At 34.1% G+C, this 55042-nt stretch overlaps 4 protein-coding genes across 7 annotated transcripts; 2 read left to right on the forward strand and 2 right to left on the reverse strand.

Moving 5' to 3' along the window:
• The first annotated feature begins 5434 nt into the window (after window positions 1-5434).
• On the forward strand, window positions 5435-12926 carry LOC123717877 (retinal homeobox protein Rx1-like). The gene is made up of 3 exons (XM_045674124.1): window positions 5435-5923; window positions 10818-10941; window positions 11506-12926. The coding sequence occupies exons 1-3, from the start codon at window positions 5610-5612 to the stop codon at window positions 12118-12120; spliced, it is 1053 nt and encodes a 350-aa protein (XP_045530080.1). The 5' UTR covers window positions 5435-5609; the 3' UTR covers window positions 12121-12926.
• A 2692-nt stretch (window positions 12927-15618) lies between these two features.
• LOC123717756 (transcription termination factor 5, mitochondrial-like) lies at window positions 15619-22756 on the reverse strand. 2 transcript variants are annotated; one of them, XM_045673911.1, is made up of 8 exons: window positions 22337-22756; window positions 21507-21744; window positions 20840-21000; window positions 20179-20519; window positions 18394-18525; window positions 17663-17781; window positions 16455-16679; window positions 15619-15854 (listed from the first exon to the last, which is right to left on the reverse strand). In XM_045673911.1, the coding sequence occupies exons 1-8, from the start codon at window positions 22464-22466 to the stop codon at window positions 15620-15622; spliced, it is 1581 nt and encodes a 526-aa protein (XP_045529867.1). In that variant the 5' UTR covers window positions 22467-22756; the 3' UTR covers window position 15619. The 2 variants fall into 2 exon arrangements, with proteins under 2 accessions (XP_045529867.1, XP_045529868.1); XM_045673912.1 differs by lacking the exon at window positions 22337-22756 and having other exon boundaries at window positions 21544-21662.
• Window positions 20083-33222, forward strand: LOC123717757 (transmembrane protein 43 homolog). 3 transcript variants are annotated; one of them, XM_045673915.1, is made up of 8 exons: window positions 20083-20106; window positions 23302-23406; window positions 23714-23940; window positions 25035-25228; window positions 25836-26011; window positions 30139-30367; window positions 31415-31520; window positions 32308-33222. In XM_045673915.1, the coding sequence occupies exons 2-8, from the start codon at window positions 23302-23304 to the stop codon at window positions 32423-32425; spliced, it is 1155 nt and encodes a 384-aa protein (XP_045529871.1). In that variant the 5' UTR covers window positions 20083-20106; the 3' UTR covers window positions 32426-33222. The 3 variants fall into 3 exon arrangements, with proteins under 3 accessions (XP_045529871.1, XP_045529870.1, XP_045529869.1); XM_045673914.1 differs by lacking the exon at window positions 20083-20106 and adding an exon at window positions 20916-20991; XM_045673913.1 differs by lacking the exon at window positions 20083-20106 and adding an exon at window positions 22972-23128.
• A 5342-nt stretch (window positions 33223-38564) lies between these two features.
• LOC123717885 (matrix metalloproteinase-19-like) lies at window positions 38565-51850 on the reverse strand. Its single transcript, XM_045674133.1, has 8 exons — window positions 51746-51850; window positions 49226-49358; window positions 45938-46036; window positions 44863-45028; window positions 43292-43340; window positions 42430-42519; window positions 39800-39931; window positions 38565-38839 (listed from the first exon to the last, which is right to left on the reverse strand). Exons 1-8 carry the CDS (start codon window positions 51833-51835, stop codon window positions 38660-38662), a joined length of 939 nt encoding a protein of 312 aa, XP_045530089.1. The 5' UTR covers window positions 51836-51850; the 3' UTR covers window positions 38565-38659.
• Between the last annotated feature and the right edge of the window lie 3192 nt (window positions 51851-55042).

Consider the following 55042-nt stretch of genomic DNA (forward strand, 5'->3'; position numbering starts at 1 on the left):
GTTGGTTAGGTTTTAAGCTAAATATAAATTGTATAGAATCGTGAGCGTTTCAATAATAAAAAAAAGTTTCTTGTTCTACTCGCCTAAATAAATGTACCTCCTCAAAACACCTCAGGAAATCTTGATTCACTCTTAATTTGGGAGGAAAATCCCCAAGTTGGAATCACTGAATACGCACCATCTTGGTGCATTACAACATGTTTCTGAAAAAAAAAAGGCAAATTGAAAATCCGATTTCTGTATCACATGTTTTATAAATATGTGGTGACTCAACCCGTCGATATTTGGGTCTGTTTGGTCCTTCAACACCGTTTTAATCGCGTATAAAGACAAAGTAGTTCAAAAATGCTGTAAAGCCATGATTCGAACTCACGATTTATGTGTCGGGTTAAGAACCAGAGGCTGGATACAGTGCAAATATGATTTACATATGCTGCCAGCATTAAAGGTACTGCCACAGGAACCAAACTTTTTAAATTTAGTTATATTATAGTAATATACTTTTTAGTTTCCTATCAATCAATTTTTAATTATTATTATTATCCCATTTGTATATAATGGAAATTAATATTTCACTTACGTCAAAAGTATTTTGTATATGTGTCATGTCTCAAGTTGTATTTATAAGGAAGGGGTTATCATATACCTTATGCCCGTCTTATTGAACACATAATAAATATTATAATAATTAATTAATCGGGCATTTTAATACATATAGTTATACGTATAATATTACGGTCAAACCGTCTTACAATAATCGTCCGGGATTCGATTCACAGCAAATTCAACCACGATATATATATATGTATAAGAGATATTGTTAAATGAGATTTTTGGCATGATTACCGAGAAAATACATAATTAGGTATTTACAGCGTATATTTGCGTATGCTTGGCGGACCCATTCGGCTTCTTCAATACAAAGAGTAACTTCTCGTGAGTTGCGACATTGCGGGCTACTCGATTGTGAGGAAGTTAAATAGATCTGGTCTGGTATTTAAGTAAGTATATATTCCCATGGCATTATCACACGTGTATTTTCTATAACATATATTCATAAGTATATGTTTGTACTCCTTGTAATATATGTCATGTTTGAAGTCATATAAAAATTTATTTTGTTACTTATTAGTAATCTACAGTTAACATATATCCATATTACTTAAATATTAACTGAAACTTTAAATAAACGACAGTTAATACTTAATATTCTAAACAAAAAACTAAATAGGTACAATAAACAAAGTCATAGTGGTGCATTTTTAATAAAATGGTACATTTTTATGACTTCAAACATCACACTTTTTACAAGGAGGACTCTTGGAGGATCTTTGGTAACGTGGAAAATATTAACATCTCCATAATTATTGTCATATGGTATGGGATGCTACTTGTGTGGACTTGTGCCGTCTCGCCTCCATCGGACAAGCACAAACGGCTCAAATGTAAGCGTCTTTTATCCAACTTCGATTCGGGAACAACCTTTGGAGTAGAGACTCTTGGGTCGTGGGGTTCAAGTGCACAGCTAATTCAAGATTTAAGTTGTCACCTGATAAATTCAATGTCAAATTCAAAAATCATTTATTCATATAGATACGAGATATACATTAAATGCTTCTAATCTTACATTTACTGCCAGTTCCCAAATCATGGGTGTAGAACGGAATAGAAGAACCGGCAACAAACTCTCCGTCACTCTTTTAACTGTCAATTTTTTTTGTTCTACTCAACGTTTGTAAGGAGCTGCAACCATTACACCATGTTCCACATGACATCAGCAGGAGGCATGGTACCGGTGAGCTCTAAGCTGCTTTCGTCAACGAAAAGGTTTTGTCAAAGACAAGTAATACAGCAAGAAAATGCCAGCACTAAGCGATGTAGGGACCACACTATTTTTAATTTATTTAAGATTTAGTTTTTAATTATTTAAGAAAATAATTTTAGGTTAAAAAATAGGAAATGCGAACATATATGTATAAAAAAAATGATTTATACACACAACTTACAGTATCTAGAATATTTTTAACCTATATTAACATATTAAAAAAGTGTGGTGTGCCTGTGATTCATTTGATTTTATTTACATGTTGACAGGCTAAATCGTTTATTATTCATTATATTATCTGTGTAATTCGCCACTGTATATACCTAACTACTTAAAGTCTTGATTCCAGGCCATAAACCTAACTACAATAAAATTTATGAAGATGTTTACGTTTTCCACCATACCAAAGAGGGTGTCAGAAAATATATTAGGAATCGGGAAAACTTTGACGTTATTTAGCAGTAGTAACACTTAGGTTTTTTAAATATTAAGTTGTTTTTTGTTTAATTTCAGTTTTCTTTATCTATTAATTTACTTATGTTTTCCGTTTGGTATATTTTGTTTAAGTGTAATTTAGGTTTTGATATTGTCTAAGCGTTTTCTTTTATAATGTGTATATATGTAAGATTACTTATGAATTTTTTTGAATTTAACTGAAAGAAAATAAAAATATTTGAAGGCTTCGCCGCGCCCTCACAAGACGCTTTACTGATGAACATTAAGAGATGGTCTAAGGTTAATAAATGAAGACGTAATAAAACAAAAATTATTTACAAATAATTGTCTAAAAACAATTAACTTTTTGTGCAACCAATTTTCTGGCCTGTTCGCTTCTTACTTAGTATTTTTTAACTACTAATACACAAATACTGTACTAAATACATAACAACAATGTTAAATCGTTATATAGGCAACAAAAAAGTTTTCATTTCATATAAATATATATTTGTATATGTAATGTACCAAGTAACCTGGTAATTACATATACAAATATATAATACAATTACTATAATTTTATACATTTAACTTAAAAAAAAAGAATTTGCTACAACGACTTTGTTCCCCGGGTAGGCGAAATGTTACTTATTTACATCACAGCCTCTTGAAGGAGTAGTCTGGCTTAGGGTAGAAGATTTTGAGCTAAAATAGGTGTCTAATAAACAACTTGACTAGAAAAATAAAATGAAAAATAATATAAATCAGGCACATAACCTTTTTAGGTCTTGGCCTCATATTTCTGTATGTTTCATGATCATTTGTCCATCTAATAGGTAATCATCCTCCTGTGCTGGACACACGCCGTCAACTTTTTGAGTCTAAGGCAAGCCGGTTTCCACACAATGTTTTCCTTCATCGTTCGAGCGAATGTTAAATGCGCACATAGAAAGAAAATCCTTTGGTGCAGCCGGGTATCGAACTTAGAACCTAAGGGATGAGGGTCATACGCTGGACTAAGCCAACACTGCTCATTCATTAGCAAGAATTTAAAGAATTTCGTCACAAATTTAAACATAACTAATAATTGTGCCACCCAAACGACCCACTGTCCACAATTCTTGTACGTCAAAGAACACTCATTTCATTAGTTTATATGTAAACATACTTTAAACAAAGTTTCATGATTAATTAAGCTATTTCTTAAATGTATAAGATGAAAACGTCACACAGGAGAAGAAGGCAAACGCGGCATAAGGAATGATATGATGATGTTTGTTTGCATTGAATTAAAAACAAACTACTGGACCAATGTAAATTATGTCACCGTTGTGTTGCTACACTATCCAGGCTGGCATAGACTATAGAATACTTTCAAAAAAGTTGGGTTATTTTTGAAATTACTATAACTCATAAAAATCCTAAATTGCTGCGGAAACCAGTGACAATAAAGCAAAGTTCAACAGATTTACAGAAGACATCAATATCTACAAAAACGATCGAAACGATCTACAATACGATACAACTAACAAAAAAAAATCTTTATGCCATTTAGTCTATTTACCGAGCTTTAAGCTGGTACTACGAAAGAGTTAATGCGGGTGCAAAGCACAGCTAGTATAAAAACCCGTAATTCTTGAACCTATATCATTATATGTTTGAATTGATGTATATAAAAGTGTAACATACTCTTTTATATAGCATCCTTAAGGACTATTTCATAAAATAATAACAGTCTATAATATAATTAAGTATATTTAATTAATAAAATAGAAGAAAACAAGTCAAGAACTCAAGACGTCATCATTTATTCTGGTTCGAAAATCACGTCATATCCCAGTTATGGGCGAAAATGCATAGTTTAATCTATATCGAATACTTATTTCTGTAATTAAGTTCATAATAGAACCAATCCAAACCGTATTTCACATTGTTAATATTCGTATATTTGGTTTTCATTATATTGCATTACAGATGTTCAGAAATAATTATATTTCTTAGATTACATTATTTATTATCGATTGTGTTAACTGACGTTTATTTAATTGGTTCGTTAGTCTGTGGAAAAGGTGCTAGTTTGGGCTTGCCATTTGATTAGAAGATTTTTTTTTGTTGGAACATTTTGCATTAAAAAAGAATTAGATTAAAGTTAGGATTCAAGTTAAATAACATTATAAATATTTCACCAACACATTGGAGTTTCATTCATCATATATAAAACATGGCTAAGCGTAAGTAAATTATAAAAGAAACCATAGACTATGCGACTGGCTGTTGATAAAAAAAAAGGAAAATGAATAAGGTTTTAAGCGACTTACGTCAACTCCCAGTACACATCAAATCATGAGACCATTATACTGGTTTGAATGTTCCGTGACGGTATAATCCGAAAAACACAACACAACACTAATCACATATTCCGCCAATACACTGCCAAATTAGACCGCATGCTTCGCGAACAAATTGCATATGCACAAATGCATTCACGAGTGCAACTCGTCTTGCCTGAAAGTCTCCAATAAGCCCAATGAAGCAGAGATCCCGTTCCAGCACCAACCTAAATAGACTCTGATCATCTAAATTGACTTCAATTAAATAACAACCGAATTTGTTGAAATGCGCCATTACTCCCCCAGTTAATCTAAGTGCCAATAGAATGTTTTATTAATAATCCAATGCTAATTGATAATTAAGCCCGCCATCGGCTGAATCGGAGACCAGCCGCGAACGCAGCAGCTACGAAGCGTCATCCTGGAGATCTAAGATTTCTGCATTTTCCCACGATCGTGGATTTATAATGTTTGATAATGATGTGGGTGTTTGCGCCCTATACAAAAATCTCATGAATTTGTGGGAATCCCGCATGCTTCATAAAAGACAGCGTAGTGATAGCCCGCAGCTCGTGCCACGACGGGTGCTGGATACAGTGGGGTGTGGCCGATCTATCTTCCCATTGGTACGGTCTCCCGCGTTCAAATAGGCTTACGTACCGGCTTCGAATAAAGGAAACTCCCCTTTGAGCTATGATGATACGGTTCAGAGTTGTGTCACCCGCATTGAACGGGCCGAACTCCCTCAGTACACTCATTGGCTCATGTTTCCTTCTATCGTCGTATTATGGTAATATAAATTGACCAACCGCATTTCAAAGTCGGTTAGTTCGTTAATGTTGATTAAAGCCATTTAACCGGGACGGACACGACGGTACGAACGCGAAAGGACTCAAATGAGCTTAAATTGTTTAATATTAAATTAAGTTGGTCGGGCATTTTGTGCCCGGCAGGTAGACACGGAGCCGAGGGAGGTTGGCACGGAGGTAGCGGGTTCTCACCCGCCACCAGCCGAGTTTATGTACGTGTGTGGAGATTCCGGGCCGCGTTATGAGTGCTCCTTCGAACCGGCGCCGAGTATGGAGCAGCCGACGTTTGAGGAGCATATGTTTGGCGAATTTGGGAAGGATAGGGTTCAAGTAGTGGTCGGGTCGAGTGGAGAGTTGTATCGGGAGGAGCTGCCGGTGTTCCCGGGGGAGCAGAAGCGGAAAGAGGAGCCGATACTTCTACAGCAAGTGGATGCGCCCCAACAGCATGCAACCCATCCACCGCCCACTAAGAAAAGCGAGAAGAAGAAGGGAGAAAATAACGGGATTAAGAAGAAAAAGACAAGGTAGGTGATAGAGTGATGCTTAAATATATTGTGAATTAGACATAGTGTTTAATATATTTTTTTCAATGATCCTCTAGTTGTGCCAAGGTAATCATACCAATGTTGATTTTAGATATCGCTTCTAAACAATGTTATGAAATAAATTTCTTTTACGCTATCAGGAAAAAAATTATAATTATTTATCCACATTGTGTTATTTATAAAAAATACTTTTCTTTTCAAGTCTTAGTCAATGTATAGGAAAAAAGATATAGCCAACGAAGGAATACATATATACAAAACTGTTCAAAGATTTACGAAAGAAAAAATCATTAGAAATTATCAAATACGTAATATCTAATTCGGCTTTGTGTGTTGGTGTGAATGTGTGTGTGCCCAGGATGCAGCTATGCGCTGTAGATATTCCAAAGATTCCTTTTAAGATTCCGCGATAGCTTTAACAAGTCAAGTTAGTGTCCGGCGGTGGTACCAACCTAAGTTTGCATAGTTGCATTAGAAGTAAAGAGTGTAGCATTTTATTTTGTAAATAGTGTTTATAATCAAAGGATTATTTACAAAATAAAATTATATCCTTATATCAATACAAAATAAAGTTTGCATTCATTTGAGTTCATTCCTAACATTTCCTTTTTATAATATAAATGACAGAACTAATACTTATAAAATATATTAAGTTTGTAAACAATTCGTTTCGAGAATCGAGTTTCAAATATCAATTAACTGTTCAGGTCAGGCGCATCTGTAGTGACGGTAAAAGGGGCTGATAATGCATAGGAATTCACCCTTATCGTTGGCAACCCTAAAGCATAACTAATATGGTGATTTTAAAAAATATTGCCATGTTTTTGATATGATGTAACTTTTAATTAAATATTACTGTAATATAAAAAAACAGTGGCACTACAATTCCTTACGCTTCGATTTCTCTGTATGTCCCCGTTGAGTGGGTCTAATGCCTAAATATTTGTTTTCCTTCACCGTACAAGCGAGTGTTGCGCAGAAGCACTGAGAACCTGGAGAAATTAATCGTGGTTGGTAACACACAAGGCGTTCACGTGGCCATGCACCAGATGGAACTCATCCTCCTCAAAACTCTACAGATACACAGGGAACCTTAAAAATTTGCTTTAATTTTCTTTCATTAATTTTTATTATTACTATGTAGGTTAAGAAACTGTAAATGTATTGATTGTTATAACTATGTACCTAGAATATATTTTAAAGCCTAGATCTTATCAATAATATACACAAAAATATTTATATATTTAACACTACTTACTGTTAAAATGGTTTCACGATCGGCCCCTTTTCTGATAGATTCAAGTCATTTAACCAATGAAGGGGAAACGATCAATGCTGGATATTTTACTTATTACCCCTATGAGAGACTGACTTATCTTGATTTCATAAAATAAGCTTTAATTGATAATTACCACTTAGCTTGTTTGAAATCCCTTCAAATATTTCTCTTCCTACAATAACGTCCACACAAAAAAGCGACTTTAGATGATTTACAAACTGGGCTGTACAATTATGACTAATAAGTAATAATGTCACAAAGTAATGTTCATTGACTTGCACTTATATTCTACACTAGGTATATTAACTCAAAAGCTTAAGTTCTCTTTAGGCGTCTTATTCCTGATAGAAGTTTGACTACCTCAATATTCACATGGCTATGTTTAAGTGAGCTAAGGCAAACCGTTTTGCCGTATTTAGGACTGTATTCACTTTAAGATCCTCAATCGACATTTTTAATATGCCATGGTGTATCCCGAAGAACTTTGTTCTGAATTTTTTATGTCTTCACTGTTCAGCTTATTGTTGGAGAAGGCCATACATAATGGTTTTTGGCCATAAATAATAATTATTATGTTGTCGTTGGAGGTCTTAAATACTACTTACGTAAATGTACAACTCAAGTGACTAGCCAAGGCAGTACATTTTGCTCATTTACGTTTTCTTAGTTCTATAAGCGTGGCGAATCCCAAAATCGTCGGAGCTACGCCCAGAGAGTGTAGCCAGACGTAGGCGTTCGAATGTTACATTGCATTCCTTCGTTTCACAGCAATTAACTAAAGCAGAGTGGTTACAGGAGTGGTTAAGGGACAAAATCTTTTGTTGTTAGAAATTTGTGGCTTATTAGAAATTTAAAAACATTTATTTTTACTGAAATACTTAATAAAGAATTAAGGTTATGGTACAAAAATGGCCAAGGCCAAATGGAGGGGAAAGGAACTGCGGCTACAGCCCCGGGGATCCTTAAAAAAAACATACAATAGAGACTTCGAGAAAAAAAGGTTTTAGTAAACACGAGACAACTTTTATTTTGATATTATTTTTTGCTGTTTTACCTTTACCTATGTCTACCTTACAATATAATCATGTTTGTACACTTGATTATATAATTCTTAAATATTAACAGAAATAATTGATCTGTATTTATAATTTTATATGTTTGTTAAATACTAAAAGAATCTACTTCGTTAACAATTGAAAAACTCAATCGGATTTTATTTTTTTTATTTGGAAAATACTTTGGGGCCAAGGTGCCTCCACTCCGTTGAGGGCAACAAGGCCTCCAGACCTAAATCCGGCCATAAAAGTGGCCCAAGAAAGCAGAAAAGGCTTTGCTGTCCTTCCAGTGCCTCACCTGCTTGTCTTTCCACCCTTAGGGGGTTTTGTCCATTTTCCTATCGAATTTTTTGTCCATTTCCTATAGAAAATTCAGAACGTATGACTTCACGATGGACGCTTAACCCACGAGACTAACACTGATTTAAAGGCAGGCAACGCACTCCCAAGCGTAGCATTGAGAGTGTCCATCGGTATCATTTAACATCAGATGATCTGCGTGTTTGCGTGGTTCTATTAATAACTCCAGCGTCACTGGTTTTTTAAAGTCTAATTACATTTTTCAATCGCCTTATCCCGGGGCGAATCAAACACATGACGTGCAATATGGCTGCGGGCGCACGCGCAGAAATTGATTGAGCGTGAAACTAGATTCACCCCCTGCGCGTGAGCATCTAATTGCTTGTCAATTGGGATACAGTAACGGTATGTTATTATTGGGGTCGATGTGACCGTCTAAGCAGGACTCATGAGTCTGTGCGATAAGGAAATTATGCGAACAAATACAGTTCTTATTTGCTACGCTTTTGAAGTGAAACTTCTTTATCGGCGTTGGAAAAAAAATACCGTCACATTTTTCCGTTACTCGTCACATTTTTCCGTTACTCGCCGTCTGTTTCTTGCCCCTAGCACAGTTGATTCGAAGAAATTCGAAGCCATTAATAATTTTTTAAATACATTTGTCTTTACATCTTTTAACATAACGATCTAGCCTAACTTAACAAATAAGAAATTTTAGTCTAACCTAATTTATTAAAAAGAATATTTAACATAAGTGTCCAATAACTACATACAGCGTCTATTAAAGGGTAGACACTCTGTTCTTGGGTTCTATTTTTTTTTCGCTGTTTCGACAAACGTCCACTAACACTATACACTAGTTCAAATGGTTTTGTCATTTTCAGGCCGTGTCCACAAGGCCCGTAGTATCAATTACGTTATTTGCTACGTGTTAATTTCTTTTACATAGTAATAATAATTAATAAAAATTCATAAATAGAAAATTAATTTAAAAAGTTTGGTCCCTGTGCTTAACCTTTTCTGATATTTATACTTATTCGTCGAGGAAAGCACTAGCTCTGGTGTCACTGGTACTACCAGTCGCCAACTTAAATCTCCAATTAGCTGTGCACTGGAACCGAACGGCCCAAGAGTCTCTCCTCCAAGGGGATCAAAATCGGAGTTGAAGGAAGGACTCTTATATTTGAGCCGTGGCCTTTGTGGCTTCAGCGTCCAACTATCATTCCTGAGGTCATAGGTTCGATCCCCGGCTGAGCGCCAATGGACGTTCTATTCGCGCTTAAATGCGCTCGATTGGTGAAGAAAAACATCGTGAGGAAACCGGGTTGACTTAGACCCAAACAGTCGTTTGTCATACACAGAATGCTGATCACCTACTTGCATATTAGATTAACAAATGATCATGAAACAGATACAGAAATCTGAGGCCCAGAAATAAAAAGGGTCCAAAGATGTCTTCCGTCTCCTAAAAACCTTCTATGCCTGACTCATGTCGTAGGTTATTGTGCTGAGTAACGATGATGTCTTGCCTTCTAGCAAGAGAATGTACAATCCATTGGCACAGAGCGGTGGTTCGCCCCCATTGTTGACAGTAGCACGTTAATTTAACTACTTAGCCAATACTATATATACTGTATATGTACTATTTAATATTATTATTAAATACATAATATACACAATATCGCTACTATGTACTCACTCTACGAACGTATATAGATGTCGACAGTGAGACAGCATTCTAGCAACTAACTAAAGATCACTAACGATCTTGGCCTTCGTTCCACATATCACAACGAAACCACTTCTTGCAGAGCACTTGGGTCACCAACCCCTCAAGACTTCCAAATATATAGCAGACCATTAAAAACACTTTAGGAATGGCTTGAAGCTATGTAAACTTATAATTATTTACATAATTCTAAATTTTAATTCGATTTTTTCCGACGTTTCGCGTGCTTTTCAGCGTAAGTAGGCACGGTGACATAAATAATTATAAGTTTTTATTAATAATACACAGCTTCAATCCGTTGGAAAAGTGTTTTTCTTAATGTGTAACAGCTATGTCAACAAAAGACTATACTATATAGCAGACCAGTACGACTTACCAACTTAAAAATTTATTTCTCCTCTCTGACGTCAAACTCTATTTATCAAACTACACTATACAACTACATTGGTACAGCCAACTTCGAAGTACACATATTTTCGTTGTAACCCTTATTTATAATTTATTTTCCAGAACCACATTCACGGCATATCAACTTGAGGAGCTGGAGAGGGCGTTTGAACGAGCTCCCTACCCAGATGTATTTGCACGGGAGGAACTGGCACTAAAATTGAATCTTTCGGAATCAAGAGTACAGGTAGGATTACTAGCCTTATTTGATGTTAGGAGCCCAAAGCCTTCGAAACTTAGGGCTGGTCATGCAACGTACTCATGAATTGGCGAATGGAACTTGAACCGACGCCAGGCAGTTTGAAGCTCTACAATTTTTTTGCCGTACACTATGTGGAAACAGCTGCCGAAATCAATTCGACTTTCCTTTAAGAAAAGAGTGTACCAGTTCTTAAAATGCAGGCACTTCCGAGCACTCTGGCAATGTGAGTGAACATGGACGGCGCTATCACTTAACATCAGACGAGCCTTACGGGGGAAATGCCAGGGGCATACTTACTTAAAAAAAAGAATTCGTGTATCCGCAAAAAAGAGTGGTGTTACAATATTTTAGATCTGGGATCCAGATTTCTGAATCATTTGTTTTTTTTTCTAATAGACAGGCAGATCAGCCTCCTGTTACTTCGTTTTCCTTCATCGTACGAGGGAATGTTAAATATAAATGAAATGAACGTGTAGTTCAGTTGTTCCACCTTTGAGACATGGTTAATGTTTTCTTCTTTTACAATTGTTTTACTTCTTTAATAAACAGGTATGGTTCCAAAACCGAAGAGCAAAGTGGCGGAAACGCGAACCACCAAGAAAAACCGGCTACATCGGATCCAGCTCACCCAGTTCTACCACATTGAGCGGCGGTTTCTCCGGCATCGGTGGCAATCTACCAGCCTTCCCACAAAACGGATTACCAGCCCCGGCTGATTCCTGGTCGTACCAACACTCGTACGAACTATCCTCCCACCACTTGCTGTCATCTGGGAGTAATTACCCCGCCTTCAACCCTCAACCAGGCTACTCCTATACCACAGTTCTCAATGGACACGACGGACAAAATATGTTCGCTAGACATTACGATTATGGTGAAGGGAGTCCCCCATTGCGGGAGTATCCCATGGTAGCTCACTCTCCCCAAATAGAGCCCCACGGGCACGAGGACAAAGTGGAGTACCGTCATGAGCATGAAGAGAAGTATGCGTGTGCGCTGCAGGAAGAGCCACGGTACAATCCTCCAGAGGACTACGACAAGTGCGCGATGGTTCACGAGAAGCACTATGAGATGGATCGCCAGGATTTGTCGCAACCGGTCGTGGTGAAAATGGAGCCGAGCACGGGTCAGGCGTACACGTCATTGCCCCCTTTTTTGAATTGAAATACTCTTTTTCGAAATTGTCCAAGTGAAAGCACACGTTTGGGTTATAGACAGAAATTATATGGCATACATATTTACAGTTCAAGTGAGTTCAAGGGAACCCGCCAAACATTTTGTCTAGATACTTAGTACCTAGTAAAAGTAGTAATTTAATAGTAAACACACCTCCAAATCAAAACAGAAACTTTAAATGTTTGGTCATTGAAAAATAGAACTCAATTCCAAGCAATAAAGTTCATGCTTTATCACGTGACTATATTGATACAAATTAGTTCCGAGTTAAGGATTCCTGGCTGCCGCTAACTGCTCGTCAAACCCGTCAGCCTTTCGGACAATATTAGCATAAATATTTCTTCACTTTAAGTGTTGAAATGTTAGTGTATTTACAGTCGTGGTAGCCAAACGATTTCCAATCGAACAAATAGTGTGTTAATAACTCGAAATTAACTAATTTCGAAAAAGAGTATATGGCTTCGTCTACTCAATATTTAAATGACATTAGTTAGAAAGCGATATTTAGAAGATATATCTCGCATTTTTATGTAAAACACGAATTTAAGATCATAATTATATAATTTTATAATGTTTCGCGTATAACAGATTCTGTAATAAAAAATCCAATTGTAATTGCGTCATTGATTTTTGTATAGCAAGCGCATTTGACAGCCGTCCACATATTATGGAATTTCTTCATAAGTCAAACTTTGTGACATTTAGAAATGACTCATCGAAATGTCATATCAACTATAGTGGATTTCCTGCGCCACGTATTATAACAATTATTATTCAGTAAATTAAATTTCAATAGATTGTATATGCATTGTATGCATTGTATTAAATTGAACTGTCACAACTTCACAGATTTTATTAACGAAAATTAATTGTTAATGTCATAACTGACATCTAGTGTTCGCTGTTGTAAACATTGAAACTTGACTTTCCCGCGATACGCAACCTTTAGTTGAAAAACATAACTATTTTGGTAAAAAGTATTATTTAAATTATACTACTTTATATATTTGGTAGACTTTAATCATAATTTAGTTATGTTAGTTGAGTAATGATAGTTGCATTCCTTGTGCCTTATAAGTAAGAATTATTAAACTAGATAGGTTATTGTTATTTATAAAATAATGTTTTATATACATTTTATTCATTCTTAAAAAAATACGAAATATGACTATGCAGAAAAAGTAATCGATTTTTTTATGGTAAAATTAAATTTTATTGGTAAAGCTTTTACTCATTTTACTTATGCGTAAAACGAGTTTACTCCTTCGCTGTTTTTCTTTTCATTATAAATATCATTTAGTCTAAGACTTATCAATTGTCATCTGTCTATAATCTGTTAACAAATCCCGTATCGTTACATCTTTATTATGGAAGAAATCGCAAAGATTTATTGTAATATTGAAAAAATGACACATGTTGCTTGACTGTGGTAATGGTGTTGACTAATAATCAAACATGTCTTTAAATGAGCAATTCTGAAGGCATAATACATGTTTCACTAAATACTAATTGCAGAACCAAAGAAATTATGCATTTCATTTAACAAAGTACTCCAAACAATGTTTAAGATAAAATAATATTTTAAAACGTGAATTATGTGCCAAAAAGTAATTAAGTGTTATAGTATATTTAAATAGCGTTATAACAAACGTATTTTATGGTAAAATACATAACTTGAATATTTTTTTACAGTTATAGTTCTTAGTGATCGTTTTATTAAGTTACAAATACATTTAACTTGCATAAAACCCAATGCTTTTAATGTTGTACATATTTTATACGGTTTGTCTCTTTCTATTCTATTATCATTCGATAGCTTAAGAATGAGATAACTATTTTAGTATAAAGATGTCCCTTAGATTTTCCTTTATTTTTACAGGGACAATATTATCGTATGATTTATACCTTTATAAAGCAATATAAATATAAGTTAAATAAAAATTTGTGCTTATTGAATGTTTTATTTACTTAAATAATTTATAAACCTAGTCCTGGCGACAGATTGCAAAGTTACTTTCGGTGTATGACACACGCTTTTGGTCTGAGACATGTCAGTTTCCTCACCAAGGGCGGATGTGACATTCAGTGGCTTCATCACTGCCAAATTACCTTAATCGAAATAATACTTTCATTATTACATCTTACATCAAGTAAAAAAATCACAGAATCAGGCTGGTATTTTTTTATCTTATTATAAATTAGAGAAATAAAATAATACTCCGTTCAAGTTGAATCCGATTCATTAAAATGTCGACAGGTGTCAGGCGCAAGTGGGTGATCGCCTACTTGCTTATTAGACTGCCGACTGATCATGAAACAGATTTAGAAATCTGAGACTGAAGATGATCCAGACTTAAGCTTTTTAGATTGAACAAAAAGCCTTTCTTGTGATATTCTCGGAATTGGATATTAAGTATAATCTACAGTAATTACTCTGTAATGCGATTTCCCATCATAACGCAGATTTCTCAAGTTATAGTTCTGTAGCGTGAAATTTATAATGATTAGTCAAGTCCATAATTAGTTTTGCGTGGCTGTTTGTTATAAAATTAAACTAAATGACAATATAAATTCGTGGGTCTCTTGTAAAACGTTACGATGCGGGGCGGGGACTGAATTACGCGTTATTGATAATACTATTTTCCACTTTCCAGTACTGTACGATATATTAAATGGTAAGTTTTAAGTAAAAAGAGTCACTTGTCACGAAACGTTTTACTATGGGATACAGAAAACGATACAGTGCGTTTGATGGGGGGGGGGGGGCAAGAATCTTTAAAGAAGATTAAAAAAAACGGCGATATACTGGTACTAGTATATCGGGGGTTACCGTACTTATCACGAACCAACTTTCGTTTCTTACAAATTCGTAAACATGGCGTCATTTTGTGATTTGGAGACGTTCAAGTTAAATCTAAATCCATTTGGAACATCTTTCTGGAGTACAAAACGTTGTAAATATTTAAACTAAAATCAAAATTGATCGTAATATAAAAGAGCCTGTCAGAAGACTTGATTGAGAGAAAAACATTGATTTTTTTGTTCAATTATTTGTAATTGTTAAACGTAAATTAATCAATAAAGCTTTTTTATAAATTTGACGAATACGTAATGATCCTAATCCTTGGGATTGATTTGCTCCAGGTCAAACAATTTGTATGCGTCAAAACTTGGCGATTAAAAAGAGTGGCAGAGAGTTCCTTGCCAGTTCTTCTCGCCGGCTCAAAACTGAACGACCTCTCGACGCTCTTGACTTGTGAACTGGTAGTAAATGTAAAATAAGAATCAATTTAACGTCTTTTCTGTTGACGTACATAAGTATACTTGGTTATTTACGAATAAAGTTATTCTAAGTTTGAGAGTTAAAATATTGTAGTTATTCTAAGTTTGAGAGTTAAATTATTGTTTAAATTGTAAATAACGGTCAGTGGTGAGGGTTTTATTTGTTTGTTTAATATTATAAATAAAACACGGTATTTTTTTATTTTTATTTATGTATATGGATTTTCTTATTAGTGAACTGCTCTTTCAGTCCGTCCTGATTCGTCCATATACCATCGCCGCTGAAATGGTAGTTTCTTTCAATTTCATATAAAACGAGACTCAACACTTGACTGTCGGAAAATTTTGTATAATTTAAATTAGAATAATTATCTGTGGTCCTTTCTGTTTGTCCATTTCGCATTTTTTTAAAGCTGTCAATGTGTTTCGCTATTTCGGATCTGTAATTTAAAAAGTCATAAGTTTTTAAATCAACCACATATTTCAATAGATTATGCCATGGATAGTCCCTCATTTTTTCCGCAAAACATTAGAAAATTCTACAACAAACTTCGTTAAACTGATAGTGTTTAACACAATGTTTTTTTTTTAAGTCGTAATATATTTTCTATTTGAAATCGTAATTTCACGTAATTTAACCAAAAAATCCTCACATTCTCGTGTCTCATATTTTTGTATCTGTATAGCAATTTATTTGTTCACTTAAGAAATGTAAGTGATATTAAGATATTATGAACAACTGTACTTAAAAACAGAATTGCCCCAAGTGGGGCGTGGCCGTTGGGAAACAAAAAGGCCAAGTTTGACTTTAAATACCCATTAACTTGATCGCTAACAAGATCAAAATAATGTTTAAAAAAATTCAACACAATGATTATGCCAACAAGAAATAAACTTAAATCAACAAACAGCTGATCAAGCATCCGCCATCTTGTCCGTCAGTGACCCGAGGTTATTTTGACATTTCAAAGTTGAATTCGATTAAACGGTGAAAAATTTAAGGCATTTATCGGTAATGCTGTAACTAAAACACAACTCACCCAGGATACAAAAGTAAGTGACAATTTTCCAAAATAACTTTATCATTGAAATCACGTTTCAACATACATATATTTTCATATATGACATTTAAAGCTGTATGGAGCCAATATTTGTGCCTTCTTAAGTTATTAATTAGCAATTTTTGATTATTTCCATTAAGAGTTGTCTGAATCAATATGGTGATGTCCCGACTACATACTTTGCTTCCAAAGCTGGTCATGTATCTAAAAGTATAAAAATCGGCGCTACAACCCATAGTTTTGTTCTGTACCTGTTTCATGATTACTGTTAAGGCATGTAGGTGATCAGGCTTCTGTGCCTGACACATTTACATTTAATCCTAGTTTACTCACGATGTTTTTCCATTACCGTACGAGTGTTAGTTGCGCACATATAAAACATAGAAAAAAAATCAGTGACACTACAACCTTTTTAGTTGTGGGCCTCAAATTTCTGTATCTGTTTCATGATTATTTATCATTCTAATTAAGTAGGTTAAAAGGTTATCAGACTCCTGTGATTGACATACGCCCTCGACTGTCTGGTTCTAAGGACGGTTTCCTCACGATGGTTTCCTTCATCATGTTAAATGCGCACATAGAAGGTCCATTGGTACACAGCCGGGGATCAAAACTACGACCTCAGGGATGAGAGTTGCATGTTGAAGCTACTAGGACAACACTGCTCAAATTTAAAGCATTTAAAATACAAGTTATTAAAAAACGTAATTGCTTTTAAAATAGTACTAATTCGTCTCTTTTTGTATGTATGTTTACGCTAGGATGACAAGAGATAAGTACTTAAAGTAAATGCAATTATAAATTTATTATTAACAAATTAGTGTGAAGTCTATTGCAACTAAAAAAATGCTTGTCTATAAAGTCAGCTTACGGACGATTACGTGACAACGTCATAACAAAACATTGATGTAATGATTTAATGCTTTTATGAATAAAATTGAATCATTTTTTATTGAAATATCTTTTTTTTGTATGGATACTAAGGAGTCAGTCCTCGGACGCATATACCAATCGAGTGGAAGAGAGATAGATGCGGCGCAAACGTACAATAAGCGCAACGGGACAATGAGCGTACCGGGACAGTTATTCGTACTTTTTTTGTGTAAGCAACCGACGTTGATCAATTAATTAGACTTTTTGTTTAGTGTGTGTGTCTGTATAATGTAGATTTAGTATTGAATACTTACGAATTAAATATATTCCGAGACGAAATAAGACTGTTGAGGCTAAAACATTGTTTCTTAGCTGATTGGATTTTTAATAGACGATTCAAAACCTTCCTTTGGTGTACTACTATAGACAATATCTATAAAAAATATTGTAATATTTGTAAAACGTGATTACATTGTTTACAGCGATGTTTTAAATGTTTAACAGTTAGTGAGTGAGAGACTGTTCACAACTTAATAGATTTTATGCCATTTATTGCTATATTGTTGGTAGCAGGAGGCTCACGTGATGTCAAGTGATACCACCGCGCATGGACACTCTCAATGCCAGAGAGCTCGCAAGTATATTAAGAATTGGTAAGCTCTTTTCTTGAAGGACCTAAAACTAAACACTATTGTTAATTATCGTAAAACTAATGACTACGATGCGTGGTCACGGTGACTGAAGACAAAAGGTGTTGAATGTCAAAAAGTATTACAGCTGTAGAGCAAGTTGTATTATCTGTATTTATTTTCCTGGAGTTGATATTGACTAAAAAATGACGTCTTTTTGCAGAAATTACTCACGGTGTCCTCTAGTTTCGCGGAACACCTTTTGTCTTCAGTCACCGTGACCATGCATGATGTAAAGCACGCGAAACGTCGAAAAAAAAATTAAATTTAAAATTATGTAAATAATTTATAAAAATACATAGCTTCAATCCGGTAAAAAAGTGTTTTCTTTAAAAGAAATATTTATAAAAAGTTACCCTAGGATTAGACGATAGTATTTTGTATTCCTTCATTCCTCCAAGATCTTCTAGTCTTTCTCTTACTGAGTTCGGGTTCATACAATACACACGCAAACAACGCCTTTGGGCGTCTTCAGATATTTGATATTCCTAAAAGTACAAAAGGATACACCCAATAAATATATTTATTAACACTTCATTGCAGAAACATAATACAATTTACATAATTAAATGAAAAGAAGCGCAACTCAGGCGGGCAGGTCCACATCACTTACGAGCGATCTCTTCCAGGCAATCATTGTGGAAAAAAAAATTAATTTCATAAGGTAGAAATGCAAAACACTTATAACAATAGACAAAACTAAAACAGGTAAAATAAACTAAACTTAAAAAGACACGTGACAAATAAAAAGTACACATGAATCACGATAACTTTAGATCAGTCTCACATCAGATAGTAGTTAGTACGAAAGTTAGGGATACGATGTGGAAAGGTAATGTTTGTACAGAAGAAATTTAAAGCAAGAAAGAGAAGGAGCTAAGCGAATAGGGACTGGAAGTGAATTCCATAACCTCATTGCAGATTATTAAGGATTTGCCAAGAAGAGTTGAGAGTGGGATTAAGAGGATATAGTTTTCGGAAACGTGTAAGCTATATAGGTATATATATTTGTATAGAAGGTGAATTTTTCACCCATTAATTGAATTCAAGTTTGAGAGGGGTTTAAATAAATGTCAAAATTTTAACAGACAAAAAGGCGGCATGGTTAATATTTTACCCATTTATTCAGGGTCGAGAAGCATTTAAACAAATTTAAAAACCTTAACATCGGAACCTATTGACAGACAAAATGGCGGCTTATATATCAGTTGTGTATTACTGTAATAAAACGAAATAGCCGTGATTAAAATTGATTTAAAATTGAATTTTTGTAACAATTTATATGGTTTGCTAGTACGATTTTATAAATCATTGTTGCGAGGTTTAGTTGAGTACGTCATCTTTTTCGTGTTTGGAATATGTATGTTTATCTACTAATTTCCCGTAAAAGCTATATCGAACTCATCGTCACGATTTAACAAACTTTAATTTTGAAATCTTCGTTGTGTTATTAATATTCGACAGTAAACTTAAAAGATTTTTTTGAAGTAACCTCTTTATCGGAGTTGGAAAAAAATTACCGTCACATTTTTCGGTTACAACAATATATATTAACGATAACAATGACAATAATCATTCATTTAATTAAATTAATTTATTTTATTTAACCAATTTCTGTAAAGTTGCATAATATAGTAGATCAGTTTTTGAAAAATAAAGAAGTTTCACTTCCTACGTGTGTACACTAGTACACGCACACATTTTTTTTAATGACGCGTAGCAAACCAGAATCATAATAGCATAACTGCCAAACCCACCGGTCTTCTGCACAGACTATGCAAAAGTCGTGTCGAATGGTTTTGAGCAGTGGTCACAGACTACCACATCAAGTTGACTGATATTATGATTATAGTCTATTAATATGTTGTCATAACGCTTAACGAAATCTCGAAAACCTTATATACTATATTCGCAGTTATACATAAATTACAGTAGTAAATATTGGACACATTAATCCTGTAATTGAAATAAAATTACCATTTTATATACCCACTATCTCTTTTTAAAACAAATATGACGTAAAGAGACGCAATATTAAATACACCTACAACAAAACCGTACGAGGACTGGTGAGTGGTTAGACAGGTTGAGGATCCTTGCTTTGGGTACGTTATCCTGTTCTAGGGTTACTTAACACTTACCTTTAACAAATCCTGGATTTCCAATAACGCTTTATAATTATTTTTCAAAAGCGCGGGTACCATTTTTATTGCTTCCTTTATATCGATACCGGCCAATGACTCAACATTATCCAGAATTAATTTGGTATTAACTGGATCTGATGATATTATACAACCATTCCTTATAATACAATTTCTATCTAGTTTTATTACATTCTCGGCCAGTTCCAATGATTGGCGAATGTCACTCATCGGTCTGTGTTTCAAGGGTAAATAGTGTTTGCAATATTTGGCGAAATCTTCGGACGTTATTGAGAGCCGCCATTGCAGATATCGTTCCAACACACTCATTCTTATTGTTACTGAAATTATTAAATACGAAGACTAGAAACTACTTCTAAAACATATTTAAATTGTTTGATTGACAGCTGACAAATATTTTCTCAGTGACGTTTTACAGCGCTTAAACGAGACTGTGATACAAAATATAATATGAAACAAAGTTCACAAGTTATGAAAAGTGGTAAAGATAGATTTTTGTATCTATACTAAAAAAAATATAATTTCAATTTGCAAACATGGTTGTCATGTATTTTTAAACAGGGCACAAACTTTCCGGCAAATCAATTAAATGGAAATCAAAACCTACTCTATGCAAGTTCAAGTAGGGAGTTCAACTTACATATATTAGTAGTAGAATCGGAGAACTTTTTCAATGACTTCTCATTTATAGGCCATTCCTGAAATATATCCAAGAGGGTCTCCTCAAGATTAGCTGCCTCTCTAATAAGACCCTCCTTTTTCAAATGTGATATTGTACGAGACTTCACTGTGGTATTGTATCTGAAAATATATAAAAATTTTATTTACTGACACATTTGGATTAAGAATGTCAAAACAATTCTATAACATCATTGCTCACTTATCCTATATTTAATTATTGCCTATTTAAGTTATAACTTTTTTCAAGGTATATGCCTTAAGTTTATGCCATATGCCTTAATATGTCAATAAAATCATGAACCACTTCTTATAAACTAATTCAGATTTCTGTATTACAAGAGATTTTGTATCTTTACATCTAAAAATAAAACAAATTTGGCACTTTTTTATGCTTAATTTGCTTTGAATTAAACTTATAGAACTTCATTTCAGTGAATCTAAGCAAACATGGGGTTTATTTTAGTTTTTTATGTAACGGGCTGAAGGTTCCACTGATGTTAAGTGATACTATGTCTAAGACACTCACATTGCCGAAGCCCTTTAAGTCTGCTTACATAATTTAAACATCCAGATATAGGTGTATCTTGATTCTATAACAATTTATACTAAAACTAACACAAAAATACCTTATTAAATGTATAGGTAAAATTTTAATAAACCCACATTCTTTGAGTATCTCTCCATAATTGTCCAGAGATATTATGTTTATGCATAGCAGGTGAGGGTTGTGACACGCCTCTTCTGGTGTAATATCAAATTTATTTAATATGCTTAGAGAGATTTTTAAACTATCTGAAGTGATTTTTGATAGATTTGGCTCTGTTTTCTTCAACTCTTCTAGTTTTTTTTCAGGAAATGATTCACCTGTGATAAAGTTCATATCAAAATACTTTTTATACAGTATGTGTATTAATTGTAACAGTTACAATGTCTTAAAAGAAAATTCAATTTCATTAGTTATATGTGTGGTTTTTCAAATCCTTTGTGTTTTGAATGATACTAATTTACCAATTCTGGCATTGAGTGTACATGGGTGGCGGTATCACTTAACATCAGGAGAGCCTCCTGCCCGTTTGCCCTGTTTTATAGAAAAAAAAAACTGTGAGAAGATTGAGGGTACTTATAACATAGGATTTTTCAGTTAAGTATGTGCTTAACTTAAATGTGTAGCATAAGTTAGATATTTATGTATTACTCATATATTTTTCTATGTTTCCAGCAAATATATTATTTTGAGTACTATTATTAAGTCAACTGGTTCTCAAATTACAGTCAATTTAACAACAACAACAGTTAACAAAATATCATAAATTACTGAACACAAGTGATGTACTTAACAAACTTATTCTAGTCTTATTCATTTTTTAATATTTATATTTAATATGCTTCATATTTCTAATAAAATTACAATCGACATAAATCAAAGTAAATGCACTTATAATATCAATACACTTACCCATAGTATTTTTGTAAAATGATAGAAATGGAACATCATTACTTAAAGAGTAATATCGTTTATCTATATTTGATATTAGTAGTCTCGACGAGGTTTTAGCAAAGTAAATGACACTTCTCTTCGATATCATTTTAATTGTATTTACTTTAGAAATGTTTTAGACTAAACGGGAACTATAACTTCTATAAATGTCTAATTATTGAATAACATCCAAGAGGTTATCTTAGCATAGTAGTTTAATATTTAAAAAAAATGCATATACATAGGAGTTATAGTGGTTATCACTTAATAAATCTTATTAATGGTCCCAGCATTTGTTACTTATTTAAATAATGTTCATTTTAATCTTTACGTTTTTTTTTCCCTTTCTTGGTTTACGTTTTTTATTTGTTTACTATTTTGTCACTCGCCCAGAGGGCACAGCCAGTAGCCACAGCATAAAAATTTAACAACTTTACGCACAGATTACTTATTGGAATATTTATTTTCTTTAACAGCTTACGGCACCATTTGCCTATTGACAACAACAGATTAGATTAATGTATTTTGACGGCAGACTGCCGTCATCATTATCTTTGACTTACTCGACCATAAGATTTCTGTATGTTAGAATTTATGTTCTGGGCTCCAGCCGTAAGCCGGTAACCCTCCATCCAATTCGCTTATTGGAATTATAATTCAGTCTATTATTGGTAAATTTGTTCTAAAATATCCGATCATGTTAAGAAATAAATAAGAATTAATATTTGAAATTGAATAGATTTTTTATAAATACAACGCCATCATTTAAAGGTAAAATTAAAAACAGAAAAAAATAGATTGTAAATTTGATACTAATTTATTTTAAATAAGTTATAATTGAATATAATTATGTTGACCAGTTTCTGCTAACTTATTTCCTTAGTTTTGTCTTATGTTTAGTTATGGCACTGCCCGTTTTTATAAAGAATAATTTATTATTACAGATGGATTGGTCAGCTGTTAGTAATCATTTTAAACAAACTTGGCTTACGACTTTAATGAGTTGTATATTATTTAGTGGAGTTACTTATTTTTTAGTTTGGGCTGAGGTATGTAAAGAAAAACATTTATTATAAATTTATTTTTTTAAGAACATAATAATATTATAATTTACTAATTGGCACATACTATCAATCAAGTTATTTGGTAAATCACAAACATTTGTAATTCATTGTCATCCATGATGTTTTTAATCCCAATTTTTATATTTTACCTGGATGCTTGTGGTAAACTAGACTGTATATAATAACACTTGAGTTACATCAACATCACAATGCAGGAGAAATTAATACTACAGAGGTAATGTGTTGTGTAGGTAACTAGTAGATATGTAACTAACATTGAACATTATTCTAGGGTCATGCAATTCAAAACAACCTAATGTTAGAAGAGCTTGTATCAGCAGCAGAGACTATTGATGTTCATGCAATTGATGATCCAAAGAGGTATGAGGGTCAAGTTGTACATGTTGTAGGTCCTATAAGAATATTAGAGCCAATATCTGAACCGGATTATAATATACAAGTCCAAGCTGTCAAGCTCAGAAAACGAGTTCAAATGTATCAGTGGATTGAAGAAACTACGTAAGTATTTAATACCTTAATTTTCTTTTATATTCGGGCTAAATTCCAAATTAACATCTAGACTACTTGATGGAAATCAAACATTTAATAAAATGTTATAGACCTATTAAAGCTTTCAAATGAAGTGTATAGATTTTTAAAGGATATGGAGCAGTATACATAAAAGTTTTTTAAATTGATATATTTGTTCTGTAATTATGTCATAATTTTTTTATAATTAATAAAAATATTAAGACTTGACTAGCCTTTGCCATTCTTGAAAAAGAAATTGAATTGCTATGTACTACATTTATATTAAATAAAGATTTTATTATAACTTATTAGGCAAAAATATTTCTGGGTTATTGTGAGCGTTGGTGATTTACTAAAGAAAAACTTTAATGGATTTATTTATTTAGTTATGTGTTGGAATAGTGTTATTTTCTGAACTGAGCAATAGTGTTAAATTATGTTATTATCTGCAACCTTGTTAAGCAATTGAAGATATGTAAGGGTTTTTCCAGTGACCTTTCTTCTCTTGCCTCTTTTCTTTCCTTACTTATCTTGCCACTTTTCTTTCCTTACTTCTCTTGTCACTTTTCTTTCCTTACTTATCTTGCCACTTTTCTTTCCTTACTTCTCTTGTCACTTTTCTTTCCTTACTTATCTTGCCACTTTTCTTTCCTTACTTATCTTGCCACTTTTCTTTCCTTACTTATCTTGCCACTTTTCTTTCCTTACTTCTCTTGCCACTTTTCTTTCCTTACTTCTCTTGCCACCTTTTTTACCTACCATCTTGCAACAGTTTTCTAAGGGTCTGATAACAAACTGCGAGACTGCTTCACCCACGATTCTAAGGGTCTATTTCACAATGTGCTATTTATTGCTTATTGGTAGGATAAACACTATTGTTGCGTTTCACGACTTTCAGATAGAGCTACTCCTCACATAACGTCCATCATAAGTTAGTGAGAGTCAAGAGTCCATTGAAACGCGGAGTTTCTTGTTCGAAACTTTTATCTTCCAAATAATTTATGTGTTGCATAGCTATTTGGTACTTTATCCATACAATGTGAAACAGACCCTTAGTCTGACTAGATTATTTATAATTCCAGGGAAACAGATAACTTTATAAGCGAACATGCAGACGAATCACAGAAGACATACTGGTACCGCAAGGACTGGAAGGATTTCGTTGTTGATTCTGCCCTGTTCTACATCAGACCTGGTCACCACAATCCAACATCTATGCCGATGTTCAGTGAAACGCATGTAGCGGATAATGTAAAGATTGGATGGATGTTTTTAGGTAAATAATTATTTTTTAATATATCTTCGATATTTGTAAAGTATGCAGCAGGATGTTGCAAATACTCTGTGGCATTGTTTGTCTTTTTTTAATTCTAGATAAGATTAAAATAAATTACCACGCAATGCTATGTTATTACATTATGCATGCCATGTATGAGAGCTGGACATAGTCAGTTGGAGGCTGATTAATTTAAAAAAAGCATTGTTAAGTATCATACCATATTCTGTAAATGTGACCTAAAACAATCCAGATTTGTAATATCGCTACTAAGAACCCACTCTGCGATGAGTGACAGCATTCAATTGGCAATGTCTCATCAACATCAGAAAGAACCTCGTAGCTTTATTGAATATAACATAGTACAGGCATTGTGAACGAAAATTCCACAGATTGGAGTCACCAACACTGTTAAAAAAAAGAGCATTGGTGCTGCAACCTTTGTGGGTCTGGGCCTCAGATTTCTGTTTCATGATCATTTGTTAACCTATAAGGCAAGTAGGTGATCAGCCTCCTGTGCCTCGACTTTTTGGGTCTAAAGCAAGCCGGTTTCGTCACGATGTTTTCCGTTTGAGTTAGACCAACACGGCTGTAATAATTTTTCCAGGAGTGGATGTAAAAAGAAAAGTGAATGATTATTACGAAATTTGGTCTGATTCGAGGCCAGAAAGAAGTGATATTAAACTCCATTCGGGATTCTATTATCATGGGAATAGCGCATTGGATCATGAAATTGGTGATTTACGAATCCACTTCTCCTACGCGGGACGGGAGGACGATATTGTAAGTATACGTTTATGACAAGTGACAGTAACGTTATTGCTCTGAAATGGCGCTCCACAGACAAGTATGTGACGTTTTCTTCATAGACATGCGTATGACGTTGCCTTCATAGACAGTTATGTGACATTTGCTTTATAGACAAGTTTATGACGTTTGCTTCATAGACATGCGTATGACGTTGCCTTCATAGACAGTTATGTGACATTTGCTTTATAGACAAGTTTATGACGTTTGCTTCATAGACATGCGTATGACGTTGCCTTCATAGACAGTTATGTGACATTTGCTTTATAGACAAGTTTATGACGTTTGCTTCATAGACATGCGTATGACGTTGCCTTCATAGACAGTTATGTGACATTTGCTTTATAGACAAGTTTATGACGTTTGCTTCATAGACATGCGTATGACGTTGCCTTCATAGACAGTTATGTGACATTTGCTTTATAGACAAGTTTATGACGTTTGCTTCATAGACATGCGTATGACGTTGCCTTCATAGACAGTTATGTGACATTTGCTTTATAGACAAGTTTATGACGTTTGCTTCATAGACATGCGTATGACGTTGCCTTCATAGACAGTTATGTGACATTTGCTTTATAGACAAGTTTATGACGTTTGCTTCATAGACATGCGTATGACGTTGCCTTCATAGACAGTTATGTGACATTTGCTTTATAGACAAGTTTATGACGTTTGCTTCATAGACATGCGTATGACGTTGCCTTCATAGACAGTTATGTGACATTTGCTTTATAGACAAGTTTATGACGTTTGCTTCATAGACATGCGTATGACGTTGCCTTCATAGACAGTTATGTGACATTTGCTTTATAGATAAGTTTATGACGTTTGCTTCATAGACAAGTTTATGACGTTTGCTTCATAGATATGCGTATGACGTTGCCTTCATAGACAGTTATGTGACATTTGCTTTATAGACAAGTTTATGACGTTTGCTTCATAGACATGCGTATGACGTTGCCTTCATAGACAGTTATGTGACATTTGCTTTATAGACAAGTTTATGACGTTTGCTTCATAGACAGTTATGTGACATTTGCTTTATAGACAAGTTTATGACGTTTGCTTCATAGACATGCGTATGACGTTGCCTTCATAGACAGTTATGTGACATTTGCTTTATAGACAAGTTTATGACGTTTGCTTCATAGACATGCGTATGACGTTGCCTTCATAGACAGTTATGTGACATTTGCTTTTTAGACAAGTTTATGACGTTTGCTTCATAGACATGCGTATGACGTTGCCTTCATAGACAGTTATGTGACATTTGCTTTATAGACAAGTTTATGACGTTTGCTTCATAGACATGCGTATGACGTTGCCTTCATAGACAGTTATGTGACATTTGCTTTATAGACAAGTTTATGACGTTTGCTTCATAGACATGCGTATGACGTTGCCTTCATAGACAGTTATGTGACATTTGCTTTATAGATAAGTTTATGACGTTTGCTTCATAGACATGCGTATGACGTTGCCTTCATAGACAGTTATGTGACATTTGCTTTATAGACAAGTTTATGACGTTTGCTTCATAGACATGCGTATGACGTTGCCTTCATAGACAGTTATGTGACATTTGCTTTATAGACAAGTTTATGACGTTTGCTTCATAGACATGCGTATGACGTTGCCTTCATAGACAGTTATGTGACATTTGCTTTATAGACAAGTTTATGACGTTTGCTTCATAGACAAGTTTATGACGTTTGCGTCATAGACAAGTTTATGACGTTTGCTTCATAGATATGCGTATGACGTTGCCTTCATAGACAGTTATGTGACATTTGCTTTATAGACAAGTTTATGACGTTTGCTTCATAGACATGCGTATGACGTTGCCTTCATAGACAGTTATGTGACATTTGCTTTATAGACAAGTGTATGACGTTTGCTTCATAGACAAGTTTATGACGTTTGCGTCATAGACATGCGTATGACGTTGCCTTCATAGACAGTTATGTGACATTTGCTTTATAGACAAGTTTATGACGTTTGCTTCATAGACATGCGTATGACGTTGCCTTCATAGACAGTTATGTGACATTTGCTTTATAGATAAGTTTATGACGTTTGCTTCATAGACATGCGTATGACGTTGCCTTCATAGACAGTTATGTGACATTTGCTTTATAGACAAGTTTATGACGTTTGCTTCATAGACATGCGTATGACGTTGCCTTCATAGACAGTTATGTGACATTTGCTTTATAGACAAGTTTATGACGTTTGCTTCATAGACATGCGTATGACGTTGCCTTCATAGACAGTTATGTGACATTTGCTTTATAGACAAGTTTATGACGTTTGCTTCATAGACAAGTTTATGACGTTTGCGTCATAGACAAGTTTATGACGTTTGCTTCATAGATATGCGTATGACGTTGCCTTCATAGACAGTTATGTGACATTTGCTTTATAGACAAGTTTATGACGTTTGCTTCATAGACATGCGTATGACGTTGCCTTCATAGACAGTTATGTGACATTTGCTTTATAGACAAGTTTATGACGTTTGCTTCATAGACATGCGTATGACGTTGCCTTCATAGACAGTTATGTGACATTTGCTTTATAGACAAGTTTATGACGTTTGCTTCATAGACATGCGTATGACGTTGCCTTCATAGACAGTTATGTGACATTTGCTTTTTAGACAAGTTTATGACGTTTGCTTCATAGACATGCGTATGACGTTGCCTTCATAGACAGTTATGTGACATTTGCTTTATAGACAAGTTTATGACGTTTGCTTCATAGACAAGTTTATGACGTTTGCTTCATAGATATGCGTATGACGTTGCCTTCATAGACAGTTATGTGACATTTGCTTTATAGACAAGTTTATGACGTTTGCTTCATAGACATGCGTATGACGTTGCCTTCATAGACAGTTATGTGACATTTGCTTTATAGACAAGTTTATGACGTTTGCTTCATAGACAGTTATGTGACATTTGCTTTATAGACAAGTTTATGACGTTTGCTTCATAGACATGCGTATGACGTTGCCTTCATAGACAGTTATGTGACATTTGCTTTTTAGACAAGTTTATGACGTTTGCTTCATAGACATGCGTATGACGTTGCCTTCATAGACAGTTATGTGACATTTGCTTTATAGACAAGTTTATGACGTTTGCTTCATAGACATGCGTATGACGTTGCCTTCATAGACAGTTATGTGACATTTGCTTTATAGACAAGTTTATGACGTTTGCTTCATAGACATGCGTATGACGTTGCCTTCATAGACAGTTATGTGACATTTGCTTTATAGACAAGTTTATGACGTTTGCTTCATAGACATGCGTATGACGTTGCCTTCATAGACAGTTATGTGACATTTGCTTTATAGATAAGTTTATGACGTTTGCTTCATAGACATGCGTATGACGTTGCCTTCATAGACAGTTATGTGACATTTGCTTTATAGACAAGTTTATGACGTTTGCTTCATAGACATGCGTATGACGTTGCCTTCATAGACAGTTATGTGACATTTGCTTTATAGACAAGTTTATGACGTTTGCTTCATAGACATGCGTATGACGTTGCCTTCATAGACAGTTATGTGACATTTGCTTTATAGACAAGTTTATGACGTTTGCTTCATAGACAAGTTTATGACGTTTGCGTCATAGACAAGTTTATGACGTTTGCTTCATAGATATGCGTATGACGTTGCCTTCATAGACAGTTATGTGACATTTGCTTTATAGACAAGTTTATGACGTTTGCTTCATAGACATGCGTATGACGTTGCCTTCATAGACAGTTATGTGACATTTGCTTTATAGACAAGTGTATGACGTTTGCTTCATAGACAAGTTTATGACGTTTGCGTCATAGACATGCGTATGACGTTGCCTTCATAGACAGTTATGTGACATTTGCTTTATAGACAAGTGTATGACGTTTGCTTCATAGACAAGTTTATGACGTTTGCGTCATAGACAAGTTTATGACGTTTGCGTCATAGACAAGTTTATGACGTTTGCTTCATAGTCAATTTAAGTACAGATGTAGATTATCGTACTTTTTAGATGGGTCAGCTATGTACACAAAAATATTAATAAAAAAAATATATTTTTTAGTATACAGTTGTGGGAGTGGTAGAGGGTGGTACTCTCCAACCATACAGTCCAACAAACTTTCCCTACGCGGATCCCATTTCGTTATTACGAAAGGGCTCGTACAGCTTAAAGCAGCTCTACGGTCTTGAGAAGAAGGATGCAAACACACACACATGGAAATATAGAATATTGGGATTCATACAGGTTTTCGCATCCGCTATGACCTTGCATCCGGAATGGCTGACACTATGTGAGTAGAACAAAATATTAATTACGTAATCCTACAGCTGTTATTTATATTAAATATATAGCCAAAGATGGAATACATATATACAAAACTGTTCAAAGATTTACGAAAGAAAAAATCATTAGAAATTGTCAAATACGTAATATCTAATACGGCATTGTGTGTTGGTGTGTATGTGTGTGTGCTCATGATGCAGCTATGCGCTGTGGATATTCCATAGACTCCTTTTAAGATTCCGCGATACCTTCAACAAGTCGAGGCTTAGTGGTGATGTCAATACAAAACATAATTTTCATAGTTAAATAATTTTACTACGAAAAAGTGACTATCAATATGAAATGTCGTTATTGACTAAAACTCAAAATAAGTACACTTATAAACGTCAGAAAAGATGCCATCCGTATCACCTCGACGTCCGTCGTTCCACAACTGAGCGTATTCTAAGGCATTTTTTGCCTCGCACCACCACTATGTGGAACCAGCTGCCCACTGAAGTATTTCCGAACCGATTCGACTTAGGGTCCTTCAAGAAAAGAGACCAATTCTTGAAAGGCCGGCAACGCACTTGCGAGCCTTCTGGCAATGTGAGTGCCCATGGGTGGTATCGCTTCACATCATTCCCTGCTGTTACATAAAAAAAAGATGTTAAATTGATTCTAAATTTGCATTTACTAACAGTCAAGAGCGTACAGAGGGAAAAGAACTGGCAAGAAACACTGCCACTCTTTTTAATCGCCAAGTTTTGAGTCAAATAAGTTGTTTGAACTGGAGCAAATCAATCCCAAAGATTAGGATCATTAAATATTATATAAACGAATACAATTTCCATATAAGGAGTGGTTTATCTTCTGGAGCCTAGTTGGTCGAACGCTTCAATTAGTTCTGTTCGAGTCTTATACTGGTAAGACTCGCTTTGAAACCAATTTTCCTTTAGTTTTTGTTATTTACGAATGGTTTTTTGTATATAAATATATAAGTTTGTTGTACCAATGTATCAGTACGTTGGCGAGCTTTTATAAATAAATATTATTTACGTTTTCCTTATTTCAGTTCTCCAATGTAAGTTGGTCTCGAGTAACTTGCGACGTTGTACCCGGCTGTGGGTCAATTTAGTTTTGTCTTTCTCGTACACACTGTTCGTCATATCCATACCCTGGTGAGTATTTGTTTATGGTTTTTTACTGTCATTTGTATTCAATTAGGTTCTAAAAGTTTTGAGGTTATAAAGTACTCTGTGTTGCCATTTATTGTTACTATACATATTTTCATGATATTTTAACATACGTGAGTTACCATACATTGTTGACGCTAGTCATACTTAGTTAAATGACTGAATATTAAGTGTAAGAAAGCGCTAAGTACGACTTCGGTATGTCAAATCCACAGTTTGATGTAAGTCATACTTAGTTAAGTCACTGAATATCAAACAGTGTGATTTTGACATTTTTGACATAACGAAGTGATACTTCGATACTTGCCAACAAAATTGTGTGCTTTTTAAATTACAAATAATGCTAAGTATAAATGATATAATATATGTCAAAAATATACTTCCACTGTAATATCACTCCTAAAAACCTATATCATTTCTTTGGATATATAATATTTTCCGAAAGTGTATGCTTTCAAATAAGGCTAAGTATGACTTAGATACGTCAAAAATGTATTGATTTGACATACGGAAGTCATGCCACTTCCCGGTTTTTAAAAAACGGTATGTTATAACATATTTTGGTATGTCTAAGTCATATTCAGCAACTTGCCAATAAACTAGTATGGTTTTAAGGTTGCATACATACTTTGCAAGCCGCCAACATAATTGTGTGCTTTCACCCATAACTGTATTTCATAAACTATTTCTGACATGTCTAAGTCATACTTAGCGCTGTCTAGCATGCATATGTTACTATAAAAAAGTATTAGCCAAGTTACATTTTTTGTAGGTTATTTCACAAGGCGACGTTCGGGGCTCTGTTGTTAGGCGGTGCAGCGTTACCACTAATACATTATTCGACTCTGTGGCGGGATTCACGAAGGAACGAACGAGAGCTGTATCGCTGACAAGGGCTGCACACGGCTTTGCCTGTTTTAGTGGAAATGTGTACTATGGCATTGATATATGCATTTATCGGGTATTTTTGATATACTCGAGTTAAGTTCAGATAAATGTTAAACGAAACATTTTGTAACTGTGACCTTAATCGTTAAAACGTGATTGGTAATTTATTTATTGAGTTAACCATATCATACATTTTATAGTCCTTCATCTATAATGTATGACAATTGAGTAAAAAAAAACAAAAATACAACCAAAACATATACATGATAAAAATAAGCACACAATAAAGTTGGAAGACATTTTTGATAAAGTAGAAAAAAAAGTAGAAAAAAAAAATTAAAAAAAAAACTGCAAAATAGCCAACTAGGTTCGAGATACCCAACAATGCGTTCTCTCCACCGACGCATTTTAATTCGTGTCATCTGTATGGTCTGTTACAACTGCCACACTTTTTAGGTCTGGACCTCAAATGGGCTTAACATGATTTTTTAATAGGAAGGTGAGTGAGCTTCGACACGAAGATTTGCGTCTGGTTTCCTTGTTAAAATAAAAATAAAATATGTTTATTATGGAACATTAGACACAAGTATGACTTTATTCCACGTCAATAAATTTTAATCAGACGGCAAAGAAGACAGAGGATGTAGAGAAAAAGCCGGCGTAAAAAACTCGCCACTCTTTTAAAATAGCAAATCATCAAACAACACTATTTTAAAACAAATATCGCAAAATTATTGAAGTAGCCTGTCCAGCACTAGTCCCAGGCCCTTTTATCAACTAAATAATCATTAACCTTGTAGTAAGCCTTTTTGCACAGCTTTTCTTTAATACATTTCTTAAATTTATTAAAAGGCAGAGATAAAAGAGCCTCTGGGATTTTATTTAAGAAGAGTATCTCTTTTCCAAAAAAAAAAAATACTAACTTAAAGTTTGAGCGAGAGTAATACACATAGAAGGATGCGAGGATGAGAGTTGTAGCTGCAACCTCTAGGATATATATATATCAGTTTTTATATAATTTTATATTGTATAGATTAATATATAATAGCAGAGACAGTTGTAACTAATTAAACACAATAAGGATCATTCCGGTCCGTAAATATACATTATTTATTGAAAAATCTTTTACACCAATATGATAGATATGAAATAAATCTTAGTACAGATACCGGCAAACATCTTGAACAAACGTTTTTGCCTGCGCAGGAGTGATTTTTAGTTAACCCTGGGGGGCGGGGGGGTCGATCGCGTGATTGGTAAATCAGTTGACGTTTGTGTCCCGCGCTGTGTACGATGCGCAAACTTTCCCCCGCTCCCTTGTTTAATGCTCAAGAAGTTTGCCGGTATCTGCACTAGAAAATCGAAAAATATTTCGGTTTTAAGTATGACTATTGTTTTTATAGAGCTTAATGTTTTTGATTGATGTACTCATGAATACATAATAGTTTGATGGGACATTTGTGTGGTATGACATTTGTCACGTGACCAGTTTCATACAAAATCCTTTCTAAGTAGAGTGTAACGCCTGTCGTAAAGTGATTTTGTCTAGCCCTCTTAAATGAAAACACCTTCAAATAGTCTCCTAGTTCTGACTAAGTAATCTGTCCGTGTCACCTAAACCATCAGTTCATCTAAAGGTGAACAATGTCACTTAATGATGTGAAATATAATGGCTATACTTATATTGTAATAAGTCCCGCGGCGGCCCAAACCGATCTCCGAGCCTCGCAGGAGACCTCCTTGTACTAGTCGTGGGAAGAAGCTCATTCTAGCCGAGGTACAATCCCCAAACAGTCTGCAATTGAGCTGTCAAGGCCCTTAAGACCAGCGAAATTTTACTCCTAAATAATTGAATGAGCTGATTTTTCATGGATGCAAACATTTTTTTAAATGGTTATCTCCGAAAATGTATAAAGGAAATATGTGTATGTATATTTATTTGTTATAACTATATGTATAATTCATTTATAAATAAAAGGTGTGTAATAAATGGCCAAAAAATAAAATGTAAGCATAAAAGTCTAGTCGAATAGTAAGTAAAATGTTGCTAAACTATATAAATATAATAGATTTATTTTCGTTAAACCTAAGCTGGCCCAGCGTTTTACGTTCAAGTCAATATTGACAGATGGCTGACGATACTTGACAGATGACACTTCGCTGATAGTCTGTGCAAGTAATGTCCACTTATTAATTTCTAAATAAAAAATGTTTGTGAAATCGATGCAATGGTTTAATGGGACCACGTCATAACGAAACATTGACAAAATTATTACATACTGTGTGTGTGTGTGACATTTGAGTGGAAGAGATAGATGCGGCGCAAGCGGACAATGAGCGTAACGGGACAATGCGTCATGCTTTTTCAGGCGTGCAGCCGGCGTTCATCGGTTTGTAGACGGTCACTTAATACTGGATGCACCCAATACCGCCTTTTTCAGTAACACACACACTTCTTCGTCGACCTCCATTTTGAAACTGACGCTATACCCGCACGAAAATCGTATTCCAACCGCGGTGTCTGATTAGCATCACAATTTTGCGGTTTCAAACAGCGCGATTCGTAACCGCGCGATTCCCGCATGTCTGAACGAAGGCTAAGACGTTGTCACGTCACAATAGCCTTTTATTAAACACATTAACATTTGTCTGATTTTTAGGTATCTGTCTATGTGCCCTGTTTTGGGCAAAAAGCCTCCTCCACATTCCCTTCCACACTGCCACTCTCTGCCATTTACCACCCTTTGTTTACTTAATCTGGTCTATCCAACTTCTGAATTGTCGTTCTCTTTCTCGTTAATTGTACCTTGGGTGTGCTTTCTTGTTCCACTTTCCTGTTCCTCTTGCCCTGTGCTCCGAGAATTTTTGTTTAGATTTTAGTTATAATTTTTTTTATATAACATTGGGTTAAGCATGTCTTGGACTTACTCTTACTCATCATATTTATTATTTAATTTTTCCCTTATTAGGGTTACCTGGAAGATCGCTTGTTAGCGATAAGGCCGCCCGTTGCCTACTATATAATTTTTTTATATATTATGATATTTGTGTTTTTTTAATGCAACGAAGAGAATAATAATAAATAAAAGCGCGCGAAACGCTTGACGCCACATAAGTATAACAGTGATTTGCCAATGACTACAAAAATTCCTTACCTAGTACAATACATATACAGTGAAAACTTTTTGGTGATACAAACTTTTTGGAATTGACAATGTGTTACCACAGTATTATCAATTTTTATCTTGTATAATAAATATCGTTAGTTAACAGTAAATTGTACTGGGAACAAGTAATTATGTAATGTATAATAAATTTATATTAAATACTGGCCTTTTTGTGTAACAAAAACGTTTTTATTTCGTGTATACCAAGTAAATAAAACTTGAAAACATTGCGTTTACATATGTTGGACAACTTATCCAGTAAAATTAAAATATAATATTCATACTTACTAGCTGACATGGAAGAGGGTGAAAATTAATGGTATATGTATTTTTAATGGCAACACTGAAAAATAAACATACTTACCGAAAATACAATATTTTTTCATATGATTTTTTGAAAAGACGTGTATAAATTTGACAACTGTCATACTATTAGTTTGTGTGATATTTTGTGTTAAAAATACTTTTTATGTCAAGGATCGGCTTGATGAACATTAACCAGGGAAATCAATCGTTGAGAAATGGTTTTATGCTTTATTTAGATTTCAAATTAAAAAAAAACGACCAAGGAATACTTATTCGAAAACTAACAAACGTATTTTGATTCAGTTTGTTTCAATACATAGTTTGATTTATAAGTAACTTTAAAATATATAATTCTTTATGGTTTTATAAAACTTGACAAAAATAACTTTTAATCCGTTGAAGAGGAAAAATCTTCAGCGTCTATATAAACGGCATTTACTCGAAAACTACAACATAAGTCTTCATGGTTTAACACCAATTGACTGAAATATAAGCCGTTAAAGATGTTGCAATCATTATACGTAAAAAGCAGTTACTCAAAAACTATGAAATGGATTTCGATACAATTTCAACAATTGATAGCTGAAAATTTTAAATATATAATAAATTATATTATGTAAACTTTATCTCAATCGGTATTTTAATGATAGGAGTCATTAGTTTTGTTTATTTATAGTTTATTTCCTAGTTATAAGTATAGTTATATATAGCCACAGGACGAGAAAGTCATCCTAAGTGGAGTTATAAGATAGAAGACCTGTGAAAACCTCTGTGAAGCGGTCATGTTAAATATTAGCTCAAAATTGAGAATGACTGTATCAGGGGTCATGATTCAGGTCTGCGGAGAATGAACGTTAAGTTAGTTACATTAGTTCAATCTGTTATCACAGTGTGGGGTGGTTGTGCGAAAACCAAAGTTCTAGCACTTGAAAGAGCTGAGAGAGCAGTTATAAAAATAGTGTTACTAAAAAAAAAGTCTTCCAACTGAAGAGTTGTACAAGTCTTGGAAACTTATGACTATACGCCAGCTCTATATTCTCCGTTGTGTCCGTTGTGTGTGTGTGTGTAGAACAGCCACCTCAAAAAAGGACCCAACATAATATGATTAGCTACACAATTTGCAAGACTATCTTTGGACGTAATTAATTCAACAATCGCTCAGCTTATGCTTAGCTTTACCACAAATGTAACTTTAAACCATTGTCTCGGTACACTCAACTATAACAAAACAGAAGCATTGTTAAATCCTCTAATATATTTTTTTCATTAATCCATCTTTTCATGCAACACGCGCGCACATTTGTTTCGTCTTCCACAAACTCACACAATTACATAGTCATCACAATATATTCATATATTTATTAATTTTGCAGTACCCTCGTTTTTAAACACAATTGTGTTGGTTACCCTTGATGAAACTTTGTAAATTTAAAGAAGAGCGAAGCTTCCCTGTCACAGGTCTCTGACTTAGGGAGGCCTCAATCTGAATTCTATTGTACATAGCTAAACAAATAAATATTTTTTTGTTTGTTACTATGTCCCGTCTAGAGCGAGTGTTGGTGGCGTAGTGGGGTTTTACTGGGTATGATAGCAAGTCTCACATAGCCCTCCACCGCAAGCATCGCGTATGCTGGATGCATCCGCCACTTAAAAACACTTGGATTTGTGTTGAATATTAATGTGATGCATTTATATTAATGGTTGCTCATATATCCATCCTAATTTTCCTAAACTCATTTCTCTTCACACCTATAATATGACCCATCCTATGGAGGCACTAGTTCCGGAACGAGCTGTAGGTGAAGCGCGCGATGATGCGTCTACATTGAAGAAAAAAGGATTAAGCAGCCGGTAGTTGTAATTTTGACGACCAGCGATTTGGTTTTTCGTTCGTACGCCGCACGTTCGCACCGCTTTCTTTAAAACTTTTATATTTGCTGTTTGTTATTAACAATTACATACAGTGCTGTACTACTTCTATGAAGTGTTAACCTTCTGTGCCGATTCCTTTCTTTCTTTCTCTGCCAATTATTCCAAATATTGATCAGTCATAAATTAAATAAATACAGTCCACGATTACATATTAATTATTAATAGGTAGAAATAGCTATAAACATATATTTAACAACCTGTGCCGCCAGACATACCTACGACATATTGCTTGCCCCGGGGGACAATGTTGTTAAAGCAAAATCTATATTTCTGTTAAAATAATTCTATTACTACTAGGATACTAATTACATTACATATTCAAATGAAACCTATTATAATTAAACTGATTAGACTGAAGAGCAAAAGCGTTTTACGATTCACTGTTTAAACATCATTACAGACGGCACAGTAAACGCAAATTACGACGGAAAATTTGATGAATGTCTAGAAAGTAATACCGCGCTTTTCACGAAAATATTATGACGTTGAACAATATAACTATCTTTATGGTTGTTGCGATATATTTAAGGAAAGTAAAATAATGTAAACGAATAAAGACATTGTCGTGTTTTATATATCAGTGTTATGCAAAAAATATGAAAACATACAGTTCTAAATTACCCAAGGAAATCGAGAGAATCAACCAAACTGTCATAATAGTGCTTTACGACTTTGTTCCCCGGGGCACGCTATATGTCATACTGACAGTATACAAGTATTTAATTATAGAGCCACGTGTATTCATCAATATATTTCTAGATAAATACAATGAAATGTTACAATAATTTATGTATAATAAATTTTTTGGTATTCTGTAAAAACTTTAGGTGCTTAGAAGCCTTCCTGGAAGAACTCTGTTGGTAAGTTGAGGTTTCCGATGTCGGGCATGGGTCCAAATGAGTGTGTTATACGTTCTTTGAAATTGTTGAATGATGTCTCGAGATTGCCCCTGTTCTTCTTGTAGATAAATCTTCCAGGGTAGGACACGGTTTTTACGTTGTTATAGATATCCTAAGAAAAAAAAACAATAATTTTGTGTGATTTTGTTATAATTATATCGAAAGAAAACAAATTTTTAATATAAAATTATATAAATAATTATAAGTTTATAATAATACAAATAGCTTTAATCCGGTTAAAAAATTGTTTTGTTTCAATGTGTAAAAGCTATGTTAACCAAAGACAATACAATAGAATTACATCTTTAAGTAAAGGATTGATTGAAGCTTGTAAGCACAAAATGTCGTCATTTGACTTGGACAAGGGCTCAATATGTCGGATTTCAGAGGCCCGTGCCTTGTAACCACGCTCTACAACCAATTTGTTAGAATTCATTTATTAAATTCGAAAGACAAAGATTTGTCAAGTACTTACGTAAAATGTAATAAATTAATTTTAACAGATTTTTAGTCTATGGGAGAACCGTCGTTCGAGATCGAAGCATTCCTAAATTATTGTTGACAACACTGTTGCGATATAGTTTGACAGTGATCTGGACATAAAATGGCGCGTAGAAAATGTGACTAATAATTTAACCGCCATGCTGGTCTTTCCTCAGCAAAAATACTTTAGAGACAAATAGAAACATTAAATTGTATGAGAAATGGTCACATTTTCATAAAAAATTGACATATTTTTCTAGGGGCAGTGATGCTATTTACTTCCGCACGCACGCACAATTCTACTCAATTTATAGAACTAGTAAGAGAGGAAAGCCATCGACAATATTTGTTACAGACTTCTCTTCTACATCTGTAAAAAACTAGAAAACATCAAATACTTTTTGATTTCTATTAGGTAGCAAAACAATTCGAATTTCAAATTTAGCGGCCTTTAAGAGAGTATGCTTTCTATAGGGGTTGTGTCTTCCAGAAAAGACCTTCACTGAAATTCCACATGCCGCCAGCATTAGCCTAGAAAAGTGGACTGTAGCACTTTTCTGTTTAAGCACTAAATAGAAACAAAACTAACCTCGATTCCCTGCTTGTCATCGTCATGTAGGCCGAATATTTTGATACCCAGGTCGTATACTGGGTACATCATGGCACCAACTACTCCTGTGTGCCCCAGTCCTAAAGCGTGCCCGACTTCGTGTGATGCTGTCTGAAAGTTCATGTATATTACGTTACGTTACGTTATGAACGCCTTAAAGCAATTAAATAGGATACATTTTTTTAAATCGTTTTTAAATCAAACTGCTAAGCTATTTTCAAATCGTTTATAAGGTTATAAAGTTAAATTATTATGCAAAACAACACAATTTTAAATTTTAAATTTTTGAGTTTAAATTGTTTTAATTAAAAGAGCAGTGTTGACCTGACTTCAGCGTCACTCTCAACCCTAACTTCGCAGGTTCGATGCCCGGCTGTGCACCAATGGACTTGCTATGTGCGCACTTAACATTCGCTCGTACGGTGTAGGACATCCTGAGGACGCAAAAATTTGATGGCGTGTGACAGCCACAGGAGGCTGATCACCTGCTTATTATATTGACAAATGGTCATGAAACAGATATATATATCTCTGTGGATCAGACCTATAACGATTGTAGAGTCACTGTTTTATTTATTAATAGAATTGTTAGAAAGTTTCATGTCTCTTAAAGCGAGACTACAGATTGACTACGTTACTATGGTGTCAATTTTTCAATGGAAACCATGGCATGGCTTTAACCAACTTGTATAACGCTTCTGAGCCTTTTAAAAGCCTGTACGACCTTGAACTTTTTTCTATTCGAAAGGTTGCGTTAATAAAATAAATATACATTTACGTCAATCATAACAATGATTTGTTTTTTGATAATATGTAATAAAAATTATTGAGAGAAAGCGTTACGAAGCCCAAGTTTTTGATGGCTTGGACTGAGATGTTCGATAAAAATGAACCTTTTTAGCTCCAAGCCTCAGATTTTTAAATATTTTCATGATCATTTGTGAATCTTATAGGAAAGTAGGTTATCAGCACCATTTACGCGTTTCTTGCGCATCCTAAATATTATTGCTTGTGAGACAGATGTTGAGGCACAGTGGCTGAATTCACAAGAATTGCATTATTTATTATGTTATAAAATGGTTTAGATTTTAAGTTTTCACTTGTTATGTTTATATTATGTTTTTAGTTTAGTTTTCTATTGCATTAGTATAAAGTTACTGTAAAAATAGGAAATAAATAAATAAATGTCGCGTTTTTGGTCTAAGACAAGCCGGTTTCCTCGCGATGTTTTACGTTGTTTGAGCGAATTTTAAATGCGCTCATAGACAGAAAGTCCATTAGTGCTGGGGATCGTACCACCGTAACCACCAGGCCAATACGGCTGTCAAGAGGTTTGTCAATGTTTGTTAATATAATTAAAAAGTTTCATCATATAATGATGGCTAATATGACAGCAGGTATGACGTCAATGTATCAGACGTAATTTTGAATTAATTAAATCAAGTTTTTTTAAATAACACGTTATACAAATATGGTTTACATGTCTGCATACGTAATACACATAAATAAATATAGCATGTATACGAGTAACCCATAAAGTCTATGTCGTTATGATTAACAGTAATTAACGACTTCTGAAGGAGTGAAAAATCAATGGCGCTACAACCTTTTTAGGTCTGGGCCTCAGAATTTTGTATCTGTTTCAGGATCAGTTGTTAATCTAATTGGCAAGTGATCATACTTCTGTGCCTAACACATGTCGACTTTTTGGGTCTAAAGCAAGCCGGTTTCGTCACGATGTTTTTCTTCACCGTTCGAGCGAATGAAATGCGCACGTAGAAAAAAGTCCATTGGTACACAGCCAGGCATCGAACCTGCGACCTCACGACCGGAATTCACGAGGCCACTCTGATAGAGTGAAGGCCTACTAATTCTTCCATTTGTCTCTCATCTTCGCTATTTTCCATCTTTCCCTTCATCCTTTCATTTCATCTTCCCAGGTTTCTGGTGGACGTCTACTCTTTTTTTCTCTTAGCCATTCCAAGTAAGGATCTTTTTTTAACCCATTCATCACCAACGTGGACAGTGTGGTCCATATCATGTTTAACTTTTTTAATGTTATGACGTTTGTTGTGTTAACAGAAGTTACGTACCAAAGGTAATTGTCCAATTGACTATTTTCTTATAAAATGAAAAATAATTAATCTTAAATACATATTTTAGATATTGTGAAGTCATTGTTAGGAGTCTGTACCTATTTGGTATTTGTGTCTATATAAGGTACTGAGTATTGTAATGAAAGGCTCTTCAAGACACGACTATTTAATACGAATGTTAGTACAATACTAATATATATTAAACATCAATACATTTGTATCAATCATGTAGGCACAAGTCCATGAGAAGAGATAACACTTCGAAATTACATGAAGCATCATTTTTTTTTTGTAATGGAATGAGGAATCTTGCCGATGATTTGATTGATTTGATGATTTTTTATAGAACAGCAGGGACCTTCGATAATACTTATACTCCTAGAAAGCTAGCCAATATGTTGCTGGCTCTAAGCAGCCTTTTTGTTGAAACTTATGTCGAATTGGTTCGGAAATGCTTGAGGATTGACACAATCGTCTTGTTATTCTATAGTCATTTCTAAACTTTTGACTTACTTGGAATAAATTGGGTAAACCAGTGCTGAAGTCTTGTGACCAGTCGATGTCATCGTTCAATGTGATGACAGTTGTTTTGTGTCGGTTGTTCTGTAAACAAAAGTAATTTAAAAATATTTGTCTTATTTCAAATACATTCACGCCTATTTCCCGAAATGTCGTAGCAAGGGTCTACTCTTCCAGACCAGACCAGACATACTTATCTCGCTTCATGCACTTTAACTAAAAGAGTAAAAGTCTTTCCTCCAACTTCTATTTTGTTCCTTTTGGAGAAGAGACTCTTGGGTCGTGGAGAAGTGCACAGCTAATTAAAGATTTAAGTTGGCGCCTGGTACTACCGGTGAACCCAGAGCTGATGCGTTCATCAACGAATAAGCATCGCAATACAGCGAGGAACTGCCAGCGTTAAAGGTACATAGGTACCAAACTTTTTAAATTTGTTTAAATTTTCTATTTATTAATTTTTAAATAACTTTAATTGTTATTATAGTATGTAAGTTTTTGTTCTTTATAAACCGGGATCCCTACATCATAGTCTATCAGGCATATGTGACCGAGAGGATAAGCTGCAGAGGAGTGTCGAAATCTTTACCAAAAAACGACGGGCGACAACTATTACGGAAATATCCGCTTAATATTTTTGGGGTAGTCGTGGCCCAGCGCAACCCCTTGTGCTATTTATGTTAGTGACATATTTGACAATCCTGCAGCATTCTCCAGCTGCGATCTGTGCTCAAGCAACATCTCGGATGCCCTCGTGCCAGTCTCGAGCTCCAGGTCACAATTGGCCCCTTTCTGTATAGATTCACTTGTTTGTACAAAAATCGAGAAGAAAACGATGGTAATGGATTAAAAGTCTTACCGTGTTTCCATATATGTGGGCGTCAGCTCTTGGCGCGATGGATTCGAACCTGTAAGGTAAACTATTAAATATGTTTCTTACAGCAGAGCAGTAGCTTCAGCGTGAGACTCTCATCCCTGAGGCCGTAGGGTCGATCCCATGTGCACCAATGGACTATCTGTCTATATGTTCATTTAACATTCGCTTGAACGGGGAAGGAAAACATTGTGAGTAACGCTTAGAGCCAAAAAGTCGTGTGGCAGGCACAGGAGGCTGATCACTTTAGGCTGACAAATCATGAAACAGATACAGAAATTTGAGGTAGGAATATTATATGTTTAGATCGATAAGATTCAGAAAAATTGGACCAGATTTTTACTTTCAATTATTACGGGAGCGTTCAAGTATTACGTAACGAATTTTTGGGGGGGGGGGGGGTCCTCTTGTCACGTTACAATGCGGGGCGGGGATTGAATTACGCGTTATTGTTAATATTATTTTCCACTTTCCAGTACTTTACACCACATAATGGTAAGTTTTAGGTAGGAGGAGTTACGGGGGTTGGTCACGAAACGTTTAACTATTGTATACAGAAACGTTACGGCGCGTTTGATAGGGTCAAGAATCTCGAGGGGTCAAGAGTTATAGTTCGATTATGAAACTCACTCCACTCTGGTTAAGTCCAGTTAAAGCAGAATTAGGAAGATGCGCTTTGGTCCATCCAGCTCCGAAGAAGATAACGTCTTGGGTTATAAGTTTGTTACCAGTTTAAGAATGCCACATTCATACCGAATGTGAATGACCATTTATCAGTGAAACTTTTGTGTGCATATGTTAATTTTATGTTTATTTTTTTTGTTTTATACTTTTAGAGATGTATCTGATTTGTTTCCTAAATGAATAAATATATATGCAGGCTTGACTTTGTTCACGAGTTCGCCATTCTCCGACTTCTCCAAGTTGCCCTGCTAGTATTGTAATTTCTTTCAAGTGTATCTTTTTGAAGTGAAACTTTTTTAGGCGCATGAGGTTAATTTTTTTACGGATGAAACGCAACAATAATAATATTAGCGTCACGAAGATGTGCAGCGTTTTTGTCGAAGATAAGGGAGAGAGCGATTGAGAGAGAGTGAGAAAGGGCGAACGTAGCATGAAGCAAATAGCCATGGAGCGAGAGTAGGGAGCAAGCCAGTGAGAAAGATCGAGGGAGAGGAAGGGAAATCGAGAAACAATACACGCTATTGGCTCATGAATTCGTTTGGTAGTTACATATTAGAAGTTTAGATGGCAATTCTGTCCCATAACGTCTTGTGCAGTAAACGCAGATTTTTTATTTATTTATAGTATCAGTAGCACGAATACAGTGTGTAAGCAGTGTGAATATAGATATACAAATACAGGGAGTGATCATATACTGGTACATGATCATCTATTGGGGCTTTTACCTTAGTCTTAATTAATTTACAAACAAGTTTCACTTCTCACATGTTTACTTTGTATGCGCGTACTTTTTTTAATAGGTAAGTTCCCTAGGCCAAATATATCACCTGATGATAAGATATTAAGACCAAAACAAATCATCATAACCTTACCTTACTTCCATATCAGTGCGTCCACCGTTCCGCTTCGTGACTGTAATGCCAGATGGATCAGACCAAACGGAAAATGCAAGGAAAATTATAGAATCCACCTCATTTTTGCTAATTTTCGATGAATACTTCGTTATTTTGTATGTGAGATGCTTCTTTGGCCAGTTTCCTGTAAAATATGTTTATGACAATAAACTAACGTTCTCAGAACACGACAATGTAATACAGAAAGCTTCTAGAATGCTTGGTTTTGTCCTGTGAAATACAAAGGGATTCCGTAACATCAAAACGAAAATTCTATTACACAATAGTCTCGTATGTAGGCCGCATTATGCGACACATATGTTACGACTCAAGAGATTACAAAAGAGGTTATTGTAGCATCTGATTTCTCCAGTTGCGTCTCGAAAAAAAAGTTGCCAACATACGAAACCATGCGCACTTTAAGATGTTGTCATTGGAGAATTGCAGAAAATTAGTTGATATATCGTTTGCATTTAAGATATTTAACTATCAGGTTCATTATCCCAACCTTTTAACTAAATTTCGTGTACCTACCCTCTTGAAGAACGTATATTGCCCAAAACTTACCTATATCCAGTTTGAGCATTCTAATAAACGAGCTAGGTCTTGGATATCACACTTTGAAATCAATTTTGCTTTAGTTTTTATTATTTATGAATGTATGTATTTTCCTTTCGTGTTTGTTGTTTGCCTAACAACTGTATTTTATTTTTATTTATACCAATGTGTCAGTATGCCGAGCGTTGGCAAGCTTTCATAAATAAATACAGATATCTAGGAATTCATGAATATAAATAAAGTATATGTATTTAAATGTAAATAATCCGAAGTAAAAGGCACGAAACTTAAGTAAATCAATATTTTTTTTACGATTCTCAAATGACAACATCTTAAAGAGCGCTAACCTTGGTATGTCGGCAAGTTGTTATTCCTAAACGAAAACGCAAAATAATTTAGTGGATATACCAGAGAGACTGACACAGTGCAGACTGAAATTGGCGCGATTTGAAGTAAGCCTTTGCCAAAGATGGCGTTTTAGTAAATTTTGCTTTACCAATAGTTGTATATCTCCTTCTTCTCATACCAACGGCTGTATCTTTCGCCTGACATCTATCGCGGGTCATCATGTCTTTGGTAGCATCATCCAGCTGACCTGTGAATATAACATTGAAAAATATACAATTCAAAAACGACCTGCGTTAAGTTCTACGTTAGATACGTGTTTCAAACCATTATTAATGTTCTTATAGTAAAGTCAAAGTCAAATGAAATCATTTATTTCAATTAAGCCTATTAAACGAAAGAAGTAACATGGAGAGGCCCACCAGGCAAACGGTACAGAGGCAGAGCTTACGCTCGATGGGATGATGACATCAAAAAAATCTCGGGTCCTCAATGGATGCAAATAGGTCGAGATAGAGAAAGATGGCAAGCAAGATAATTCGCCAATGTTTCGGGTTTTATCTAACTATGACACCAACTATGACAATATTGATATTTTCCACCTCACCATAGAAGATGTGAGGAAGTTTTTGAAAAGGCGGGAAGACTCTGATTTTGTGTAAGCAGTAATTTAAAATATTAATTATTATTTGCTTTTCAGTTTTCTTTAGTTTAATTTTTTTTAAATATATTTTGTTTGTAAATGTACTTATATATATATATAACAGTAAACAATATATATTGTATAATGTATGTAATCTGTTTTGGCTTACTGTATTGATTAAATGTTTTGTTTTATAATGTGTATGTTAGCTGTAAGAGTACTAGTAAAAAATAAAAAAAAATAAAAAATAAGCCTTGGAGGAGGCTGGTACATATAACTGTTACAAATATTTACTAACACATAGGACAAGCAGATATTAGTGGATCGGGAAATAATTTAAGGCTTAAAATAAATAAATAAACCTATTAAAAAGGCTCTTGGCAAGTGAAAATTACAAGTTAAAAATAAACGTGAAAATGACTAGTTCCAGCCGTTTTCATATGGCAAAGAATGAGCAAGAAACTCCTTTAAAATAGTTTTTACAATATTTTGTATACATTAATTTAATCATTACACGTGATGATGATTATATTTTGAAGGTTCTTTTTAACAGAACTGGACAGAGTGTGATGCAGCCTATTTAAGGGGACACCTATATAACCGCTGCTTGTTAAATGAGTGGAATTGTATAGGAGGCAAGCAGTTACCTCCTTTGCTGTTTTTAGAAGAAGCGACGATCCAAATGGTGAAGTGGGGCACCTGGCAGTTTGCTTTTAAATGAGCGGTGTTTGAAAGGGGGTGACGAAATCAGATTGAATTGTTTCATGGAGCATTCTCTGGAGTGCTAAGTTATATATATTATATATGATATGTAGGATACAAATAATATAATAATTGACCAATTTATATGTCTAATAATGTAAAATGTAAATTCCTTTAAATACAAATTTGCGCGCCATTGTGTTTGGCAAAATATGCGAACTAACTATTGTACCACCTTTTTGTACCATGTGCTTGAAATACTTTATTGTTCTTATTATTATAATTTTCATTAGTTCTTTATATATACAAGACCAGGCCCTTGGGAGGGCAACTGTGGGACGTACAACACTATCGACATAGTTATATGTTCGAAGAGTGAATTCACAGTAGTGATATTGTGTATATTATGTGTTTAATATTATATAAAAAAATAAAATAAATCAATCAGGCGCTACAACCTTTTTTTAGGTCTGGGCCTCAGATTTCTGTATCTGATCCTTTGTTAATCTAATAGCCAAGTAGGTGATCAGGCTTCTGTGCCTGACGCCGTCGACTTTTTGGTTCTAAGACAAGCCGGTTTCATCACGATGTTTTCCTTCACCGTTCGAGCTAATGTTTTAATGCGCACATAGAAATAAAATCCATTGGTACACACCCGGGGATCGAACCTACGACCTCAGGGATGAGAGTCGCACTCTGAAGCCACTACACCAACACTGCTCGTTTAATATTATATACTTTATGATATTTTCTTTAAATTTTCTCAACATCATCGTATTGGCATAGTCTGTAGGGATAATCTAAGTATTTCTTTAATAATAAATAAATAATTATTTTTCTGCGCTATCGCAGGATGCCTTGCTGATTCATAGTTCGACACCTACGTTTCATTACTCCAGTTTGTCTCAATTGAATCATTATTCTATTTTCCTGTATATTCCCAAGTATGATTTAGCTAAGAGGTTACGACTGCTTATTATTGTAAGCATTTCCTGTCAGTACAGTATTTTCTACAGCTTCTGTTATAAACCTTTTATGTTTGGCCAGGCCGTTGGACACTCCAGTCTTTTATTAGTATTGTTTTTTGTTTTTATCTCTTGGTATGTTTATAAGTGTTGTTCTCGACATTATCGTAATGGCTTAGTATAGTAGGGATAGTGTAAATAAATAAATATCATATAAGTTGGCTTTTTTTAATATTTTATTGATTTCTACTATAAATAGGTTTGAATAGAAGATATTCCTTAAGCTAAAAGCTTAGATTTATTATTAAATGACTTTTACTAAGCGCCACTCACGCGAGCAATACCAATAATAAACAATTTTTTTACTGAGGTAGACCTATTTGTTTCTACACTGGCTGAGTTCACAACAGTTGCTTGCTATATTGTTAGTTATAAGATTTAATATATAAATATATATTTTTAAATTTTATTTATGTATCATAATCGGTGTGAGTACCAGTATAAGTACTAGGTTACATTATTTTGTCGTTCTATCGAATTAGTAGTTTATATACTGTTAAGATATAATAATGATGTGGAATTAATAAATAAAATACATAATAATATTAATTATAATGTGTATCGACGTTTTACTATAGGACAATAGGTTTGACACCAATTGTAAATAACTTAAATTTGACATTATGTAAATGTTCTTATTATATGACACTTGCATGCCTATTTATATATGATGGTGCCGATATTTGTAGCTGAACGATCTGATTGTACCACTATCTTGGCAAATAAATTATTTATTTATATACATATAAATATAATAATACTATTGAAGACGCGTTAAATACGTACCACGTAGAAAGCGTTACAGAGTAAAGAAATTTGTAAATTAAGTTATCAAAAAGTAAAATAAAATATAAATCAGGTGCGCTACAACCCTTTTAGGTCAGGGCCTCAGATTTCTTTATCTGTTTCATCATCATTTGTCAATCTAATAGAGAAGTAGGTGATCAGCCTCCTGTGTTCGACTCACGTCGTCTACTTTTTGGATCAAGACGGTTGCCTCAAGGCAATAGAAAGTTTGACAATTAAAATTTACAAAATCGTTTAACGACAATACTATTAGTGATCCTACCTGATGCAGGAATTTGAACGTAGTTCTGGAAGTTCCTCAGAGCGTTCCTAAAGTCGTCGTCTTTCACATTTGTACTGCCGCCATGACGACTGAGGCTAGATCTTCTTAAGTAACCGAACTTGATCAAGTATCCCTGAAAAAAAATCCCATTGGGTGCCATTATTACTAGGATACTAAGTACATTACATACTCAAATATATATATATATATATCAAATGACACTTATTATAATTAAACTAATTAGACTGAAGAACAAAAGCGTTTTACGATTCACTGTTGGAACATTATTACGGACGACACTAACCGCAAATTACGACGTTAATTTTGACGAATGTCTAGCTCGTAATAATTTATCACCACTGTTTATTTTGGAAAAATTATGACGTTCATGAAAGAGAGATATATTATAAACTTTCTTTAGTCTTCAAAATGTCGCATTAATTTTATGATTATTTGGTAAAATTACAATATAAACTAGAACTATCTTTGTGTTTGTTGCTCTCCATTTCAGGCAAGTAAAATTAATTAAATTGAAGCATTACTAACGTATTTCTGCCCGTACTAACGTATTAGCGTTTTTTCGCCCAAGAGACAGCAATGTCCAATAATCCTGTACGTCAAAACTAGTACGATTTCGACTTACTGACCTTAACACAAAGAACTTACAGAAACCTACTTGCTTGCTTAGTTTTTATTTTATTTTATGTACATTTATTATCAGTGTTTAGCGTGCGACTCTTATCCCTGAGGTCTTAGGTTCGATCCCCGGCTGTGCACCAATGGACTTTCTGTTAATGGGCGGGTTTAATATTCATTCAGTGAGCAAACCGTTTTGTCTACGAAGGAGGTATCAAATAGCCACTTATGCCTTGTATCTCCACGCTTTCGTGTAACGATTTTATTTAGCTTATAAGCTACAAAAAAAAATTATAAAACAATAAATAGACCCAAAAGTTCAGGTGTATCAGGCAGGCAATTAGATTGACAAATGATCACGAAACAGATACAGATCTGAGACCCAGATCTATAAAGGTTTTAGTGCCACTGATTTACTTTAATTTTTTATTTTATTTACTAAGAAAAACGTATTGTTAAAGAAATCTAATCCTATATTGTGGCACTGAATTATAAAAAAAACAACAAAAACCGTCTCGAAGGATCAGTGAACCCTTCGTAAAATTATGATTAATGATAAAATGTATTTTGACGTAAATTTAATTAACTTGTCAGTTTTAATAACACTACTTTCTTATTAAAAGTTAAATAATTTATATGTTGTATGGTTTAATGTAAACATTCGTTTATGAATACTATAGAAGCGTCTAACAACAAAAAGGAATGGCGGAGAGTTTATTGCCAGTTCTTCTCTTCCGTTAAAGAGGTATCTCTTCCTCCTTGATGTGAGAACTGGCGGTAAATGTAAAATTAGAAGCATTTCATATACATTTCTATTTTGACGTTCGTAAGTGTACATTGTGTTACCATATGAGAGTGAATGATTTTGAATTGAATTGAACTAATTAATTTAAAAAATCTAAATCTTAAGAAATCTTGTATAACAAAGCTGCAACTCCGCATCGTAAATCAAAAACTTGTTTCAGTATAATTAAAATCATACGGGGTTACCCATTCTTAACATTTATTGCTTAAAATAGCATAATTAAGTGGATGACATCATGAAATAATCAAAACCGATAATAAAAAACATAGAACAGACATATCTCATGTCTAGACCGAATTATGTTTTTGACAGTTGACAATTTACATTAAAAAACAAATAAAAATATCTTTATGTACGCAGGGCCCGCTACGCATCACGTTTAAGTAATTTTGGAAATAAATTTATGTTATTTATGGACTAACATATATACAGAATAAACTTATTAATAGATTGATATATTCGGTAAGTAAGTAAGCTGATCAATTTTAATAAAAGCATTGTTAAGCGCTAGTAAAAGTATAATCTAAAATTGGAAATATTTTTTTTTGTAACATTTATGTTTATCATAATTGTCATATATTAGAAAATATAGCTTGTATACAATATATATAGCTTTATATATGATGTGATGAACCTTAATAAATAAAGAAAAAAGCGTTGTAAACGCCTATCAGGTGCCGAAACAAAATTAGAAGAATTTGTATTTTTGATTAGTAATAACTGAAATTTGTTGTATATTTTTTTGTAAAATGTACGTGCACCGTAACTGTCATGTATTTTAGAATATACATACATATATGATGTGGCTAATACATAAATAAAAAGAAAAAAATACATTTTGACAGTTGTCTTTGCTTGTCCTTTCGAACCAGCAAAGGAACTTTCTTTCTATGTCAAATACCGTGAGAAAAGCGACTTTAACCCAAAAATCGATGTGTCAAGCATCTAATTGTCTTCTAAAAATGGCGACAACAAACGGCTGCAATACTTATTTACAATTATAACGCCGAATTAATAAAGTTATTTGAGTATAAACAAAAAATCAATTATATTTATATTAATATAAAAACTAAACTTACCGGATATTTTGAATCTTGTGACGATAAATATAGAGCGTATGAAATATTTATTAAACACGCCAGAAACAAATACTGTGTTAGCATTCCCATCTTGGATGCGACTGCCATGAGTATTAGCTTGCAATTATATAAATAAGATTAGGTTTTTCCTCGTGGAAACGAGTTCCATGTTTTGATGCCTCAGCGGGTTAAACCGCGTGGTTTATAGGGTGACATATGGGATTACCATACAAAAAAGAAAATTAAAATAAATCAAAGAAAGTTCAAATCAAACTAAAAGGACTTACCGCGGGATTGTGCACAGCTTCTTTTTTTTACATGTGTCTTTACTAAGACATTTAACATGACGATCTAACTAACTTACTTATAAGTAATTTAAGACTAACTTTATTAGCTAAAAAGGATTTAAGTGCACAGCTAATTAAAGATTTAAGTTCGATAAAGACCGGTGACCACAGAGCTGGTGCTTCCTCGACGAATAAATATCGCAATACAGCGAGGAAACGTCAGCTTTAAAGGTACAAAACTTTTTATATTTGTCGTAATTTTCTAAAATGCTAAAGGACGTATGTGGTCACTCCTAAGCAGACCGATGGCAAAAAAATAAAGATAAAGAAACTGTGTTTTTTTCTTTTTTCGATCCAAGTGTTTAGACGCGAATTTTCTTTAGAAAAAAACAGAACCTAGGACTACAAAATGATGTTAAAAATATACATTATCTCTGTAGGCTTTCGTTTGAAAAAAATATACATAAATTAACAGCTATCGAACATTATTAAATAACGGTTTATTTATTTATTTGCTTATTATTATCCGTATAGCTACTTATATAATATCTAAACGGCTTACACATTCAAATATACACATAAAACCCAGTTAATAATTATTACTTTTTTACACGAAAAATTAATATTTATGTGTAATAAATTGTAAGATGCAATATATGTAATATACAACATGAATAACAAAGGCAATATATCTAATAAAGGATACCAGAGTTTTTATAACAATAAGTTGGCCATAAATGCTGTTACAATTAAAAATAAACAAAATATTACATTTGAATTTGGAATCTGTCATTTTTATATAATTGTTGATTGCGTTTTCTCATTTTGGCGCCAATACATAGTACAATATTTTGCGATATTTAAATGGAGCAGGGTGATAGCTGTGATTGCAATACAAAAAGTAGGTATGGAGCCAAATTCAATTTTTAAAACTGTCCATACTCTCGGTATTAGTAAAATGTTTGTGTACCGAGTGTATTAATAGGTACAACGAGACCTCCTCTATTTGTGCCAGAAAAAGATCTGGCCGTCCACGTAGTGTTCGTATGAAAAGGTTGGTCAAAGCAGTAAGGGAAAGAATTCGAAGAAATCCTGGACGAAAGCAAAATGTTTTATCTCGGAAGATGAAGATAGCACCTAGAACCATGTCGCGTATACTAAAAGATGACTTAGGACTTGTAGCCTATAGGGAACGTTCTGGTCACTTCTTAACCGATGAATAGGGTGGTAAAATCGAAACAACAACTAAAGCGGTATGCAAAGGGAGGTCACAGAAGAATTTTCATTACGCAAGAGAAAATTTTCTACAATTGAGCGACATTTGAACAAACAAAATGACCGTATTTATGCTCAAAGCTCTAAGAACGCTTCCCAATTAGTTAACAAAGTGCAACGTGGGCACTATCCGACCTCAGTGATGGTTTGGTGGGGTGTTAGGTATGAAGAAGTATCTGAGCAATACTTTTGTGAAATAGGCATCAAAACATCGCCTCACGTGTATCAAGATACCATTATTGAGAAGGTAGTGAGGCCCAACACCATGTTCAATAATCAAGAATGGTCCTTCCAGCAAGACTCGGCGCCGGTCTACGCGGTCTTGGTTGGAAACGAACGTTTTGGACTTCATTAGACCTAAAGATTGGCCGTCATCTAGTCCCGATTTTAACCCGATGGATTATAATTTATTGTGTACGGCTTGCTCTATGGCCATGAAAATTTGGAGTCTCTAATCCGTACAATTGTCAGTGAATATTTTCCCATGAATGCGTGCTTTTATTGATAACATTAACACTCGAAAGTAATAAATGTTATTTGCAATAGAAAAAAAAAATATTTTCTTTGTTTCACTATATATGGCAAGACCAGGTATTTTTTAAGCATTTTTAGTTACAGGAAATATATTAGACTAAGTTACGTAAATAGTTTGTATTATACAGAAGAATTGGAAATAGTTGGTTTTGCCTTGTATGAACATGAAGGGGCGTCAAAAAATTGTATAAGCGACAATAAGTCAGGGCAGTCAATTTTACCGTTGCAAATATCGTGAGAAGACATCAGGATCATATTGTTCACATTCCAGAGATTCAATACCAAATAATTGCTGGATATATATAGTTACTATTAGTTATTTTAGTCACTATTATTGTTACACAATTTGACGCTTAAAAGCCTAGTATTTCCTTAAATAAGTTGTTATCTCGTAGTTGAGTTTGTAAGTTTATAGTTAAATTATTGAATAAATTCAAGATATAAGGAAATATTTAATAATTAATTCAATTATTAGTAATAAGGTAAGTCTTTCTTACGTGAACAGAGATTTTACTTCAAGTTTTTAATTGAATAAACATATTTATTTTATAGCTCGACAAACGCCTTTCAGCAAAGGGATAGATTAAAGCGCCATTTTGAATTATGTCTCGCTGCAGACTGCCAGATTGTACAAAATCATAATCTGTATTTAGCTAAACAGGCTTCTTTTAATAATATATTTTAAGGTTAGTTATTTTTTCAAGTGAAACTTCTTTATCGGCGTTGGAAAAAAAAGTTACCGTCTCATTTTTTGGTAACAGGCCATTGGCTTCTTGTCCCTGCCCCGTGGTAGATTCGAAGCCATTAATAACAAAAATATATAATAACGATAATAATGATAGTAATAATTCTATTACAAAATGAAATTCTGTAATAATCTTAGTAGTAATAAGGTAAAATGAAATAATTGTATTATTTCTATTCATGTCTATGATAATAAAAGCCTTTTGTTAAACTTTATTTAACCAATTTATATAAAGTTGCATATAGTAGATCATTATTCAAAAATAAGGTCATAAGGAAGGTTCACTTCTTCGTACACGCACACATTTTTTTGTTATATTAATTTATGTAAGGATTACTATATATACGTTGAAATGAATATTCCGCTTATTAAAGTAATTTTTGGAATAAAAAAAATAAACATGCAGATTTCTATGTTATTTATGTACGTTAATTTTTTATATATTATCCATATTAA

The sequence above is a fragment of the Pieris brassicae genome, chromosome 13 (genome assembly GCF_905147105.1).
Source record: "Pieris brassicae chromosome 13, ilPieBrab1.1, whole genome shotgun sequence".
Lineage (NCBI taxonomy): Eukaryota > Metazoa > Arthropoda > Insecta > Lepidoptera > Pieridae > Pieris > Pieris brassicae.

Bases quoted from the DNA above. Each gene is read 5' to 3' on its own strand.
- LOC123717877 (XM_045674124.1), top strand. From the start codon at position 5,610: ATGTACGTGTGTGGAGATTCCGGGCCGCGTTATGAGTGCTCCTTCGAA. The intron at 5,924-10,817 runs GTAGGTGATAGA...TTTATTTTCCAG, and splicing joins ATTAAGAAGAAAAAGACAAG to AACCACATTCACGGCATATC. The intron at 10,942-11,505 runs GTAGGATTACTA...TTTAATAAACAG, and splicing joins TTTCGGAATCAAGAGTACAG to GTATGGTTCCAAAACCGAAG.
- LOC123717756 (XM_045673911.1), bottom strand. From the start codon at position 22,466: ATGATATCGAAGAGAAGTGTCATTTACTTTGCTAAAACCTCGTCGAGA. The intron at 21,001-21,506 runs GTATTTTTGTGT...ATATATTTTCAG, and splicing joins TTACCTATACATTTAATAAG to ATACAATACCACAGTGAAGT. The intron at 16,680-17,662 runs GTAAGTATTCAA...TTATACTTTTAG, and splicing joins TCTCGGAATATATTTAATTC to ATACATGACCAGCTTTGGAA.
- LOC123717757 (XM_045673915.1), top strand. From the start codon at position 23,302: ATGGATTGGTCAGCTGTTAGTAATCATTTTAAACAAACTTGGCTTACG. The intron at 23,407-23,713 runs GTATGTAAAGAA...ACATTATTCTAG, and splicing joins ATTTTTTAGTTTGGGCTGAG to GGTCATGCAATTCAAAACAA. The intron at 23,941-25,034 runs GTAAGTATTTAA...TTATAATTCCAG, and splicing joins CAGTGGATTGAAGAAACTAC to GGAAACAGATAACTTTATAA.
- LOC123717885 (XM_045674133.1), bottom strand. From the start codon at position 51,835: ATGGGAATGCTAACACAGTATTTGTTTCTGGCGTGTTTAATAAATATT. The intron at 46,037-49,225 runs GTAGGATCACTA...TTATATTCACAG, and splicing joins CGTTCAAATTCCTGCATCAG to GTCAGCTGGATGATGCTACC. The intron at 38,840-39,799 runs GTTAGTTTTGTT...TTTTTTTCTTAG, and splicing joins ATGACAAGCAGGGAATCGAG to GATATCTATAACAACGTAAA.